The sequence below is a fragment of the Coptis chinensis genome, chromosome 5 (assembly GCF_015680905.1).
Source record: "Coptis chinensis isolate HL-2020 chromosome 5, ASM1568090v1, whole genome shotgun sequence".
In the NCBI taxonomy this organism is placed as follows: domain Eukaryota; kingdom Viridiplantae; phylum Streptophyta; class Magnoliopsida; order Ranunculales; family Ranunculaceae; genus Coptis; species Coptis chinensis.
In genome coordinates, this window is record NC_141460.1 from 55,627,247 (window position 1) to 55,699,335 (window position 72,089).

At 37.3% G+C, this 72,089-nt stretch overlaps 3 protein-coding genes and 1 long non-coding RNA gene across 8 annotated transcripts; 1 reads left to right on the plus strand and 3 right to left on the minus strand.

Annotated features, from left to right (window-relative positions):
• Positions 1–13,430: 13,430 nt before the first annotated feature.
• On the minus strand, positions 13,431–20,327 carry LOC147498031 (nucleobase-ascorbate transporter 6-like). Of its 5 annotated transcripts, none has more exons than XM_086560226.1 (16): positions 20,237–20,327; positions 20,095–20,125; positions 19,799–19,928; positions 19,127–19,224; positions 18,858–19,034; positions 18,664–18,764; positions 18,320–18,395; positions 18,046–18,105; positions 17,178–17,362; positions 15,949–16,045; positions 15,321–15,407; positions 14,620–14,678; positions 14,424–14,515; positions 14,243–14,320; positions 13,993–14,153; positions 13,431–13,874 (listed from the first exon to the last, which is right to left on the minus strand). In XM_086560226.1, exons 3-16 carry the CDS (start codon positions 19,908–19,910, stop codon positions 13,656–13,658), a joined length of 1,602 nt encoding a protein of 533 aa, XP_086416352.1. In that variant the 5' UTR covers positions 19,911–19,928; positions 20,095–20,125; positions 20,237–20,327; the 3' UTR covers positions 13,431–13,655. The 5 variants fall into 5 exon arrangements, with proteins under 5 accessions (XP_086416352.1, XP_086416349.1, XP_086416353.1 ...); XM_086560223.1 differs by having other exon boundaries at positions 19,799–20,009; positions 20,237–20,306; XM_086560227.1 differs by having other exon boundaries at positions 19,799–19,925; positions 20,237–20,295.
• Positions 20,328–26,171: 5,844 nt separating this feature from the next.
• On the minus strand, positions 26,172–30,016 carry LOC147498032 (uncharacterized). The gene is made up of 6 exons (XM_086563107.1): positions 29,941–30,016; positions 29,755–29,862; positions 29,400–29,542; positions 28,312–28,510; positions 27,416–27,945; positions 26,172–26,984 (listed from the first exon to the last, which is right to left on the minus strand). The coding sequence occupies exons 1-6, from the start codon at positions 30,014–30,016 to the stop codon at positions 26,172–26,174; spliced, it is 1,869 nt and encodes a 622-aa protein (XP_086419233.1).
• A 5,775-nt stretch (positions 30,017–35,791) lies between these two features.
• On the plus strand, positions 35,792–38,286 carry LOC147498033 (GPI-anchored protein LLG1-like). Its single transcript, XM_086560229.1, has 3 exons — positions 35,792–36,025; positions 36,109–36,183; positions 37,428–38,286. The coding sequence occupies exons 1-3, from the start codon at positions 35,965–35,967 to the stop codon at positions 37,739–37,741; spliced, it is 450 nt and encodes a 149-aa protein (XP_086416355.1). The 5' UTR covers positions 35,792–35,964; the 3' UTR covers positions 37,742–38,286.
• Positions 37,824–41,697, minus strand: LOC147498034 (uncharacterized). Its single transcript, XR_015195357.1, has 2 exons — positions 39,905–41,697; positions 37,824–39,698 (listed from the first exon to the last, which is right to left on the minus strand). It is a non-coding gene; the product is annotated as an uncharacterized LOC147498034 (long non-coding RNA).
• Positions 41,698–72,089: the final 30,392 nt, after the last annotated feature.

The following is a 72,089-nucleotide window of genomic DNA, read 5'->3' on the forward strand; positions in this document are numbered from 1 at the left end:
AACCAAAGCGTGAGATTCTGTGACAGAAAAACCACCAAATTTGGGAGTTTGGAATTGGTTGGTTGGGGGGGGGGCCCACCAGGCCACTTAATACCTTATCTCTCATCTCCATCCTCTTTGATGAGTGATTCTGTAGTATCTGTAGTGGGTTAGCAAACTGATTCTTATTCTCCTTGCTGTACACATCAGGCCAACTTGTGGGCCAGAACAGAATGAGACAAATAATAGAGATACTTTTTTGCAATCTATGCCTTGTGGGTCACTGATGTCACAGTGCCTTAGTAGTTAGTATCACTGGCCGGTGCACGGGATATTCAGTTACTTTGCTTTCCATTTTAACTTTGTTAACGTAATAAGTGGGGTGTCTGGTGTGACTGGGGGGAGAAGCATCAGCACTCCCACTCCGCACTGTTCAGTTTGAGAGTCAAAAGTGCTGGAAAAGCTGCCCCTAGTAGTTTTAGCAGACTTTGTCTGATTATCGATTCCTGACCATCGGTTACCTAAGTTGAGAATTTAACGGCAAATCATGACAATGGGGGAGAGGGAACAGTACTTCAGAAGTATAAAATATGCTGTGAAAATTCAAAAATATTATTTTGGGATACCTGGTTTTTCACTCCCCAAAGCAATATTCTGATGTTGAGATTAATTATGATGGTTTTTCACCGCTGTTCTATCCTGGAGTTTCCTAATTCCTATAGATATAGAGGGTCTTCTGTCAATTATTTGCAAAAACCAATATATACACTCTTTAGTTGTGATTTAGATTACGGAGGTGAAACCAATAGTATGTTCTTGGCATTTTCTACTTTCCACCAGACACGTGGCAAAATGTAGGGGCGGGACTTGAAAGAATACGTGAAAGTTATGCAACTTCAAAACAAAGTGCCTACCACGTGCCCAGGGAAATACATAATTTTGTCAATTCTTCCTTAAGTGCCTTCCACACAAATCTAATTTTCATGCGTGCTGTCTATTTTACACTGCAATTTTGAAAGTTGTAAAACACAGCTTCTTCGCATCTGCAAACTACGCCATTCATGCCCGTGTGTTGTCAAATGTCAACCAAGATTGACCATTTGACCCACCCGCTTTGTCCTCCAAGTTCTCTTAAATAGAGGAGTTCGAGCATTTAGGAATATCTGTACAACAAAATCTGGTTTATTAAATTGATTTTTATTTTAATGGCTTGAACTTAAAGATCTAGTGTTGAACTTTAAGATCTGATATTTTTTTTAAGATTCTAATTTTGATGTGACCTGAAATTAACATGACCTGACCCGATGATTCACCCAAATCAAGACTCCATCCTATATTATTGCTGTGTTTGGGGACCATTATAGTGTTTCATTCCCAACTTTAGTGAAAGAATTGACTTGACAATAATCAAACGGGAACGATGAAGACAATCACTGACGTTAACTTAAATCTAACCAGATCAAACAATTGGGCCATGATGCATGGCATGTTGTACACTTGTAGTCCCAAGTTCAATGATGAACATCTTCATTTAGTCAGCTAAATGCAATGCGGATTGCAGAGGAACTTTTGATTCAATTCCATGCTTCATCATACTGAGGATTGGCTTATCATCTGCCAATGTTGTAGATGGGTCACCTTGGAGGAAATCCATTTTTAAATTCTAGAAATTTTGGGACATAATGCAGTATGGTAGTAGCCCTTCGTTACAATTTGGTAGTCTTCTTCACATTTTGAACTAATTGAGTATGCTCTAAAAGGTTCAGAGTCCAATGCAGTTGAAGCAAACCTAATTTGAAATATATTTGAAAACATGATCAAAATTTTGGAAGATGCTTATTATGTTTAAAGTAGCACTAACTATACATATAAAATGCAAAATTGATGGAGTCTCATTTTTGAAGCAGTGGATAGTTAAAACTTATTAAGTTTAAAAATATGTAAAATTATTTTTATTTTTAAACATGTATTTACAGATTTTTAAACTAAAAATGTTTTTATACATCTCTATTGGTAGAGAAATTTTAAAGTTGAATGTTTAAATTTACACTAAAAATAATTTACACAATTCCATTGGTCATGCTCTAAGAGTAGCACAAAGAGTGATGTGTAAATATCACGATAATCCAAATCATCTTTTCGGCTAAACATATTAGAAAAGTAACCGCTGAACTAAAATACTAATTATATTAGTTCATAATGAAGTGGCTAACCACGTTGAACAGTTTTATATTAGAATTATTGAATACAAGATAAATTAAATCTAATAGCCCGTGCAACTATTACTCTTTAAGTAAGGCATTAGTTAGAATATGTATTTGGACTATTAGGAATGACTAGCAGAACCATTTTAAAAACACAAGAGCGAAACCATAGGGAGCTCTGCTGGAGACTTGAGATATTTTTTTGTTCCCAACTCTTTGTTCTATGTTTATGTAAGATTATATTTGCAATTACGAAATAAACACAATGACCTTGCTATTGACCTTGTGGTGAAATCTAAGGTTCATTAAAACAAAAATTCGACTTCTGGTGTTGATCTTTCTTATTTGAATTCTCATGTTTAAACTCCCATTAATGTCCGTTAATGTAGCCATGTGAGTAGTTGTTGGGTTTCTTTAAGTTCACAATTCAAATGAGAATAATCTCTTTCTCGTTCAAACGAAGAACTATGGTCGTTGATATTAATGAAGGCTATATAGTCTTTTGTATAGACTATGGAGTATCGACTTCATTGTGCATAAGTTTTAGGAGTTAGACTTCTGTGGTACTAAGTACTAACAAGTTCTGGTCCCATTCAGTATTGGCTGTGAGGTAGGGCCGTAGAGCAAATGAAGAAGAACATTTAGAGTAAGAGTTGGAACTGAAAAGGTCAGCAACCAAAATTATATGCACTTCCAAGGGCAGTCAGGTTCAAAGTTTAGTCAAGGAAACTAGTATGCAATTTGAATATACAAGAGATGGAGTAGCGCTTATCAAAAATATAAAAGAGATGGAGTAGCATCTTGCGCTGTAAAATCTACAGTAATCTATGAATGACTACTGGATATGGAACACCAAAAGTAACATCTATAATTTTGGTCTGATTTTTCAAAACTAATGGTAATAACGCCTCTGATGTTTCATGGATGAGAGGGATTCAGGGATGGATATAAACCAGTCCGTAACCCCAAAGACTTTCTCTTGTTTTTTTGGTACCACAAAGACTTGACATCGGCATCAGTAGGTTATATACAGCCAAAAGGAGTTAATTAGGATTGATGTATGATGACAACCAGTAGACGTATACCTATTGCAAGGTAACTGTTTTGGGGGCTAATTTAGGCCCGCACAAATGTTGGTGAATGGACGAATCATGTCTTTTGATGGTGAAGTTAACATATTCTTAAATTTAAACCAAGAATTTTGAATCGCATCAGCTCATCAACATCATAATAATCATAAATCAATAATTAAACATAAATAAACATGCCTTAATTCATAGTTTTATATGAATAAAACGTGTAGAGCGGCAAAAGAAAACTTGTTTATCACCCTAAGCCTTTTCTCTAACCCTAATGTGTTTTCTTGACATAACATAATACATAACTATGAGGTGTGTGTATATATAGAAAAATGAGGAGATGATAGTTTTCTTAATTGGACAATGATTCTAACTTTCCATAAAAATTAGACTATAATTGGAAATAATTTCTAATTGCCAAAATAATCATATGGATTTGGATACTTCATCATATAAACCCATGTTTTGTAAACAATCAATTATACATGATGTAGGGGATTTTTCGAGTTTTTCCTAATCTTCCTCTGTGCCGTGTGATCTTGGAACCTTTAAATGAATGGAGAAGGGATGAGATGATTGTGAGTTCAGGGTTGAACCGTCTGATGGCTGCCTACGTATTTCCTTGTTTATTATGGAGAATCAAACCCTATTTTGCGTAGTTCCTAAGAGCGAATCCCTTTGGTTGATGTAGGAAGAGCAGCGCTACGAGAGTCCTAGGGTTAGAGCTGTCTTCACCGCTTGTAAGTTTCCTTCCATCTTTGGACTCTGCCTTCCTATTAGGATTCTTCTTCTTATGGAAGTCTGAATTTAGACTATATCTTACGAGAGGTAAGTTTCCTTGTTGATAATAATGTCCCATCATGTATGGAAAGATTATATCTCAGAAGGAAACTCCTAAGATATGTCATCACGATTCCTTCCTTATCATCAAAGATCGTCATCTTTAGTTTCTTTCTGTTAAGAAACTGTCTATATCAATTCCTAACGACTGGGTAACTATTATGCTTGGAGACGGTCAGTCATGTGCTTGGCACATGCCCACTAAACATTCGTGCTGAGCACAAGATCACTTATTCACAGAACTGATCCGATGGTCCTCGTCTCATTCTGGACATCTATAGTCTTAGGTTATTTCCTATACACGTGTCATTTGTTCAATGATGGGAAATCCCCCCTACAGATGCCCTCGCTCATGCCAGCTAGCACGTGGGCGCTTGAAGCGACGCAAATTTTGGCGCGAGAATCCTTTTCCAAAACTGTTTGTTGGAACTGCTGATGTACCCAACTAATTAAGGCTCTGAAAAGACAGCTCGAACAGACACGCCATTTCCCAAAAAGGTAATGATGGCAGTTCCATCCCGAAAAGATGCACCGCTTGGGCTTATCCTAATCGTCCATCTTATCTGTATATAAAGGATCTGGTGAGAGAACTTTCATTATCTCTTCTACTACCTTTTTCATACTAAACTTTTTGATCTCCCGCTAGGGTTTAACCAAAACTTGAAACTTTTCCTCTTTTCCGATCATGAATCCCAACTGGTCATTTGTAAACTTCGGAGATCTTTCCTCTCTGGAACAGATCCGCAAGAAGTTCCACATCCTTGAAGATATCGGACTGGAGTGGGGGAGGTCATCTGATGAGTTGGCCTACAAGGAGGTGGTGCTCATCACCATTGGTCAACTTAGGGCCGGACTCACTCTTCCCCTCCACCCATTGCTGAGGGAGTGTCTAATACACTTCAATCTTGCTCTTGGACAGGCAGCGCCCCTGTTCTACAGAACTGTCATGTATTCTGCCATTATTGCCAAGAGGCATGGATTCGCTCTGAACCGTTGGGTGTTTGGTTATTTTTATAAGGTCCAGCGTATTCGAGACCAATCCTTCTACTACTTCATGACAAGAGATAAGAACTCTCCGATCGTCTTTTTTGAGGGAAAGTAGAGTGACGAAGGCTGGGCTGACCACCATCTCCGTGTGTTGGGTGATGCGTGGGACGTTTGTCTTTCTGATGATGATGGTGAGCCTGTGGGAATTCATGTTCCCAGAAAACACACCCATGCTCCAACCAGTAAGTTTTCTTACTCAGGTACTTTATAACTTAATATAGGAGTCTTTTGCCTGAATATCTTTTGCTATTATTTCTTAGATGACTCTTCCCCACCGAAATCAACTAACTGCAATTGATGCTACTACGGTGGACATTATCAAGAAGATTCCCAAGGAATAGAGAATGCTGATAAAATGTAAAACGATAGTTTTACCTACGCATAAGTAACAAGACTTAAACGTAAGTAAAACTAAAACTAATTTCTAGCTTATATTATCAAAGTTTTCTACTCTCGATGCTATTGCAATATAGTTGGAATAGAAGATTCGTTCCACTTCTAGTTCTTTAGAAGTCTAAATTAACTACGATTATCAGTCTATCAAGGTCAATGAGAGTAACGACAGAAATATACTACGATGGGAAACTACTAATCAATATGCAAATCACGAATTGACGGAATTCAAATACTAACTTGACAATAGAGAATGAATTAGAGGAATTCGATTCCATCTTGATTCGACTTAATCAACTAACAAAGAAATGTCGTAATCCAAATTTCAATGCTTTCGCATAACAAAATGGTATTTGTAATCCCTAATTATTCATGGCAATCTCTACCAAATAATGACTAGCATGTGAAGTAATCAAACCCATTATCATGGTGAACTAATTACTTTCTAGAATTGAATAGATTATCACGACGATTTCTAAGCTAACAAAATCAAGTTTTCATCAAGGCTTCCTCAAACCCCTCTAATGGAGGTTTTAGCCTTGAATCATTAAATTATCATTTCTATATGAATTTAAGCAAGACATGATATAAAGATTATAAATTTACTTATTTGAATTAAAATGGAAATCAAATCATGCAAGATTGAATTGAAACTAGTAATGATTATTAACTAAATCTATGAATTGAAGCTAAAATGATTTAATGGAATGAAACTAGATTTATGAATAACTAACTAACTTTATTGATCTAATGAATAATAATAATAATGATTCAAAACTGAATTTAAAACAAGGTAATAAAACTAATTAATGGAGTCTAAACTAATTTATTTTATAATCTAGGTCTAGCTTCTGAGTCTGCCTCTTTCCTCCCTTCAAGAAGAGAAAGAGATCCCAAATTTCGTGCATGGGCCTCGAGCCATGTTTTGGGCTTGAAAATTGAGCCCAAAACCCAATTTCTTCAGTCCACAGAGGTCTTTTCAGTTGGATTTGACTTCAACAGACTTTTCGTCTATTTTTGCTTCTCTGATTGGGTCAAGGTTTGAACCATTGGAAAGCGCTTTCCAAGACGGTCGTTTTGAAATAAGGTAGGCCCAATTCCAAGGTCTAAGTCCAAAGATACGGTCTTCGGAAGTTATGCTGACTTTTATGCGCTATTTCTGCCCGTGTTGACTTTGACTTTTCAACTTTGACCGGGCTTTAAAAAGGCTTTTCTCCTTGAATCCTGGCTTTTAATCACAGAACTTCTTAGCAACCAACCCTTGCTCCTTTATCTCACAAAAGTGACACATTTATGCACATAATTGACTCCAATGCCTGAAATACATAAAAACAAGTAATTAACATTAACTCTTATTTATTACTCGCATAATTAGTCTAAAAATATTATTATTAAAGGGTTAAAACTACAGTTTTGGGCTCTTATCAAACCACCCCCAAACAGTATTTTGCTTGTCCTCAAGCAAATATGATAAATTAGAATAAGTGACCAAAAATGGAGTTTTAACTAATCTCGTTTCACCGAGTACGATTGCATTGCCCATATACAACAAGGCCTTAAACCACTAGGAATTCCCTAGTGGACGAGTTATAGCCTCGTGAGAGTTTTCTAGTGAAGGTACTCACAAACTTCATCTATACTACAACGACTGAGAAATAGAACTATTGTTTCTTTATTTATGTCTCAATTATCTATACATCTCACTATCAATGAATACAGAATAATCAAGTCGAAACCTAAGCTAATATATGCATAATAATAAATCATCTACGAATAAACATATATACAATGAGTAATACTATGAAATGCACTAACAGATCCGTTTCTGAAACTTTGAAATAACGTCTTTAAGTAGGTCCTCACATAAATGTCAAGACAAAAACACTCTGATTTTTCCGCACAAGTTTTGCTACTCCAGTGTGCAGTGGGCACACTTTACCTTACAATTTCAATGACACACAAGGAAGCCGAAGTCGATCAAACACATCTGCCACTTACTATCACACTAACCTATTCCTAATTGAGCTAGAGGTCTTATTTAGGTGTTGCGAGGATTAGGAAATGGTTTAAAAAGGAAGGAAATGGATATTCAAAAGGACAAGTCTGAGATAATAGAGTCTTCATATTATGTAACTAGAGAAAACCTTGTTCTTTTGCTTCTACACTTTGTTTCCATTCTTAGCCTTCTTATTTTGGCTTTTTGACTCATTTTATTCTATTTTTGGAGTTTTTATTTTGTTTTTGTTTTTATTTATTTATTTTTTTTTTATGGAAACTTATTTTCTTTTTCTTTTCTGAAACAACTAACTAATTTTTGTTTACATAGGTTTTTTCTTTCTCTTTTCTTTACTCATCCTATTCTCAGACTCATTCTATAATGGGTAGGTTAATTTTTTATTTTGTTTTGTTTTTGTAAAAAGGTAAAGGATTTGCGGTTTATGAAAAGCTAAAGAAAGGCTCAGAGGGGCGACTAGCTGAAAATAATTCATAGGTTTGAATTTTTTGGCTATATCGATCTAAAGAGGGCCTAAATTCTCACTTAGGATATGGTATAGTGATCAAACAAGTGGACGTGTGATTTCTCTATCCGGATTTTACTTCTCCCTTGTGTCATTTCTCAAATGTTTCACTCATATAAGACTTTAGGCTATATTCTTACAGGATTTGTAGAATAAGTACTCTAGCCTAGATTTCAGAAACTTACTGTCAAACAATCATAGATACTCATGCAATATATTTATAGAAAGATGCAAAGATTATTATCTACATATTAACCTAAGTTTCTAAAAACTATTCTAATGCAAAAGCTTCGTGAGACTTCTAAATTATTAAGAGCATAGAGAAAGAAAACAATATCAATATTCCTAAGTGTATAACATAAACTTTTTATTTATATTTTTGAATTTTTGAAATTTATTGAATTTTTACTGGGTAGAAAAATACCATGGAAATGCGTGAAATTCTGGAACATCTGCAAAACAAGGTTAAAACATACTAATATAGAAAAAGAAAAACAGACGCAACTCTATATGAGTTCCACCCGTTATGGGGTTAACAAGAATCAAATTGCTTGGGACATAAGCAGACACTAACTGAAACTAAAAACTTACCTCATCTCCCGCATTTAAGCATCATCCTCATCCTCATCCTATAAAGAAATAGGGTTCCTTCGCATCCTGCCAAGCCATGATTATTTGCCAGACTTCACGCCATTTATCATCTACAATTGCTAACCTGTTTAGCGCCACTTGGTCGGATGGGGTGTAGGGGGCAACTAATGAGGTTGCACTTGCCATCCCGGCCAAGTCATAGCACGGAAAGATCGAATAATACAATTGGTGGGTCTCACAATGTCGACCCCAACCCAATCGTGAAACGGGCACAAAAAATAGGGAAGAAACATAGCATAATACGACAAACTAAAACAGGCATAAAAAGGTACTTATGCCTCATACTCTGGGCTCGTGCTAAACTAGACATTAATGTTTTGGGAAGGTCCTATAGCAGGCATCCCTCAGCTAGAGCAAGGAAATTGTCGCTAGTGGCGTCATTCGCAGAAGAAAAACGCCACTTCCCTAATATGTTTTGCATGATAAAGAACATTACCATGCCCACGTTAAAGGTCAAGCTACCAAGGGCTATGTTATATGTCCCTTGGTCCTCTACACGGAAAATGCCGGCCCCATAAGTCTCATGCAAAAGCTCATAGTTGTAGGCAGAGAAATTATCAACTAAGTTTCTACAAAGTTAATCCTAGTTACTCACTCTTGTTTTCATCACTAGTCTATTTCATTCACACTCCACCACCAAATTGGGTTCATTTGACAAGTTCAAATGAAAACAACTTGGTGATTTAGTTACCTTTTCAAACCAAGTTCATTCCAAGTTTTGATTTAAACAACTAAACTAAAATGAAGTTCTAGTTTTCTCTCAATCAACAAGAGTTTTACATTTAGAAAGCATTTCAATACTCATTAGAAAGTAGGAGAGAAGAGTTAGAAGTCTAGTTTTTTCAACCATCAAACCATTCCTCCAAACAAAGGATTTAAGATGAACAACACAACCCAACACCCACCACTTCACACTTTTTCAGCATCCACCCCAGCAACCTCAGCCGCCAAGTCCTTCAGATTCATTTTCTTCAAAGGAGCACGACCTGATGAAGTTCGACCTCCCCTTGTAATAGACAGTTCTTCACTTTCAGCCTCAGGTCGCATCCTCTTAGCCCCTTCTAGCTCACCACCTTCAGTTTGCCTCTTCAAAACAGGCATCCGAGCTGAAGAGGTACCCTCACTACCAGCACCAACATTTTCACTAACACGTCCACCTCCCTCCACAAGTCATCTGGAGACAACACGACTATCAGAACCCCCACCACCACCTCTAGAACCACCAGTCGAGCTCCTCCCCCTAGCATTTGACCCCTCATCTCTCTCCATTTCAGTAGCTGAATCAGAGTCAGAATCTACACAAATCAACCGACGAGCCCTCTTCTTCTGCTCAGCCTTCTTCAAATTTATCTTCTCACCACCTCGTCTTTTGAAGTAGTGTGCAACCTCCTCCAACAAAGATGCTTTCTCTTCCCAGCTCAACCTAGCAAACTCTTCAATAGCTCCCGTACACGTACGACCACGAATGACGACCTCTGCAAAACAAACGAAAGTCAGAACGTGGTAATATCAACTCATGTCCACATTACACGACTTGCACAAATAAACGACCTACACAAATAAACGACCCACACAAATGACAATCTACCATCAGTCCTCACACAACGATTATCCAACACATATCCAGGAGGACAATAATTCCCCACAATCTACAGAGGCTTATGCCACTACTCCTCCTTACTCACACCAACAATCACAGATGATTTACCTTTCATCACCTGGAAACCAAAATTCATTGCAGACGACATTTTAACAAAGAAATGCTCTTGCACATCAAACAAACAGATGTTGTAATCCCTCTGCCTCAACACATTCAGAATGTGTAGCACCCTCTAACTATTACCCACAAACTGCAGAGGTGCCTTTCCACAAAAATTTAGAACGACCAAAGTCATGCCTGAGAATGGAAACCTCAATCCAGCCTTCATTTGGCCATATGTAACCACAACCCCACCATCTCGAGAAACATAATCTGAACTAAAAACGTTCTTCTCACCACTCAGGTCATATATCATCAAGTCGGGTGTCTCCAACCCAAACTCCCTCCTTAAATCACCAAAGTTGTCAAACACCGACCTGGGTACCGCCTCCTCAGTCATCGTCTCCACTGAGGAAGAGATGACACCTCATCTTCACTACGAACCCTAACGCCACCACTTTCACCACTCTTTACCTTTCCCTCGATTTACTCAATCTCACCTCACCACTCATACTATTAGAAGTAATAGACATCACAAAGTTTGTTTTACAAAAGAAAAATCACAGATGAGAAAGGAAAAATAAAAAGTTTCAACAAAGCACGCACCTGTTTTGGATAAGAAGGTTTCTAGGTTAGGTTCTTTCTTCACAATTTCTAGCAAATGAATAGCATTAGCAAACGAACCACCTTATAAATGCACAACACCCAAAAAACGATTGAGTACCCAAAAACCCAAAATCATTACATATACTTACCCCGCCCACAAAAATGGTGTGACTTGGGCCCACGAATCAGTATCCACAATCTTTTTTCCCGCATAATCTCCAAAAATTTTGATTTTCGAAATTCCACCAGCTGTGCGACACGTGTTCACTATTTTAACTTTATTATTTTCAACTGCTTCGTCCTTACGAGACAAATAGCTTGTAAAGAATAAAGGGGGTTGTATAAGTACCCTCCGTTCTCAAGCTTCACTACAGCACACGTGTCCAATCCACCAAGTCGTATATGCACAGCTCGTATATCACAAGGTCGTACTACGCCACAAAGACGTAATCACGACCCAAACCCAGGTCGTTCAAGTATCAAATACAGGCATACATGGAAACAAATGATCTACCGCGATCCTGAAGTTCAGTCAACGCACCAATGAATGAGGCATTTACTTTGTAACAGCAGAAATAATGGCGAATCATCAAGAGAGCACAAAATATGGATCTACACTAGACTACGGCCTGGAGCAAATAAGGAAAGTCAGCTCAACACCTATAAATAGAGAGAGATGAACTACGTAAGGCTTGATTCAAGTTGACCAAAGAAACTTGATACGTACACAACTCTTATCCAAAGTAAGAGTGCAGCCATTTCCAATTAATCTCAACATCAGGTCATAGGTAGAAACCTTACCTCTACAATTAACGTTGCTCCATATTAACAAGTTTTACTTGTGCAAAGGTCTACCTATTAAGGCTTATCAAATAAAAAGAAAGTGAAAAGCAACTTTGAAATCCAATTTTTATTTTTCCAATATATTTAAGTAGAGACCATTAATGAGAAACTCTATTACCATCCAAATGAATGCATACAATTCTAACATTAAGAATTTTTTAATTGACTACTACGAAAATATAAGAATATTGAGTAACAATTATTACCAGATCTGTGACTTCGCTCCTACTGCCTCACTACCAACATTCTTCTTCTTTATTTATTTCTTTGTTAGAATTTGAATAGTGCTATCTTTTTTCTACTACTTTTAGTTTGTTTATCTCCTTCCTTCGACCATTTCATCAACGTCATCCCGCCAAACTTGAAGAACAATTTTGGATTTTTTTTCTTCATTTTTTTAGAGTTTTATTAATTTTGAGTTTTATATATAAAAATATAGGTTGAAATAGTTGTATATAGTGTTACGTTTATGGTTGTTTAAAGAGGAAAGAGAAAGAGTTGTTTACTTGTTTATGGTTGTTTATTTTGTTTTAAAAAAGAGGAGTGTTTTGTTACGGTGAGGTTTTTATGTACCGGTTTTTTTTGTTGTGGGAGATTAAACGCAAAATCTGTATTCAAGAATTTTACAAAGAAAGATTGACCTCCGTAGGCTTATTCATTCCAATTGACATGAGGGTACAGGAGTTCATCATATTGTTTAATTTAAAACTCCACACTAATAACCAATTCGACTTCTAGTCGCAGCAAATTGACGAAGCAAATTGACATCAGAGCATCTTCCTTTCATTCTAAAACCTGGTTTGCAGATATCATGGTTCGCACTGATACTCATGTGGTGCCGAAGTAACCAAACTGAATGGATATGGCATGTCGATTACTATGATGCAGCAATTTCAAGTTTCACCTGTAAATTATGCTGGTAATGCTTCTATTTAAGCAATAGTTTACAGGAAACCGCTCATGAAGATAAATGATGGTCTTACCTCTGGATGGTAAAAAGCAATGCCATCGAGAGCCTCTAATGGACACTGCTCTCAAATATCTTTTTTAGTGCACCACTTGCCAGGGTTCATTTACAATAACAAGAATCGAGGGAGGTTTGTAGGCCCAGAGAGCAACAAAGTACAAAGTCCAGTCGGAGTTAAAATCAGTTATACCTATGCCTTGGCCTGCACCAATGTTTTTAGTACACTGAAGGACCTTTAAGGATTGAAACTCATCATTTTTGGCAGCAACTGCAATGGAATTTATTCAGTAATATATGACTTTCATCGCTGTTAAGTTGAAGCAATAGTTATGTTAATGATTTAAGTACAGGAGTCATATGGTTTAGGCAAGCAAATACTGAGCTGAAAAACTCGGAATGTCATCCATAACCGCTTTTGGATAATAAAATAAATACAAAAAAAGAAGAAAAAAAAAATGCACGTCAGCGGCCAGCATCCAATAAGTTCGAACATCCAATCAAGTGAAACAAACAACAAAATGCTAGATGCTAAATCCCTATAGCTATGGATGAACATATGGTACACAAATTCTGGATGAAAAAATGCCAGCAAATGCCATAATAGACAGCAGTAAAGTTCTATGCTACATAAATTTCCTTTTGAACTATTGAATATACATAAACAACAGAAAATACAAATAAAAATTTATCAGTGATGTAAACCTATAGATTCATGTATAAAGCTACGCAGTCTACTGGCATACATGAAAGTAACCATTATAGCATTCCCCAAACAACCACTGGGCTAAGTGAGATTTGATTGCATCACTGGAGGTCAGTGGCACAAAATCACACAGAGGGGAAGAACTTATTCAAATTGAAAGGTAGGGAATAAAATTCCTCACTTCGTGTGTCACCCTTAAAAGATCGAAACTTGTCCCACCAGTGCATACCTCTGTCTTTCCTGATTGCATTGTCCTTGTGAATTAGAGTAATGTCCAGGAAAAATGCCAAGATACCCGCAACAAAGGCTTCAGATTGGAAAGGCACATTGACCATATCATTGAACTGCACATCACACAAGATGGAGCTTCTGTTAGCAGAGTTCAGAGTGAAGATGAGAGTATGAAACTGGCCAACTTAATAATCAATAGGATCAACCATAAAGGGAGGGTTTAGTATGTACCCATCTTTGCTTAGTGTGAACTGGACCAAAACCATGAACTACTATGTACTCATTGAAATACTGTGGTACTGAGAACCCCATAAATACAGAGAAACCTAATATAAATTTCACTCGAAAACTGTTGAGATTGCAGAACTGAAGGAAGCTAAGACCGGCTGAGCCTGTTAATATTATACAAAAAGTAAGTTACACAGGAAAAGACAAAGTGAAGGCTTAAGACAAAAACTGGATGGTCCTTGATAATACTTACCAACATAAGCAAAGAACAGGCAATAAAAGGCAGCAACAATTGGTGCTGGAATGGAAGCAAAGATTGCTCCAAACTTTCCTGGAGAAATCAAATATATACAAGCATCAGCACTAAAACATAAAAAAGCCATGGGAACAAAACATCTCATCTGTAGCGCAACAACCAGACAAAAATAACATACCAAGGATGGAAAAGAATAGCATAAACCCAGCTGAAATTTGTACAACCCTTCGGCTGCCAATACGTGTAAGTGCTAGCAAACCAGCATTCTCACTGTAACCAGAGGCAATTGATTCAGTAATCAAGACAATGTCTTGCATAGATAGAACAGAGTTAAAGAGAAGAGAGAAGTGCAAAGCACAGATATTTTGTCTTACACAGATACTTGAGACCCGCTCACAGTTCCAAATAAACCAGAAGCCAAAATGCCAATTCCCTGATCTCAGGAAAAATAAATAAAAGAAGAAGGACAAAACAAGAAGACAGGGATGTTAATACCAGAGAACAACATCAAACTACTTCAGAACTTTGAATAACATGTGGTAATTCACTACACAGTTGCAGTCAGATTGTTTTTATTCTTTTGGTTCTGCATGTTTGTGGTGGGAGGCACTTAAGTTCCAAGTAATTATAGCCTAAAAGGACAGCCACTTTTTAAAGGATGCCCACCCAATTCATGAATATTTAAGCAAAAAATTACACGTATATTTCTCTCCAATTCCAGATCATCATTGGGATGGCATAGCCAAAAGAAACTGGCTGAACAGTACAAGTAGATTAGCAAAACAAATTGCACTCCGAACAACCAAACTGACATGCATTTATTCACCTACAAACTACAAATGCACATGGCATGTATTGTAGTATATCTCAATCTGCCAACCAGATACATTTGACTCGGCGTGTATCTTGTACAATATATAAATCCTGATTCCCAAAGAAACAAGTTCGTGTATTCCTCTGTTGATAATCCCCATCTTTCTCTCACAATCTCCAAACCAAAACTTCAACAACAATAACAACAAATTGAACAAGAAAGTAAAGGAATATCCCATTATAAATTTATAACCATCATTACCTGCCAACCTATACCCCGGCTGAGAATAGAAGGTGGCAATGGAGTAGCACTTGAATATCTTGAGACAGCAATGAATGTACCAGTGGACTGCAAATAACAGAATAAAAATATAAGAACTGAGTAACCATCGTATTCCTATATTTCCAAACAGAAAAACAACCATTATTATATTCACATGTTCACGCATCAATGTAACCTATTACATCTGTTTTTACTTTTTAGATATCTGATTTGTTCATGTCAACAAAGAAACAAACAGAACTGCTCATTACTTAACTAGTCTACCTCAAAACAAAAAGTGAATATATTTTGTTCCTCCTATAGATGAGCACTCAAGTAAAATTGTAAAGGAGGATAAAAGAAGCCCGAGTATATTTAAGAAGCTAACGGAGGTTGAGGTCTGCCCATCCCTTACTTTTGTTCAAAAAAATAAAAATAAAATGTAACCTATTACAAAATTAAGAACTCCTAAGAGTTTGCATCACGAAAAGCAAAGCGGCACAAAGAGATCAAAACTAACTCCTAGATTAGGTAATGAATGTGATTCTTCAGTTGAAAAAATAGGAAGATGTAAAAACCATAAATCCATTGTATAAATCTCATTACACATCAAGGATATCGAACAGACCTCAACAAGAGCAACAAAAGAAGCCATCATCATGGCAAACACTTCGCCAGCATCAAAGGTAGGTGTTCCCCACTGAAATGGGTACGGAATTTTGATCCTGTACATACAAGCAAAGTAAAAAAATACTTAATAAAAATTTAAGAGATAGTTTTGTGCTTCCACTAAATTTGACATGCTTCTATACTTGGTGAAGGAGCTCAAGTGAATTACATAGCGACTTTTTTTTCTGTTATTTTTAACTTTTAATATTAAGCAGTGGGAAAATTATTGAAACTGATACTAAGTAGAATAAACCAGACATTCTTACCAATATGGAAACCAATCATAGATTTGGTACAATAATTCACTTGTCATCCCATTTTAAGTTTGATGTAGTATTTTCTTAAGGAAAACGATCATAGAAAGAAACAGAAAGCAGATCACACATCATGTATATCACAGAGAGAACCACAGTTCACTCTGTAAATAGAACAAGATCAACTGGACTTTAACAGTTGTTTATTATCATTATATAGACTATGCAGTCAAAAGCACTCCAAGGCCAACCTAGGCTCTAAGCTGACTCATCACCTCGAGCCTAGGGAGGTGCCTACTGTTGCCTAGGCTCTCGTATATACCCTAGGCCCACCCCCAGTGCCTGCGCCTTTAACTTCCTCGCCTATACATGTGCAACCTTCAATTTTCATTTTTGTTTCCAGGGGAATCAATAGTATAAAAGCATTGTGATCAACGGATGATCCATAACACAGCTAACCATCAACCACTTTTGAAAACTGTACTCCACTCAAAAAAATGTACCGAAAAAGAATCACTACGTCTCCTTCCCACAAACAATTGGATGGAGATAAGGATGGTGTAAGATGCACAGTTGTTGAGTTACATTTATCTGTTATACCTGTATGTATACATACATACCCATGTTATGCATATTCTGACTAGCTGTGTTACTGGTACTAGTAAATTTTGTCTACAAAACTTCCTGGGATTAGAAGCTGAGAATGTCACACAACTCATGACTAGACATCAAATTGTTCAAACCATCTAGAAAATGACAGAATATCTCTCTCTCTCTCTCTCTCTCTCATTTACAGTTCTCAAATTTCCATAAACCCTAATTGGGGCGCCGTTCACCTCAATGAAAACTGAAGTACTCAACTGATTTAAAAGATTTGGCTAAGTTTACTAAACATGATGATAACAAGAACCTAGGGCAGTTGCAAATGCCTTACCAAGGAGCTGCATCAACAAGTCCAGAACGATCAGTGCGACAACTCTCTTGGGTTGTGCGAGGAGCATTCTTATAAGCCCCACCAACAGTAAGGAGGTGGGCATAAACCCAAACAATTGCCACCGTAAACAATACAGCAAACCGGTCAAAGACACGCCTCTCTGAACGTAGCAAATGGGGTATATACTGCAATCAAGCATTTGACAGTTGTCGCCATTAGTAATAGTAACAATCAATTCCAATGAAATTCAAGGGTTTTTAATTAATCTGAATATGGTCCGCAAACATCTAGTTGAAGCAGTGTTCTAAAAAACGCTAGGCGGTAGTCGGGCGGTGGGAGAGCACCTAGCACCTAGGCCTTCTAGGCAGTGCCTAGACAGCCTAGGTGGTTTTTTTTTTTTCCTAACATATATAGTAAATACACACATATACTACAAGAAATGAAGAAAATCATTTACCATAACTCAAAAAATAAACACAAACAAAGATACTTATTACAAAAATGCGTGATAGTTGATGAATATTGACTTCATATAAAAACATATTATTTGTTATAGTGGCATATAATTTACATTAGACTTAAGTTTTTTAAACTCATTCAAATCTTAAGCTTACACGGGCTTTTATTTTTCGACATTTAATCATTCAAAAAAAAAAAAAACTTGACTAGACTGCCTAAAGGCCGCCTAGACCCGCCTAGTTGGTCCATCGATTTTTTAAACGACTAGGGCCTAGGCGAGTCGGTTGGGCACCGCCTAGCGCCTAGAGACCGCTTAGACCGATTTTTAGAACAGTGTTGAAGACAACTTAACCCTATTATTATTAAAAAAGTTTAAGAAAAAAAAAATCAGCATAATAAATTAAGTTACCTGTGAGAAAATTAATAGCGCAATGAGAGCAGGAAGTCCAATTTCCACACATTTGGCAACCTATATATTTAAGAGAAGAGTTGTTCAGAAGAGGCATAAAAACAAATAGAAGAACTACAAATGAATTGTCTCTTTACTCTTATAGAATTATAAGACCAAAAGTGCTACATCTGCTCAAGTTCCAGAAGAAAAAAACTGAAAGTACCGACAAAACATCCAAACAAATGGAGACTATACTATATTAGAACACACAGAATGTCCTGCACATGCTTACCCCGGGAAAGCCAAGCTCAAAGAGACCAAATCCGGCCAGAGCTACCAATGGAACAGCTGAGAGTGGACTTAAGAACCTGGAAGAAAAAAATATAGAATCAGAAACGCTTTGAAGGTGACAATGACATCATTCATGTAAAGTTTTAGCCCCAATTGATCCTGAAATATGTAACAGTTCTTATCAGGTGAATAGCTTAAGATGCAGGTTTTCGCATTAATGATTTAGTAACAATAATATGCGACCAAGCCTAAACATTTAAACTTGGATGGTTCCTAGTTTGCCGTTCAATTTAGATCACAGTAAATACCCAAGAATTCACTCCAAGGTTAAGATTTCAAACAAACCTAGTGACATTACGCCAAAGTCCACTGAAGCCAATGATGATCTGTAGTGTTGAAGCAACGATGAGGGCTCCCTGGATTCCACGCATAGTTCGCGTGAACCTCTGTACAGCCATAATAGAGGCAATTCATTATAACCCAAAAGACAGCTAATTGGCAAGAGAAACAAAAAATGGGTAAGGTTCAGACCGCAATACCTTTTGAGGGTCCACGATACTATTGTATCGACCAGCCAAGATTATTGAAATTGTAGGTGCCACAAAGGTATAAGAACCTCCGATCACAGCAGGAAGCCGGGTCCCAAACACCGTCTGGGCAAGAGTGTTCAAACCAGCGACAAACAGTAGTGTCTGAATCACCTTTGCTTTGTCGTCCTAGGAACATCATATTTTCATGAATTAGCAATGGCACCAATGGGAAAAATTCGGGAAACTGAACGTCAATGTTTTCTCTCTTTCAAGCTTACATTATTTCCTCCCATCCGGGGAACAAGAGCAGTGGGAATAAGAACTGTTGTGCCCAGCATAACTAAGTAATGTTGAAATCCAAGAAGGATGGCTTCCGCTACATCAATATATGCCAATAAACAATCAGAAGTTTACACAACGAAATGGGTATGGTGAATTATCTAAATAAATTAAATAAGTAGATGATGCCAGCAGGATTAAGAGGAACCAAATGATGCGGAGGGGGAACTGAACTGATTGTAACTAATACTGAAGAAAAATCAAAGGCCTACTTCAGAAAATAGTAACAAAGTTAAATGAGAAAAAAATTTCGAAAGCAAAGGGGTCTAGATTCTTTAACACAAAACAACCAAATTACACATAAGAATTTGGAAACAAAAAAAGTTACAACAAGATAAAACACTTTAATTGAAAGAGAAATGATTGGGGAAAAATATATATATATATAGTGAATACTTGCTAAAGAAAGAGAACCCAAAGTCAAGCAATAACATTATTACACATTTACCATTGCAACAAAAAGCCATAATATTTCCAATTGAAACAAGGAAAATTCACACCAAATATAGTGCAGAAAGTACACAAAACAAGTAAACAAACTACTGAAAACACTACTTATAGTCTTTAAAAATAGAAATAAAATTAATAACACCAAGATTTGTAATACTCACGCCATGGAGGTGGACTAGTGATGCAATAAGCAACATTAGGTAGCTGATCCTTTGCTGGGTGTGGCTGCAACTCATCCTGTTTTGGAGCTGGATGTGCTCCTCCTCCTGCCATAATCTTCTTCTTTTTCTACTAAAACACTCAAATCTCAATCACTTTACACCACTTAAACCCAAACCCCAAAAGCACACTAAACCTGCAACAAAAAAGATACTAACAAACCCACCCCTTTTAATCTTCTTCACCAAACTAGAATTAAAACACATACATTACTACTATAACCAAACTAAACTCTTACCTTGAAGTTTCGGCACTACTTGAGCAGTGAACTAAAAGCCAAACAACGTGTCAGTATATATATATATTTGTTTAATGTAAGGATAAGCAATAATAATAGTGTAAAGATAAACACGTAAAGGCAGCAGTAACAACAGTAGTACCTCAGCGTCACCACTCTTGTCACTCAAATCTCAAATGAACAAAAAGGCTTGTACTAATAAAAAGCTTAGTGAAACAGTTAAAAGGGTTGACAGTGGGAGGGTAAAATGGGAATTGTGCGTGCTTATATATAAAGCAACTGTCTGTATCCAAAGTTTCACATGGTGCGGACATGTTATTACTTCTGTGTCCTTTTTCATCACTCTGTTTTCTGTCTTCTTTCTCAGTGCTCATAAATGTTTATAATTTGGTCAGTAATAAATGTTCATAGTATATTTGTAGTAATATAAAGTCCCTATAAACGAATGACACGTGTACTTTCTTTGGCTTTTTCAACTCCAATATTTATTGATGTGATCAAATTTTAGTTTTTTGGCTTATGAGCCTTCCCAATGCATCATCATTATCACTTTGGATGTCGGTGTGCCAGAATGACTCTCTTCCACTTGGCCAGAGTGACCCTCTTCGCGACAAAATTAGCAAAATGCAAGAGTCATTTTGGATGTCACTCCTAAATACGTAACTTCTAAAATGTAGCAATTACCGCCCCTGGTGAAGACTAGCTGGAATCTAATATTCTATCTCACTTATTTTTACTAATTTCTCATTGATATTTTGTGTGTTTTCGATTTTTTTTTTCCCCTTTGGATGGACTAAATGTTAGATTCCAGCCGGTTATCTCTCAACATTCAACAACTCTTGGTAGTTTGATATATCTAATATATTACCGATATATATTGGTATTTTGGTATACCGATATCGATATTTTTTATATATATTTACCGAATATAAATTTTTTTTCTCCGATATATATCGGAATTTTCGATATAAAATTTTATATTGTCGAGATTATCGATATATCCGATATTCACGATATATATCATTTGATTTTTTAACTATTTTTTAATATAAATTTGATATTTCTAATATTATATTTCCAATATATCCGATATTTTCGATACTTTAAATAGTTTAGACTGGTCACAAAAAAAATAGATATATCCAATATATATCCGATATATATCGGTTTTTGAATACACCGATATATTAACCAATATTGATATTTTGGTCCTATCCACGATTGTAACTTTGAGTACAGCTTATCCCGTGTGGAGATAACAAAGTTGCAAAAGAATGACTGCAGATGCAGTTGCACTCGTGTCAAAAATAGATTGACCCTTCGTGGAGAAGGGAATTTCATAATCAAAATACTGTACTAAAATAATATAATGGAAAAGATTGAATATTGCAAAAGGAACTACAAAAGTAATTCTAGATTTGATTGTCTCTTATTAAAAAATTGAAAACGAAAACAATGGGAAAAAGAGGTGTATGCAAAAGAATATATATATCCGATATATATCGGTTTTTGAATACACCGATATATTAACCAATATTGATATTTTGGTCCTATCCACGATTGTAACTTTGAGTACAGTTTATCCCGTGTGGAGATAACAAAGTTGCAAAAGAATGACTGCAGATGCAGTTGCACTCGTGTCAAAAATAGATTGATCCTTCGTGGAGAAGGGAATTTCATAATCAAAATACTGTACTAAAATAATATAATGGAAAAGATTGAATATTGCAAAAGGAACTACAAAAGTAATTCTAGATTTGATTGTCTCTTATTAAAAAATTGAAAACGAAAACAATGGGAAAAAGAGGTGTATGCAAAAGAACAAATGAGGAACATGGCTATTGCTTTCGTTGCTTTACACCACTCCACGTACTGGCCCGCATACCTCACAGCCTCAAAGTCTCAAACCCTCACCTTCATGTCCCGCAGTTTTTTTTTTTTTTTTTTTTTTTTTTTTGGATAACTTACATATTTTTACATTATTATATATGCCAGGATACCCTGCCTTGAAATATTGAAATATTTTACAGATCTATTGTTTGTCTACATTTCATGGTTATTTCCAAATCTTTTTGTCCACAAAGGACCACAGACCACTAGGTCAACACTAAACAAACACCACAGACACTACTACTATTGAGTCCCCCTGATAGTGCAAGCGAACTGATTAAGATCTATCGTGTATGTGAACATTTATGGGTGATCAAGATATACATTTACATACTTCCAATTGTCCAAAAAAATGTGATTCGGCTGTCCATTTTTGGCAAAACGATACAAGCCTCTGTTACAAATCATGGGCCTAGCCAAATCGTCAATGCTACATAATAAAATGATCACCCTCATTTCCAGGATCTAATAATTTCTGAAGCGGACTAATTCGACCAATAAACAAATCAATTGAGACCATATGTGAAACTAGCAAGACTAGAGTATGATTTACTTTATCTCGCTGTATTCGTTGAGATTTCATATTCAAGATGCTGACTTATGGTGTCGGCTCCATTCAGAGTTAAAGACACTTCAAACCTTATTCTCTTTCACTAATAGTAAGTTCAATAGAGAGCTGTTAAATTGGGCTGCTAAAAGATGCTACATAGGCTTTTTAGCTTGCTCTGTCAAATTTGACACCCAAAAATAAAAAAATTAATCCAATCGCGTTTTCTGTTTTGAAGTGTTAAACGATATAGACGATATAGTTTTTGCCGTTTGTCCATTATTTTGTAACTTAAGTTGAATTTTTTTTTTATGGATGGCACAGTTTCTACCGTCCGTTGAAATTTAACACACGGACGGCAAAAAGAAACTATGTCGTCCGTCTCCCAAACTTATATAACACCTGCTAGCGAAAGTCTTACTTTTGGCTGAGTTTTTTATTCTTTCCAAATTTAAGACCCTTATAGTAGTCTCATTGGAATAACATTTTTATAGTTGGGGTGTTATATTTGTCTTTAGCAGTCATATAACTCCCCATTAGACTTCTCTAAGTGGACAGTATACGATTTCTGCTACATATGCCTCAATTCCCTCAATCATTTTTCTTCATTTTATAAGAAGATTGCAATAACGTAACATATACATACCAATTCTAAGCATTATTGATAAGCAGGACTCTCAATGTGGTCCATCATTCTGAAGGGGCCACCTTAAATCATGCAAAGAAACCATCATTCAAATTATTTTGCATTGATCAAATCAGGCTGTCAACACTTCTTAACGTCTTAGAGATATCAATTTCGATTTGTATTTTATTTTCACATTTAACTCACGAACTTGAAAGATCAATAATTAGTTTGGAAACCATTATAAGTAGAAATAATTATATTTTTAAAATCAATTTTAATATAAATAGTTTTGAGATAAACCATTATGGTACAAATAATACCAAACAACCAAATACAAATCAATTTTGGATTTACTGACCAAGCCAAAAATGAAAATAGAAATTATCTAAAAACAAAATAATTAAAATATGGTAAGTCATTTCAAGAGGAAATCTCCATAATTTTTGTTTCTCATTATTATTATTATTATTATTATTATTATTTATTATTTTTTTTTTTTTTTTTTTTTGTGGTTTATCTCATTTTGGGAATGAGATAATGGTTTTTTAAAATATTTACAACACAACTTTTTTTATATACAAAATCAATTATGGGACTCATAATTGATTATATATCATAAAATAGATTATCATAATGGTTGCCAAACAGTCCCTAAAGTATAGTTCATTTGGCAAAAAAGAAATTATAACTTTCCTATGTGTAGCAAAAAAGATTCAGTTCAAACTAGTTTTGATTGATAATGTGCACTAATATTTGGCCAAGCGTAATACGCCATTCACTGTTTAAGATGATTAAGCTCTATGTCCTTGTCTCATCATATATATTCATTTATCCAAAACAAAAACAAAAACAAAAACAAAAACAAATTTTGATCTCATAATTGTCAACCTTCAATAATTCCAACAACCTTCTGTCTTTGCACAAAACCTTCCTAAGTAGTTTCCAAACAAAACTTACGTCAGTTGACACACAAATTTGATTCCTAGTACAAATTTTTGCCCAAATGGATATTTACATATTTTCGGTTGTTGATATGTAGTTGTCTCATTGCTGTGGCATACCAATAAGAAGAGTAGAAAGAACTTTATGAAACTTGTGCAATATTTGAGGGTCATTAATGTTGCTAGTCATGGTCGATGGCGGAGCCAGAAATTTCATCCAGGTAGGACACCACAAAATGTGACTAACTGACTACTGACGATAAATTCCTCATAAGGAATTTCTCCACACATTTTCACTTTAGCACAGGTTGCACTTGATTAGGGGGAGTATTTTATACTACCACGGCCGTGGGTGATTGATCAGGAATAAACTTCCTTGTGAGGAACTTATCCATATATAAGCAAAAATCAATTGCATATTTTTATTTTTATTTTTTGATCGGCAAGCGAGGTTGTTAACGGGTCCCCTACCCCTTAAATCAATTGCGTATCACTGTAACAAAAATTTATTTACTCCTTAAAAGCTAACCGATTTGCAACTTTACAAAACATGCCAATTTAAATCTTTTAAGTCTCCATTAGAAAACGTGTTCTTGCTCCCAATCTAGCTCCCATAAACTAACAACATAGGCACTTCACATGTAGTTTATAAACAATTTAACATAAAATTATGAAAGTGTAAGCACTTAACTAAAAATGAAGGCAACAACAATATGTATGCGAGTGCAATTGGTTGTAATACATTTGTGTTTGATAATCTTACCATCTGATTGAGCTGTGTTGCTTGCTGTTCTTCAATTTGCATTTGTAGCCGCTGTGAAATTTATTCTGAAAAGTTTGATAATAACATTTGGTCAGTGGTATTAAATATATATTCATAGATTAAGAGATGATGTGTTCGGATCATGTCTAGTTGACATACCTGTTGGTAGATTGTTGAAAACCTCATGGTAAACAATGTTCTCTGTATGACCGTATGGTTTATTTTCTTTGTTGTCTATCAATATCTTTAATCCTTCTCGTGACGTGGTACGGGAAACAACAACATACAGTTGTCCATGGCTGAAAACGGGTGTAGGAAGGTAGATTCCAACATGTTTTAGAGTTTGACCCTGGCTCTTGTTGATTGTCATCGCAAAGCAAATTTTTATAGGAAATTGTCGTCGTCTTATAATGAAAGGCCATTTTGATTCGTTTGAAGACATGACGATGCGATGGATGGGAACTCTTTTTCCGATATTCCTTCCTGTTATAATTTGTGCCTCGATAACCCTTTCTCCTAGTTTTGTGATGATCAGCCTTGTGCCATTGCACATGCCCATACTCGGGTTTGTGTTTCTGAGGAGCATAATGAGTATGCCACGCTTCAGCTCGAGTTCATGATTTGGAATCCCAGACAACTCTATCGTATTTAGGAACTCTGTCGGATACAAAATATCTTGATTTTGAATATTTCCACACATTGGGCTTATTGAGTCAGCACTCAGGTATTTTTTAGAGTCTCCTTCCAATGTCGAAAGGACGAATAAGTTAACTTCGTCGACACAATCATTTCTTGGTGTCAAAATGCATCTGTCTCTTAAGTATTCCAGCTTTGTATAGTTGTTCTCAATGTCAGGGTAGATGCTAGACACAATTTTTTAATGCGTTCTCTCCAAAGAAATGAGAAGATCGTCTGGGATTTTTATCCAAGTTGGCTCTTTGTTACTATTAAGAGCAATTGTATGCAACTTTCCTTCACCTAAATCGAGGACCCACTTGCTGAATTTGGATATGGACTCAACCATTTCTATATCAAGGTTTTCGTCTCTAAGTTAAGATATTTTTTTTTGTAGATAAACCTTGCATTGGTCCCACAAATGAGATCTGGTTAGTGAAGCGCAGACCACTTGTTCTCTTTTTCCTTTTGCGATAACGGGTAGAGTTTGTCTGAAATCTCCTCCCAAGAGTATTGTTTTTCCTCCAAAGACTTTTATATTGGATTGTGGATCTTTAAATCGCGATCGATCTCTCAAGGTTTTGTCCTTTGCTTCAAAAGCATCTTTATGATTCATTGGTGCCTCATCCCACTTTAATAAGATCCGCCAAGATATGAGTTGACCAAATGGCTGCCTTGGCCAATGTTGCAACATGAGTATTCATCAATGTCTATAGGAATTTTCAATCTGGAATGTGCAGTTCTTCCTTCAGGCATTAATAGAGATGCTATACCTGAAGAAGCTACTGCCAACACAATTTTCCCCTGTGATCTCAATCTCGCTAGTATCGTGTTCCAAAGGAATGTTTTACCAGTTCTTCCGCTGCCATACACAAAAAATAGGCCTTCTGTTTTTTCCTCCACCGCATTGATAATTGCGTCAAAAACTCTCATTTGATCACTGTTTAGCTGTTTGTGATGCTCGGAGAACTCTTTGTCGAGGGCTACCCTATCGTAGCACAACTCTTCTTGAAGCAATCTGTTACCTTTACCAACATCAGACTCTTTCGACATGTCGGGAATTAGTTTTTCTGAAAAGTCTTTGAGTTTTTTATTGTACTTGTTTAATAATCTCTCAATCTTGCAAAGTGCATGATTTTGAATTTCCTCATCAGTGAGTGTCAATTCATCGTTTTTGAGTCTGTTTCTTTCGTCGAAGAGAATATCCTCAAAAAGTAATTTCCAATTTCTGTTCCATAGTTCCAAAGGATCGGTTATCTCGCAGTACATCAAAAGAGTGACGAACATTTGCCTCAATGTTTTTGGTAATGCTGAAATTGCTGCTTCTTTGATTGCTTCATGCCATTCACCATCGTCTTCCAACAGTCCTAGTGCAAGGCACGCTGACTTGTAGGTCGGATGCACTTTTCCATTTACTGTTCTTATCTCTTTAAAGTTCCTTGGACCCTTCACCGTGTTAAGAAGTAGACGAAGATAAAACCGTTCACCTGTTGTCGGTGGGGTATAGTATATCCTGCCTATAGTTCTTCCTGATTTCCTTCTTGTCCATTTCTTGTCATTGTTTGCATCCCGGACCCATTTTGTAGGAAATTCAAAGATATGTCAATTGCCTTGTATCTTCGTTCTCCGTGATTCGTCTTCATCCACTTGGTGAATTGAGTGTCGTGCACTCCACTCCTATTTTCCACATCGGTATATAATCACCGTCCCGGTATATGATAGGTTGTTGGTTTTCCAAGTGGAATGAAAGACGCTCGATCCCCTAGGGTTTCGATATTGAATGTGAAAACCGAGAATTCTCTCAAAAGCCGCCTCGTAATGGTCGATAGATAACGACCGTCTTGATATTGTTTGATCTCGTCAACTTCACATATGACCTGTTCTCCATTTGATTCGCCATCTTGGATGTTCTCCTCAATAACAAATGTTGCTCTGTCACCACCTTTGTGCACATATTTGAACAAATACTTAACAGACCTTCCTTGGTTGCAGAATTCGACATTTATGTGTGCTTGGTATTTGACAATCAAATCTCTGTTGTACCGAACAACCCAACTATTATCAACTTTTTTCCCTTTCTTTGTAATAGCGAATTTGGAATCATTTCTTCTCATGTAAGCAGCAAATCCTTTTTCATCTATGGTTGTTTCGTTGCAAAATCTATTTGAGAATTTTCTAGTGCATTTATTTTCATCCATGCAAGGAGATTTTTCATTTTCTGTGCCACATGGACCGTGTATCATGTATTGGACTACGGCTTGAAATCCCAATGGATCATCGACTTCATCGGGCAGCTCGGCAGAGATGATTTTTTGGATGTCTGATGGAGTTTTTAGTTTGTCGTGGAGGAACAACAATATATGAGCATGTGGTAGTCCCCTTTTTTGAAATTCAATTGTGTAAACAGCTGCAAAGGTAATAAGGACAGAGAAACAAAAGTCTCTATTGACTTAGAGGCTAAAGTTCGAAATTCAAAGTCCAAATGAAAATAAATAATTAGCCACTTTGGCTGATGTTAATATTAATTAATATATAGTTAATTAGGAAGTTCAACTAAAATTGAATAAATTAGATTAAATGCGATTGAGACAAAAAGGAGAGACATCTAGAAAATATGTCGCCATAACCTTTCCGAAGTGTTGACCTCGACATAAATCGTCCATGAGTTGATCTAGCTTGATCTTAAATGCCCGAGCTACAATTAATGGGTCATCTTGTGGTTTTAGCCCCACTAAGGTGGTGAATTCTTCTATCTCTGGCCATTTAGAATTACAGGTAAATGTGATGAAAAGATCTGGTGATCCTGCATATCTACAAATAGCAATCGCGTCTTGATAGCTTTGAATCATATATCTTGGACCTCCTGTAAATGAAGAAGGTAGAACTAATCTTTTTCCAACTGAAGCTGGTGTTGTGTCCCCGACAACAACTGCATCTTGGAGACCTTGGTACAATTCTGATCTGATCTTTTTCTAGTTATCACGTATCCAACGTAGACAGAGCTCCACCACGCTTGTTTCTGCATCAACTACTAACTGGCTCAAAAGACGTCCACCTCTCATCAGTGTTTGTCCTTCATTTTTTCTATGTTGAAGCATGTAAGCATAGAATTCTCTAATGCTTACTGTATTGCGTTTTGTCAGCTTACTTCCACGTACATTATTTTTTAAAATCTGCAAATGGAAACCGTCTTCTCCAAATGGAAAAAGAATAGGATATTGCATAGCCATAAAGCTTGGTTGTAACTCATTCATCCTTTTTAAGCCTTCTGATCTTTTCTTGACAATTACGTCTCTACCATTATTATTTTTATGTCCGTCTCCAACAATTAATCCAGCAACTTCTGCTGCCTCTGGTATGTTGTACTGTCTTGCATCCTTGTTTCGTGTTCCAATGATTCTCGTTTAACGTGGATCAAATCAAACTCGAAATCTTTTCTCTTGCTGTTCTGAAAGATTTTATTAGATTATTCTCAACATTGAACATTTTTATCAATCCGTCGACAATTTCTTTATCTATGTTTTTCGGATCTTCTTTTTCTTTTCTTTTCAAAAAATCCACTCGGTTTTGAACTTCGTTTTCTGTGTCATGTATATATAATTGAGCAAATCTTGGCTTCTGGCCTGGCATTGGTAGTAAAGAACCTATTTTATGATGATTCTGCCCGATCAATTTGAAAACATAGGGTCCACGACCTTTTTTGTTTATATCCTTGTCTATTTTTCCGCCCATAGACGTCATAGCAAACATCGTATTGTATGACCGTATGTTTTCTCTAAATTTTCTTGATCTAGGTCCCCCATTGTAGTCCACGAGCTGCTTTAGAAAACTTGGAGGTTCTCTTAGTAATGACAATTTTACCTTCCCTTGTTGGCAACAGATGGTATACTTTGGATTCTTGGGTCTCTTATATTTTGTGTCCCTCTCCTCATACCAAAGTATAGCACCACAGTGAGAGCAGACACTTGAAGGTCCTCCGAAATTCCACGGTGTAGAGAATTTTCCTGCAAATGAAAATACATACATGTTAATAATATAAATTAATTTAGCAAAACAATAATACAATTAGAACTTACTATTGGTGACAACTTTGTCTTGATTGTTCTGTTAATTCGTAAACATCTCGTCTGCTAAAATGTCATCGTCTGTAGCATTAATAAGGTGTTAACAAATGATTTTGTGATATACACTAAGAAATGCATTAATAAGGTATTACCAATTGTATCATAATCAATTTTCATATGATCATCGCTTGCCAAGGTTGTGGCATTTGTGTATACAGTCGAAACCTCTTGTGACCTTTGTGTATTGCAAGAGCCAATATCTAAACATATAGAAGAGAAAAGTAAGAATCCTAAAAGTTTTATTTCATAAATATATTATCATATTTTCAATAGTGTACCGATTGATATTGAGGAAGATTTGCATATTGAGTCTTTGGAATAGTGATCGTGAGATTGGATGTGACGGGTGGACATTATATCCAATTCTTTGCACACATAATGATGTAAGTAACTTCTCATAAACATATGTAAATATATATAAATATGATTTTTTTTTTTTACCGGTGAATGTTGAACATAAGGAAATATTGGTATTGTGAATGTGAAATCATAGGTGATGATTGCACATTGCTATTGTCTCGAAAAAAAAGATAATGGATCTGAATGAAAGAATCCATGTGCTTGTCTTTGTTGAATGTTGAACATAAGGAAAGTAATCGGTATTGTGAATGTGAAATCACGGGGGATGATTGTACGTTGCTATTGTATTGAAATGATAATGGATATGAAGCAAAGTATCCATGTGCTTGTGCTGTTGAGATAAAGATATATTAGTTCATGTGCTTGTGCTGTTAAGATAAATGAATGTGATAAGAATTACCAAATGCTAGACCGGCAGGTGAGTTTTGTCTTGGTGTGTTATGCATTCTTCTTCTGTGTGTATGGTTTCCCTTTGCTTTCAACTTAAACATTCTTTCTATGCATGCTTGTTTTGCCTTCAGTTTTTTGGAGATATCCATTTAGTTCTACACCGGAAAATATATTAGTCAATAAAATAAATATATACAAACTAATATAGCATGCTTTCTGCAGGATGGTTTGGCTCCTTGTGCTACTATGAATGTGGTAAGGTCCGCAACATAACCTTTACTTGCGAGCAAAGAGAAAACATAAGTAGAGTAATAAAAAAACATAAGGAGGTCTTTGCTGCATTACATAATCGCTTCTATTTGATCGAGATAACATACTTGCCAAATTCGACACTTGTTCTTGTAGGCAAAGGCCACAACGATGGAATTAATGGAAAGAGTTGGGGCTTTATCTAGACAAACTAAGAAATAAACTGAAAGTTTGAAGGTCTTAGGGCCGGAAACGCAAGGATTAAGAAATTGTCCACTACTACATGGTTTATCTTATGTATCCTTTTGTTTTGGATATTTGGAATGCTTCAAAGAATCCATGGTAGGCACTTAAAAAAAAAAAAAAAACGGTCCGGACACGGACCATCAACATAACAAAGTGCTTGTCTTATTTCCCTCTAAAATGATAATATCCGATTGTTTTAGCACAGCCATCATCTTCCTTTAGTGGAATTAAGTGTAACCAATTAAGTCTAATCGACTTTTTCGGTTCATATGATCTTGTTAATTGTATGCAATTTTTATTACGATTATGAATTTTGGGGTTTCATCAAAGATTCTTGTCGGAAAAGTTTTTTGCATGAGAGGTCTTGGGTAGTTGGGTGTACCAGAGGAAAGTCTGAAGAGACTATAAAGAACAAAAACATCAAGGAGAGATAAATTTTCAAAAAGAAGAAACGAAAATTCGAAGCTAGCTAGGCGTTGCAAAGATTTTGATCTATTTCGCATTCATCTCAGTTCTCAGCTATGATTTGTTTGTTCTGTTTCCTAACTATCTTCTTATAGATTCTCTTTAAAGAACTTAACTATCCTCTTATAGATTTTGATTCATGTTATGCATCTGTATGCAGATGGTTCATGGGTGACAAAGAAATCGGAGACGGGCAGATCGTTAATGGGTGACTGAACTCAGAAACAGATTTATTTGTAGTTCGATGAAGTATGACGTTTGCTTTATCTGCTTTGACCGTATTTCTTCCTTCTCGGGTGTGCGCCCTCAGATATTGTAGCTTTTATTGTAGTGTTGGTCCAGGCCGATAGTTCGATAAAGTTGATAAGTAGTCTAGGAATAAAACAAAAATAGGTGTTTACCTTGGTGTGGGTTGAAGTTATTCTATCTATTGCTGTTGTATTCTACTGACTTACAGAGAGTGTATGTAAGTTATTCTATCTATTGCTATTGTATCCCATTTATTTTGTACGACTATTTGAAGAAAATCCTAATGACCATAAGTATTGAAAAAGTCTTTGCTAAGATGCTCAGTGTTACTGTATAGAATAAATAGATAATGAGGAAAAGAGAAAAAGAGAAAAAAAAAGTGAACCTTTCAATGAATCAGCAGAAAGAACGTTGAAGATGAAGATGAACAGAAGATGAACAAGATGATTAGTAGGAAAAATTATTGTTAATATATAGAAGATGACCGGTACAATTCGATTGCTAATAGAATTTGTTATCTATTTGTCATATGGATTCGATTGCTAATAGAATTTGTTCTAATATATTTAATAGAATTTGTCTACAGAGTTTTAGTGGAGAGATGAGTGTACGTAGCATACCCCTCTCTTAAGAACGCGCCACCTAGGATTGTGATTGCCGTCGACTCTGTTTTAATCCGTGAGCGTAGCGAACTCTTGAGGTCGCTTTTCTCAAATCACCCAAAAAACCACTTGCTACGTGTCACTCTCTCCTGTGTCTGTCCGTACCCCCAAATAACCCTTCGTTTGTGTCTGACCGTACCCCCCCTCTATTTTCTCATTTTCTTTTGTCTTCGCCTCCAATCTCCCAATCTCTCCATTTGAATCCCAAAGTTTGCGATTGCTTACTTTGGTACATGCCTGAACTCAGAGAGCATGAATTTACTAGTCCTTGTTTCTTTTCTTTTTTGATTATTTATTTTAGTTTTTTTAATTTCTTTAATTTTTTATCGGTGAAATAGAGGTTTTATTTTAGTATAGAAAGATAATTTCGGATGAGATATCCTATTACAAGGCAAGGAAAAGAAGCAAGGAAAGGTTGTAATTAGTCTTTGTTTTGTCCGTGAAGATAGTGAGAAGACCGGTAAGGTTACATTCATGGAATGTACTTCTTGCATTTTCAAGTATTCCGCCCGGATTCAACTGTTACGCGGTATGTAAGTTCTATCTGCATCTTGCTTTGAGATCATAATCGCTAGGAGATGAACTTAGTGCCCATTCTTATGATGCAGCTTAGCAATGGCTGAAGGGAATTAAAAAGGTTGGAAGGTCTTCAACCCGTGAAGTCTCCGAACTAAAAACCGCACTCACATATTTGTTTGTCTATGGTCTAAACTATTTCCCTTCTATTTAGCTTCGTGTTAGGTACTAGTATACTTCCCTTCTATTTCCCTTCTATTTAACATTTTATTAATTTCCATCTAAATTTTCATTAGGGGACAATTTTTTCAAGACTGCTAGCTATACTATTGAAGCGCTTTGTGCAAAATCCTTTGAGGGTACCTCAGGAGAAGCCGAAAGAGATTGAGTCACAAATCTTAAGGAAGAGAACTGAGCCATGCTGTTTGAGACCGAATATAGAAAGGTATGTCATTACTTTCCCAATTTCGAAAGTATCTAGTAAAAATAGTCCAAACTAAAGTGTGCCGAGGCTTGCATGTTGCTTGGACTTTTTACGGGCATTGGCGCGTTTTCAAGAAGTCACCAAATGATACGGTGAAGAAAAACAAGTCAGACACGTTAATTCTCCCAATTATCATGAATAATTCATTTGTTTAGAATTTAGTATTATGTTATTTTGTAAGGATGTGGGATCATTCCAAAGACAAACAAAGTTTTTTGATTTTTGAAATTAATTGGGGCAACCTCGCCCCCAAATTTCAAAGATGATACAATGAGCGGTTTCGTGCTCCTTAAAAGGCTAAAATGTCAAGTAGGTGCTGTTTTGAGGTAGGATGCTAGTCCGTGAAAGGGCAAAATGGGAAATATTACTTCCAACTTGCATCACATTCTCTAATGATATTGTACCACCACCTCTCATATTCAGTTTTTGGCTTGATATGAACTCCGCCATGCAACAAGGACCGAACACATCTTTTGTTTTATTGTTTGATATATTGGGAAAGGAAACAAATCTAGAGCCTTTTCTTGTGGTATTCTTGTATGATTCACATTTTCAGTTGTGATTAGTGTGTATCGAGAGCCATTCTCGAGGCACTTCCTTTATAAGTTTTTCTCCCATTCGATTTTTGTACATATATTTGCACGTAAATCTGTATTTGAGACTCGAATTTTCTTGTCAATTTCTAGTTTGTACAATCTTTTGTCATCTTTTAAAACTATACTCTGAGATAGCTTCAGAGAAACAGTTTTGTCACTCATGGACCTTGTTGCTTCCATAAAGATAGTATTATGTGTAATTTAATTTTAAAACGGAGAAGATTGAACCGTAAGGATTGTCATGATTTTATACATTGAAATGACAACTCTTTTTAGCAACAACTACCCACTTATATTCGATACTTGAAGTGTGTTTTGCAAATACAGTGGATGAACTGGCTGAAAGAAAGAGATAGTATTCATTCTTCCTTCACCGTGGTGTCATCAGCAATAGTATTGGTGGCAAAGAAAACTCCCCGGGTGAGGAGTTTAATGCTCAAAGCCCGTGAGAGGATGCAAATTACGATGGCAAGGACAAATCAAGTAAGAAGAAGTGGTTTAATCTCAACTTGAAAGGCTCTCGATAAAAAGCCATTTTAGTTGAAGACGCGGCTACTAACGGCATACAAGAAACGGGGAAACGTGTAATTCAGAAGTTCTATGTACAATGATCACATTCTTACTGAATGGTTGCTCACATCCAACCAAAAAGGTTCACACTGTATTCACGCCTCATTGTTCTTCCAATTCTTTAGCTTGTTCTCACAATTAAGCCTTCCGGTTGTCATTGGCATTTTTTTGATGTGTATCTGTATCATTTTAAATTTGATTCAATCCTCATTCCAATTTGGTTTTAAGGATTTTAGATATACACAGTTGTGAAATTATAATAAAAGTTATTTTCATTTATTATGTAAGAAGGTCTAGAATATATGGTGATGTACTGATCAATGATCATGTCGATTAAGGTTGGATGATAGTTTTGCGTGTATCCTTGACATTTGCTACAAGGTGTTACAAGACTGACTGAAACTTGCCTTGGTGAAAAACATTGTTAAGAGTCTCTATATTTGAATGAGGGAGGACCTGTGAGTCTCTTGGGGAATTATGACTACCCACTTATTATATGGCTAATCATTTTGTGAGGGTCAGGTTAACTTTTGTAATCCGTGAGCGTAGAACCACTTGCTACGCGTCATGCTACGTGTCACTCTCTCCTGTGTCTGTCCGTACCCCCAAATAACCTTTCGTTTGTGTCCCACCCCCTATTTTCTCATTTTCCAATCTCCCAATCTCTCCTCCACGCCCAGAATTCAAGTGGGTTTTCCTTCAAACCGAACCAATTAAAATCTTTTAAACGACACATACTATATTTTCTTAAGATATTTCTCGCTCTCAGATTATTATATTTCTCTCTCTCGGATTTGCCACTTCAAAGTACAAATACAATAGATTCATTTCATCAGGAAATGAAGCATTGGAAGATTTCAAAACATTGGTTACAGTTGATTATGATAGAAGAGTGATTATTTCATGTCGTAGGTCATCACTTGCGTTTTTAGGTGAAACTTTACTTTGGGGACCGCATATGTAGTTATTGATAGATAGAAGAATCATAGTATATATTTCTGTGTACGTGCAAAAGTATTACACATGTTAATACACGACTGATGGTTCAAGTACGCAATAAAATAACCGTAGCAAAAAAATTCAATTAATATTGTTACACAATATTGTTACACTTGATAAACTAGACAATGATATAGTCTATTTTCCTTAGTTTATCTGTCTAATTATCAAAAAATTAATCAAGTCGTGAAAATAAAAAAAATAAATATAAAAAATAATAATAATAAAATAGTCAAATAAATAATATGCTACTACGCTCACGCCCCACTGCAATGCAGTATACTAGTTTTTTAGTAGGGTACACATTCACTATATTTAGTAGCTAGTTTAAAGGTCACGGGTTGGATAACCCGTTAATAAAATGGTTCGTTCAACCAGCCCGGCACGAACACAACCCCATTGCCCACTCACAACGTATGACAAGATTTGAAAGCTGTCAACTTTAGTCAACACGGAGTTGGGTTTGAAGAACTAGTGTTTATTATGTGAAGGAATAATAATAATCAGAAGAAGAAAATGGCGTTGCTGATTCTTTTCTTCTTCCTTTTAACAGTTTCCTCCACTACTTTCATTTCTGGTAATCATTTCTTATCCTTGATTCTATATATTTTCAAGATTTTATTCTAACTTTTTTTCTTCTTCTTCTCATTATTATTGCAGATGAAATCTTTGGAAAGGAAAAAGAATCTCATGGATCTATTACTACGCATCGTTCTCTTCTTCAAACCAAAGATAGTAAGTTTGTTTCAGTGTCTTGGTTGTATAATTGGAAATAATTGATGGGCCATTTGTTTTACTAGACCTTAACAACATTGGACACCCGTCCAGTCTAGAGATTATAATTATATGAAGGCTATCATTTTGTAGTTATGAGACATTTCCTGAGACCCTATCTTGAAGAGAAGAGAGGGAAAAAAAATTTATGATGTTTACTATATTATTTTCATACATATAGATTTGAGAGAAAATGCTGAAACTAATTAAGCTTGTATCCTCTTTCCTCTCTTCTTCTCCATATTTTCATCTTTTTTTCTTCTCAATAACAAGAACATAATTTAACTTGTTCCATCTATTTTTAGTCTACAAACAGCTGAGTTCTCGACAGTCGGATTCAATTGTTGTAGGAAGTATTGTTTGAGTTTCACTGTTCGGTTTTTGTTTTCTAAGAGCTCAAGTACTCACTAAACTGTTCCGAAGGTTCCACTCTAAAATATGATCCAAACTAAAACCCAGAGAAACTTTCACGTATTTGAGTGTTTGACCCTAGAGAAGTTTCCAGGCTAAGGTGGCTACCATGACGTTGTTGACTTGATGGCCCTAATAATTGATATTCTGGGAGTGGAAATTTTAGGAACAAGTTCAAACTGATGTAAAAATGGGTGCATTTGTTGTCATTTTCTGGTTCAATCAGAGAATAAACCATGGGTCAAAACTAACAACTGATGTGAATTGCAGCTTACAATTTACTGAACTGGAAAAAGGTAGATAACTTATTTTCATGTTTATGTACATCCATGTAGTGATAAGAATATTTGGGACGTATATCTTAAGAATCTGTCTAACTTGTTAAAAGTGTTTTTTTTAATATGTTGTATTTTGGCGAACCTTGCATCCTTTAAGAATTAAAATATGTATGACCCGGATAACTCATCTGCGAATGCAATGTGCCAATGTCTGTTGCCAAAAATTAGCACTGCATAGTTAGTTCCTTTAGAATGGTTTATACTATTTTTCTACTGGTAGACCTTATTGGCACCTAGACCCTCCTTCTATAGTAGGTGGGAACTGATCCCAAGACCGTGGGACTCCTTCCCCCAAAGGCTTGACCAGGCGGGCCGCTAAATGCCTTCAACTTCTATGATATTTTCTATTTAAATCTATTAGTTCTAACTTTTCTCAGAAAAGTCCAGTTTGCGTTGATTTTGACAGGCAACAACTCTTGAAGAACCGTATTGATGATCATCTGTCTCTACCTGTAGGTTGTCCACAGGATTTCGAGTTCCAGAATTACACTATCATCACAAGCCAGTGTAAAGGACCTCAGTACCCTCCTACACTCTGTTGTGATGCTTTCAAGAGGTTTGCGTGCCCCTACGCTGCTTACATCAATGATCTTGCATCCGAGTGTGCCTATGTCATGTTCAGTTACATAAATCTGTATGGAAAGTACCCTCCAGGCCTGTTTGCCAGTGAGTGCCAGGAAGGGAAGGCTGGACTTGATTGCACTGGTTTTTTGGGTGACGCTACTTCTGATCCTCCCACTACTAGTATAGAGAGAGGTGATAATAGATAGTAGATAGTAGATAGTAGATAGTAGATCTCACACCTCTTCTCGTCCCTCATATTTCTTCTCAACATCATCATATCTAATTCACTAAAAAAAATCACGAAATTTCAAAATATCGAATTATTTCAAAAACAAAAAAAAAGAAAAAACGCGAAATTGGGTTCTTCTTCTCCCAAAATTCATAACCCAAAATCAACATAAATAGCTATAATTCATAACCCAAAATTTCGAAACCCACGAATTGACTCACGAATTGATTTTGAGTTTGATTCACATTTTGATTTCGTACCAAGATGCTACAGCTGATGACGAAGGCGAATATGAGGATGAAGGGATCCAGGAGTATGATCAATAGTAGAGTTGTATGGGGTTGTGTTTGGCTGTAAAATGCCGCAACTTCCAGTTTCTTTTAACTAATGCAGTATTAGGATGTTTTTTTTGCTTCATTCCTGTTATTTTTAGTTGCAGATAGTGTGATCAAACCAGTGAAAGTTATTAGTAGCTTTGATTATATCCTACTTGCTTTTTAATTTGAATGGTTTTTTTATTTCTTTGTTGAAGCAACAATGGTTAAACTGGCGTCCAATACTGGATTGTGAACTAAGATTTTGTGAAATGTGATAATTATGCGATGCGAAGACAGAAATGTGGACATGTTTAGCAAAACTTGACTGTATGAAATCTTATTTGTGATTTTGTGAAATGTGAAAATTCTGTTTAGCAAAACTGGACTCTTAAGAATTCTTGTTTAGCCTGAAAAGTTTGGATTTGTCGTGGTTCCAACGTTTTGAAGTCTTAATAATGCCGCCACCATATTGTCGAGGACTTTGAAGTTGTAAACGTTTGTGACTTCAGATTGTGTTAAAAAACCTAGCATTGTGCCTCACTGCCTCCCCTTGAAATGGGAGTCATAAAGGCTACATCTTGTGGTATTGTGAACGTGTTTGGATTCTTTGAACTTCCGGCAAAGCTTGAAATGTTAACAGTTGAAAGCGTTTTGCCACTGTTCCTGAAATGACATTGCAATTACAGAACGGATCTACTGAGTGACCTACTTGGTTTTCTATTTCAAATTGCTCACATCCTGATTTAGGGTTGTTTATCTCCTGGCCAGTGGCGAGGATGCAATGCAAGGGGGCCAAGGAAAGCCATGTTCATGTATGCATTGCAGATTACGCTAAAGAAAGCCTTGTTTCTGCACCTGGACAGTAATGAATTGCCCCTGCTACATCCAAATTGCGTTTGTCTGTTTAATTGGGGATATCTTGAGGGATAGTGTTGGTGACCGAGTGATCGACGAACTTATCCAGATAGGTCATTAATTCATTATCAAATATCACCATCTCAGACGAGAATAAAACGAAGAGTTTAGGAGTGTATCTCACCAAGTCTTCTTTCTAAGCTCCCGAAAGACTTATGAGTTACTTGGCTATAGCTCTATATTTTCCACCGCAATTGATTCTTTGGATTCTTATTGTTGGTTGATTGGTTACTATACTCCCCCTAGCCTTCCTTCTCCCAGTTACTGCGTGCTACTTCATGCTCTCTGTTTTGTCACCACACATTAAACCTTGGAAGCACCATATGGAATACTGGTTTTAGGGAACATAGAATAGTGAGACTCGATCTAACTGAAACGTTGTACTACGAGATGTCCTAACAATTATTAGCTGAAACAGATTGATTTTATATTTTCAATTAACAAAGGTTGTTTGGTTGTTTCTCTAGTCTGAAAAGAGAGGCAACACATAATTGATGGAATCAGATAGAAACTCAGTTACCTAAAGGAGACCTGAAAAGGGACATTATGGGGACAAAGATCAACAGAAAGTTACAAGAAGATCTATTGGCAGGCACAGTACAAGATCAGTTAATATGGCTCTAAAGAATATGAAACTTGTGTTCCTAGGCACCTTTATATGCGGGCAGCACTTTGGAACTGTTCACAAACACTAGATATGTACTGTAAGAATCCAAATGTTGTTTATGCAACTCTGACCAAGAGAACTCACATTTTTTTGTTTTTTTGATTGGCAAACCTGTTTTAAATGAGATCAGTAATTCTTTGATGCTAGCGGGGTTCGAGCCCCAGACCTATGGTATCATCACCCAAAGGTTTTACCGACTCACATCATCTATTCTTTGATTGTCCCATGGCTTACTCAACACAGGTGTAGAGGTTAGTGAAAACTGAAAACACAACTGGGACTGGGTACATATGTGCAACTCTCTACACCTGAATGGCTGTTGTCTTTAGAATCTGCAGAGGCGTTGGTCTGTGCAACAGTCTCAGCCATCTTGGTTGAGAAAAATAGAAGAAAAATGAGCAAGAACAAACACCACAGCAGGTTGCTATGAGTATGACTAAAGATGTTAAGACTAATTTACAAGCTTGGTGGAGATTTCTGACAGCATCAGTCTCAGACTCAGAGTGTTGCTTGACAGACTGGGAGTAGAAGCAAAATCAAGCAGAGGTTGAGTGTAAGCACATGGATAAGGTCAGGAGAGGGAGTAATTATACTAAAAACTGATGGAGCAGTGACATGAAATGGTAGTGAATTTGGAACCATTTCTAGAACTAGCTCAGCTGAAGACCTGCAGTAATCAAGGTTTATGCATGGAGCTCCACACAAAAATCAGTCCTCAGGACATAGTAGAGCCGTACAAGAAGGATTCAGCCATGAACATCAAGAACATAAGAGTCTCTTCAGACTCTTCTAGAGCAGTAAATTTTCTGCTTGACAAAGAGGCAGCTCATTGGAAGTGTTTGAACCTTGTAGCCTCCATCAAACAGCTAAAGAGTGCCTATGAGGTTGGTGAGTTCAGTCAAAGCTATGGAGACTTCCTTTTGACTATGTAATGCCCTTTGCACCTCCTCTAGATAACTGTCTACTATAGTAGAAGAGGATGCAAGTGGGAAAACAGGTTAGGGTCAGCCTAACAACCTAACCCCTAAGACTTCAAAAAAAAAAACAGAAAAAGAAAAGTTTCTATGCAACGGCTCTAAACAATCTGAGTCTTATCGCAGACAATTGTCACAAAGGTTGAGTCAAACTTGATTGTAATGGAAAGCAACTATTATATTGAAGATAGTGAAATAAAGGTAATATGAACACACAACTGGTGGCTCAAACAGCATTTGGAGATGTATTACTTAAAATATTAGAATTTGTAAGCAGCATTCATTCTCCTTAAACAAAAGCTTCATACAAATTCCCTCCCTTTGAGAGAAACAAGCAAAAGAAACTACATTGCTTGTCAAAATACATCACAGAGCAGTACATCACAAACACAAATTTACAACACAAGAACTCCTTCCGTCTTACACCACTGCAGTCCCTCATTTCCCTATTTTAAGTTTCAACTTTTTTGACATCATTGGAGCCTTTCTCCACGACTATTTTGATCTTTTCGTAACCATATTCCATAGGGTGAACAGGATACTCTGCCGGTCTGTTGGCAAAAATAGCCCTCATGAACAGCACAATAAACGTTGTCAGCGCTCCACGAGCAATGCCAACCATTAAAGAAGTGAGGATTCTCGAAAGACAAGTACTTCTCTCCTGTACCAACACAACAGGCTGACTATGCTGGCTGTACTTGGGATTCAAGGGTTCCGAATGCATCCAAGTTGGAACATGCCGTAACCTGAAACTCCACCAAAAAATACTAGTAGTCTGGGTCGAATTTCCATTCGTGGGTTTCGAAATCAAAATGTGAATCAAACTCAAACTCAAAATCAAAATCAATTCGTGAGTCAATTTGTGGGTTTCGAAATTTTGGGTTATGAATTATAGCTATTGTTGTTGATTTTGGGTTATGAATTTTGGGAGAAGAAGAACCCAATTTCGCTTTTTTTTTTTTTTTTTTAAATAGTTTGAAATTTTGAAATTTCGTGATTTTTTAGTGAATTAGATCTGGTGATCTTGGAAGAGATCTGAGAGACCAGGAGGGGTGTGAGATAAGAGTGGCACTATAACATAACCGTATTATAAAAGATGTATTTAATAACACACATTTACAGATTCACTATTATACTAAATGTTATATATATTTAGTATAATTTTACACCTAATAAATATATACTAATAATATTTGGGTTTGCCTTTATTTGGTATAATATAATACTAAATTCTATATATTAAAATCATACTAATCGGTTTCGATTCCGATTCGAATACCTATCGGTTTTTTGCTATTCGGTTTTTTATGGGTTCGGTTCTTGAATACCCATTTTAAATAAATGAATCGTTATAAATGGTTTCGGTTTCGGTTTCGGTTCCAGTTCCAATTCGGATTCGGAAATAAGTCTTATATTTTAGGACCCAAAACCGTTATAAACAGTTCCGGTTCCGGTTTGGATAATTGGGTACTCATGCACACCCCTAGCTAAAAGTAACCATATGTAACCAAACTAGCCATTGCATAAAATTATTTTGAGTATCAAGCTTATTACATTAACATCGCATTAATCATCACCACTGTTCTGATAGCTGGCTGGTCCTCTTTTCCACAATCACGAGGCTTTGGTATGCTTCCCACTTCCCAGTGATGAATGGATGATTCAATGCTTGATCTGCTGTCATCCTCTTATTAGGATCCAACAAGAAATTTTTTCCAAGAAGATCTTTGAAATTAGCAAGTATGTTTCTATCCTCCTCACCTTGAGAGCCTGCTATTCTGGCACTGATATCTCTTGGCTTAATATTAAGAAGCAACCTCTTCACAATCTTCTTTGTAACATGATCCTCTTCTGTAGCATGAAAATTAAAATCATGATAAAAATGTTGATCTGTAAAAGCTCCCTTGTAGAGCATCTTCTTGGGAAAAGGACCCTTCAACTCCATGTGGAGACGAAGCATGTCATTCTTTGATGGACCCGGAAATAAGATTTTCCCCATATAAAGCTCATATAGGCAGCAACCGACAGACCACATATCCACCGGATGATCGTAGGGCCAGTCAAGTATTATTTCAGGGGCCCGATAAAAGCAGCTGACCAGATAGGGTGTTATCTCATTCTTTTCAGCAAACATGGCATTGCCAAAGTCACAAAGTTTCAGCACTTCCATTGCCTCATTAACCAAAATATTATCCAGCTTCATATCACAGCGCAGTACACCACATTTTCTCAGATGCGTCAATGCAATAAAAAGCTGCTTCGCAAACTCCCTTACAGCATCCAGACTAAGGCCACTAGGACGACCAAACTTCTTCAGAACCCCACGGAGATTCATATGAAGAAATTCAAAAACTAAACTACCAGCTGAACACACTTGGCACCCAAAATACTCTTGTATTCAAAAAAAATTTCAATTCGAGTCAACCAATCCACAAACACATTAGCATCCATCTTCCAATCAAACTCAGTTACATCAATCTTAATATCACCACAATTTTTTTTTTTCTCAAACGAATTAAACAACCAACAGTATTTAAATCGGAGGTACACGGTTTTACAAAGCAGCAGAGATCGTCATCTGAAGAATCACTGTCAGAAGAAAGAAAGAGTATCACTAGCATGTCACCTGAGTGGTGGTGGAGGAAGTTGATCTCGCCTAGCTTGCCAAGGGAGAACATGCTGATTATGAGGTGGCCGACCACCCCTGCCTCTATTTGCACTGCCATGATCACATCTTCTAGGAGCTATGCCATAGCCAGCACCCAAGTGGTTCGGCTGAATAGACCCTCCTGCATGTTATGTAATGGTGGTAGACCGTGTAGCTGATGTTGGTCCACAGGTTGCACTTGCGGTTGTACAATAACATGTTGTCTCTGAGAGGGAACAAATCGCTCCAATGGTTGGAGTTGTGGTAAACCTGGCACAGAATTAGGTCTGCCTCCATGCCTAGGAGGAATAACAAGAGGAAGATTAAAAGGTTCGCGATCTAATGGAGGAATCTCGACTGGATGGTCATGTTGGAGCCATTGTTCAACTCGTTTCTGGCCTCTTGTTGCAACTGTATCAGTAAGACTTGGATGAGGAGTCGAGTGACCAGACAAAACATCAAAAGGTCGCAGTGGTTGGTACTGGTGTGCAACCTGTTCTAGCAAGACAAGATATCGCGGGTCTTTGGAATTATCAGTAGTGTCTATGGTGCGATGAGTAGTGACCAAGGTAGGAGGCGAGAGTACTGTAGTCACAATAGGCGCATCCACCACTTCAAGACCCTGCGGCACGGAAGGAAGAGCATTCTGTAACGTAGAAAATTCTTATTGAGGATAGCTTGGCATAAGCGCATATCCCCAGATTAGGGTTAGGCGCATACTGTGGCACATATTGATACTGACTAGGATTCCAAGACTGATAAATAAGGAGAATAACCTTGATACATTAGCTGTTGTTGACAGAAATCCGGATGATAACTGAATGGCTGAGATATTGGTGGTGCTTGAAAATTTTGAGGCGCCATTGATGTTGGTGGCAGTTGTTATGACTAAGGCTAAGACAAACTAACCCCTCGAGAAACACTAGAATTTTGTTGCTGGGCGACTAGAATCGCATTCAATGATTCTTGCATAGCTTCAAACTTGGCATTCAAAGCCTGGACATTTTCTTCTAGATGCTACATCTCTGGCTTCTTTATGTATGGCATAAAAATTGAAACTTTACTCTAAAACAAGAAAAATTGAATCTTTAACGAGAAAAGAGGAAAAAGACGGAAAATCAATCTCGGGTGAATAGTAACACTATGAACAGTATTGGTAAATAGTGTTTTATATGAATAGTATTTTCAACAATAATACCCGATGAACTACACACGAAAATTTTCTCAAAAAAAAAACGAAGAAGAATAAATAAATAAAATTGGATTTTACTTAGGAACGATTCGTGCTCCGATACTAGATTTGATGTAGATTTATGAGCAGAAGCAATTAAAAAGAATAAATCTACAATTTATATGAAAAACAATTAAGAACCCTAAAATAAAAAAGTCTCTTTTATTTGACTATGAGAAAGAAAATCACTACTAATCATCAATTATCTAACCCTAAACTCAAGCCCCTTATTTATAACTATTCTAGAAAGCAATAAACCAATAGTAACATGCCACATGACATTCTAAAAACAAAAGACTACTAAAAAGATGGACGCCTCTTTATGCATTTGGGCTTGGGCCTATTGATGTCCGCATCAATTATGGTATGAGAAATCCAAAAGAAAGCGCACACAGTGACATCTGTCCTCAGGATCTGCATCAAGTAGCTTCTTTAATATGCCAATTTCATTTTTTCCCGCCTTGTGCATAATGCCATTCATGCGAATAACTTTTATCGATACTTGTTTAAGTTCGCCCAGCCTTCCAATCTCTTGCACGAACTACAGTTGAAAACACACCTTTTCCAAGATTTGCAATGACCTCATATTGATCATAAAGTACTTCACCAAATCGGCAGGTATAATATCCTTCTGCATTGTCAAAATTATCAATAACACCATTCGTTTTAACTTGCAGGTGATTCTTCAAAACCAGAAGATCTTTCCCTCCTTCCCCTTGTTTGTGGACATCGGCAGGTGATTCTCCAAACATATCAGAGAACATATCTTCTAACTTCTTTCTCTCCACAAAACCATTATTCTTACCAACAAGTCCTTCAGGAGCAGAACTGACAGACAATTTTGTGGGAGAAAACTGCTCTACTGGTTTGTCATCGGTGAGAGACGATACCTCAAATCTAGATACTTCAGAATTACTTTCACCCTATTTTTGCAACTGTTGTTGTCTATACTTTTCAAGGATTCTTTTCCTTTCTTCAATAATTCACTAGAATTAATAGTAGATGGAAAAGATTGAATATATATATATATTCAGTGATAGTTAGTTGTTACATTCAGAAAGGTTAATGTTTAAATAGGAATGGCTGAGTACATAAATATGGAAATACAGGTCAGAGAATTATACCTAAATCCTAGAGACAATATCTTACCATATTAACCTATATCTAGACTATGCCGATATATTCCCATAGTATTCAACAGTCCCCTTCAAGGTGGAGCGTATATATCATATATGCCCAACTTGACAAGGGAATCAGCAAATGATGTGTTCGAGAGAGCTTTTGTTAACATATCGGCAAGCTGACCTTTAGTATTAACAAATGGCACTGTAATTTCCTTGTTCTCCAACTTCTCATAGATAAAGTTCCGGTCTATGTCCACATGTTTTGTTCGATCATATTGTACTGGGTTTTCTGCAATCTTAATTGCGATGGTTATCACAAAACAACTTTGTTTCTCACCCCCACATAACGCGGCAAACGCCCATTAGTAGGGTCTCCATTTTATTATTTTGACCGACGGGCTAAAGCCCAATTTGCAATACCATGGATTAATGTACAGGCCCATTAACTCATGTGTCTAAAGCTGAACCTTAGCCACATGGCTTGCCACTAACGTACATTGATTTATGTCCATATTCATTTATTATCAAAGAGATAATTATCAGTTGAGAGTTATAGTCTATCACAATTACTCAAGTTACAAGATTACTTGAGTTACAAGGACTCTCTACTCTACCTATATAAATACTACATTATTTTTCATAAGGAACTACGTTGAAACTTGATCCCCATAGAATAGATCTTGGGTACGTAGGCAGCCATTATTTGGTTCAGTTTCATCTCCCCCAACATCAAATTCCTCTGTTTCTTAGTGTGTTCGTCACCATTGCTCTCGTTGTGTTGAAGTAGTTTATTGCCGAAACATAATTGGCGCCGTCTGTGGGGAATTTAGAGTTCATTATCACGTGAAACAATCAAGATGGTAAGCACAAGAAGCATACCAAATAGTCAACATATTCCTCTTGCTAATAGGAATCGCAACCCTCGAAATTCAAATCGGCCAATGCAAGAACCGTTGAATAATCAAGTTGCTCCTAGTGGTAGGATCAATTCTCAACATCCAACCGTAGCAGCGCCACCGCCACCACCACCGCCACTCCTAATACGGTTGAGCGTGATTTATGATGAGTCAAAATTTCAAAATAGGAACTTGAGAAGGAAGCTGGCAAAGAGGCAAAGGCCGGTGGACGAGGCTGCAAATTCAACAACATCAGGCGACCACAAAGGGACGCAGGCCATTCCAGTGTATGGGACCGTCTTGAAGATCCACTTCATCGTCCTCAACAACGTGTTATTTCTCAAACACAATCAACCAGTGCACACTCTAAGAGTAATGACCCTATTACCCGTACTTATGGAGAGAATCGGATTGGCAATGATAACTACTACCCTAGACATGTCCGATCTCAAATGAAAGATTTACCTCTGAGAAGCAATTTCAGGGAAGACCGCCATCCGAGATATGTCCGACATGACTGGGAAGGCGGGCATCCCAGACAAGAGCAACAAAACATGGAGAAGTGGTATAATTATACCGACCACCCGGCCAAGGGTGACTACTGATATATGCTTGTTTAACACTACTTAGAGGTTTGAACTCTCTAAATTGATGCAAAAGCACTCCAGGTTCCTTACTCACGATCTTCGTTTCGTAGAGTTTGAATAAGGATTCGAACTAACCTAAAGTTTAGAACAACTACAAATTGGATGCTACAATTAAGGGAACTAAGGAGTAAGGTTATAATATTAAAGCTAGGATTTCCTTCCTACACAAACATTAAGAAAGACATTAAAGTTTGAAAACATGCACTTAATACCAAAATAGAGATTTGAAAGAAAAGGTGGAGAGTTAATCCTCCTCATGTGAAACTATCATTAGATGTTGATTTGAAAAAGGTTATTTGATCCTTCCTAGACTCATAGACAAGCCCCTAATGGAAGAAAAGATTTGATCCCTAGCATGTATGGCTCACTTAAGAGCTCACACATGCTAGCAAGTGGAACTAAGCAATGACTTATCTCTAAGCTCATTGCTTTGATTCCTAACTAGACACTACATCAACTATCATTTTGGGATAGGGTGTAGAGCTAGTTGTTTTTCCTAACAACCTACCAAACCAACAAAAATTGATTTACCCTCACATGAGTTGGATTAACTCCCCAAAAGGGAAGTTAGCTCATGATCCTTGGGACAAGGATTTATAAACTAAAAAAAACACAAAAGAGAGAGAGAGAGAGAAAGGAAGAAGATAAACAATCAAACTCACTGATATATTTATTTTCTAGAAGAAAACAAGTGTTTCCTCCATTAAAACTATTACAAGCTTCTTACAAAAACTAAAAACTAACTTCTGATTTTTTTCACTAAGGAACTAAAATAATGCCATGTGAGGAAAATAAGTCAAGGGAGTAAATGGAGTGTCCCCCACCCTTGTCTAATTTTTTCTCCATTTGAGAGAAATCTCATTTTCTCCCACGTGAATCATCAAACCACATTAATTCATTTTTATCCACCACATTAAAACAAAGTGACACCTTGCCTTTTTTTCACTATTAACACCTAATCTAATTTATTACATGTAAGGTGTCAACTTTGCACCAATAATTTGTTATTTTTGTCTTGACATGCTCTATAATTGATGACTCATCCAATCTTGTGGCCGCATGATAGTGGGTCCATATGCGATCTAGTGGCGGTCCGGTATTTTAGGCGTTTTACAACTTCCCGCCTATCGTAGAATTCATCATACGATTGTCCGAAAGCAGCTCTCTTTGTCGATTCGAGTCCCGGGTTCGAGAGGTAGGAGCTTTGGAAGTTTGATGCTTAAATGGATTTGGAAGAATTCATATATAGTTCCTCGTGCTTTATCACGAGTTTAACCAATATTTCCATGTTTCTTGCAAATACCGCAATAAAGATGAAAACATATTTATTTCATGATTATTAAACACATAATTAACCAAATTTATGTCTCAATGGGGTTTCATAATACACTTTTGGGTGCTTATCACACTACCCCCAAACAGTACTTTGCTTGTCCTTAAGCAAAGAAGAGACACTAAAATAGATAAGTGGCCAAAAATGTGTAGTCCTAAACTAATTCTCGTTTCGCAGAGTGCGGTTGCATTGACCATATACAACAAGGCCTTAAACTACTAGGAATTTCCTAGTGGACGAGTTATAGCCTCGTGAGAGTTTTCCTGAAAAGATACTCACAAACTTCATTTATACTACAACGACTCAGTGATAGAAACTCGTTTCCTAAATTAATCTCAGATATCCATACATCTCCTTAGCAGGGAACGAGGATTGATTTCTTTGAAACTAAAGTTAATATGTATTCAATAATTAAAACATCTACATATGATTATTCATGCAGTGAACTTTTCATTGAAATATACTAGCAGGGTTGTTTCTGGATCCCTTGGAGAGCGTACCTAAATGGGTTCTCGCAGGTATGTGTTGAAACACAAATTCACTCAAAATTTTTCCACTCGGGTTTTGTTAACTCCGATTAATGGGCACACGTTTTCCTCACATCTCAATGACAAATGAGGGAGCCGATGTCGATCAATCACGTCTACTACTTATTATCACACCACTCTACTCCTAATTGAGCTAGAAGTCTTTATTAGGTATTGTGGGGCTTAGGTGGATAGTGTACAAGAAAATAGAAATGGATAATCAAAATTTACGAGTATGAGAGAATAGGGACTTCATATATTTACACTAGAGAAATCCTTGTTTTCTTTCCTTCTTCTAACCGAGCTTTATAACCTTGTTCTTAAGCCTCTAATGGATTTATTATTATTATTATTATATATATATATATATATATATATATATATATATATATATATATATATATATATATATATATATATTTTAGATGGCTTAAAACATGATTCTATTTTTCTTCCTGAAGCAAGTAACCGACTTTTATTTGGGACAAGTCTTTCTCTTTATTCTTTCCACATTTCATCCTATTTCTCATACTCATCAGTTAGGTAGGTTCTTTTATTTGGTTTAATAAATGGGTAAGGAATATTTGGTGAAAGTGAAAGGTTTGATGAACGGTTTGATTGGAGTGACTAGCGGTAAAATTTGTAAGGTAAGAATTTTAGCTATGTCGATCCAAAGAAGGCCTAAATTCTCACCTAGGGTTCGGGTGGTGATCAAGTAAGTAGACGCGTGATTTCTCTAATCGGAAAAACTACTCCTCTGTGTCATCACACACAAATCACTCATGTCAAGGTTTTTGGTTAGATTCTCATAGGATTTATAGTTTAAGTAACTAACCGTTGGTTCCAGAAACTTACTGCCATGTACAATTGATGATACTCAGTATATGAATATTCATGAAAAGATGTATAAACTATTGCATGCGTATTATTTAAAGTTTTTAAAACAAATCCTAATTCGGATACTAATGTGAGATTTCTAGACAATTTTCATCATTGAAAAGGAAACAAGACTTTGTCACTAAGTACAATTATTAATACTGAAAATAAAAACTATATATAGGCTACAAGATGCCTAATTTTTTGCTACTGAGGTTTAAAGCACCCCCAAACGTAATGATGCTTAGTCCTCAAGGATCAATAATTAAAGAGAGAAAGTACTTGAGAACCGTGAGCAAAATTAGGGCTAGATTTCTGGAACAGAGAGGTTGGAGATCATAATATATTATTCAGAAAGAACAAGAAAATGTTCAATAGCACACTAAACATAGCACACGGTACATAGCACACGAAATAATGAACCATAGCATACGAAACATGAAAAACAATAGCACACCAAACATAAGGTTTAACTAGATATATGTACAATGGCAAACTCAAGTTTACCATCCAGCAGGACGTGAAGGTCTAGCGTCCTCTTTAAGGAAATACATTTCCATAGCATCGCGCTAATAGATAATAGTCTGCCAAATTTCTGCCCATTCTTTGTCTCCGGATTCCCTCAAATTGGTCTTCATCTTTTCGTCCTTTGGGTAACTGATAAGAGCCCAAAACTGTAGTTTTAACCCTTTAACAGTCATACTTTTGGACCAATTATGTGAGTAATAATTAAGAGTTAACACTGATCACGTGTTTTTATGCATTTCAGCTTCAAAGTCCATTATGTGCAAAAATGTGCCACTTTAGTGAGATAAAGGAGAAAAGGTCGGTTACTAAGGAGTTCCGTGATTAAAGGCCAAGATTCAAGAAGATAAAGCCTTCCTAAAGCCGGGCCAAAAGCTGAAAAGTCGACACGCGGTGAAAACAAAGACACAAGTCGCCAGAACTTCGAAAAGCCGTATCTTTGGACTCAGACCCGAATTGGGCCTACCTTATGTCAAAACGACCGCTCGGAAAGAGCTTTCCAATGGTCTAAGCCTTGACCCAATCAGAGGAGCATAAGTTGACAAAAGTCTGTGGAAGCCAACTGCAGCTGAAGAGGCCTTTTGGATCGAATAATTGGGTTTGGGCCCCGATTCTTCGCCCAAAACATGGCTCCAAGCCCATGCACGATTTTTGGATCTGAAAGTATAAAAACAAAAGTTTAGCTCTTTGTTAATGGTAGCTAGTTAGACCTAAATTAATATAGATAATTCTAGATCTGTTTTCATTAATTAAATTAAGCTTTAGTTCCATTTTCAATTCTTGTTTTAGATTAAGTCTTTGAATCATTGTTCTTGATTGATTAGATAAATAAAATAGTTGTTTTCTCAATTTCGAATTGTGTTATTTCAATTTATAGATCTGATTTTAATTCTTGTTGATTATCATTCCGTAGTTTAAATAGATTGAACCATTGTTAGTTAATTTAGTTAAGTTAGAATTTGAATATGATGTGTAGTTATAATGAAATGGGAAATGATGGTTTGATGACTCAAGGCTAAAACCTCCATTAGAGGGGTTGATGAAGCCTTGATGAAAACTTAGTGGTATAGTGTAGAAACATTGTAGAATCTATTCCAATCTAGAAGGTCGTGATTCGCCATGAGAATGGGTGGACGACCTCACATGCTAGTTAGTACTCGGTAGAAATGCCATGAACACTAGGGATTAGAACTCGAATTTCTTGTCGTAAGAACGTAAGAATCGAGATACAAGAATCTATGTTAGGCTATTAAGTTGGATTCGAGGTGGATTCAATTCCCCTCTAATCCTTTATCTAGATTCAAGCACAATCATATTTCCATAACATTCGTAGTTAAAATCAAGTAATCAAATTCAGTAAGTATCATAGCATATCACCTTCAGAAAGCTCTCATGACTTAAGACCCACTAATTAGATTAGAAAACATTCCATGCTAGAGCACTAGGTGTGGAACTAACTTTCTACTCCACTATATCTCATAGGATTGAGAGTAGAGAAAACTTTGATAAATATAAGCATCATAAGATTAGTTTAGTTTACTTTACGTTTTGAGTTCATCGCTCATTTCGTAGGTAGACTATTCAATTTTATCCTTTTATCAAATGGCCGCCATCTTAGTTGCACTTTGGCATTGTTTTCATAGTAGAATTAGTCATTTTAAGTCCCATTAAACCCACCCACCCTTGTTTGATTCATACTTGGGTTATTCGTTTCGCTGAAAAAATTTCGAAAAAATTACACGGAAAGCCGATCGCGCTTATAATGAGCGCTACCGCTCGCTCTATAGTCCGGACTTTTGAGCGACCGCCCTTACTTATCTGGACTTCGAGCGCCGACCGCCCTCTTACCAAGTGCGACCAGGCCACGTCTTTGGACTAGAGCGTGACCACGCCTTCTCCGAAAGCACTGCGCTCTAAGCAAAATTTTGGCGGATTTCTACAGTTTGTTTTCAACTTCGATTTTTTTAAGTTTTTCAGTGTTCTAACTTGTTATTTACATCGAACACGCCGTAAACAAGACGCTATTCATAAGCTTAAGCAAGGACGCTTTCGTGTATTCCTTTATTCCATACCTCGTGATTTCCGGTTAGAGGTTCATACTAATATATCAAGATTGTTTGGGTTGTTTTCGTGTTGAGACTTAGACTTGCATGAGATTAAGGTCTGGGTCGGAGAAAAACACCGAACGTAAATAACCGCCAACAAACAAACATATCGAAAGTATACCAATCATAACACCTCTAACTACTATTCCACCAACCATACCGACATAATGGGTGAAGAAAGAGAGACTCCTCTCTCCGACTTCTACAAAGCTTTGAGCGATAGCCCTAAATCTTGCATCGTTTCTAGTAGAATCAATTGGGGATTTTCGAATCCCCAAACATATTTAATTTGTTACCCATTTTCCATGGTTTAGGCCATGAAAACCTTACCAACACACGCGTGGGATTGAACAAGTCCTTACAACATTCCATCATCCTACGGTTGGTGCGGAACAAATTAAACCGAGGGTATTTCCCTTCACCTTAGCCGATAAGGCGGCGTCTTGGTTAATCGCCCAAGCCTAACTCGTGGACTCGTGGGCTAAACTTGTTCACCTATTTATGGAACATTTTACCCACCCCTAAAGACGGATGAAATGCTTTCCAAGATTCATTTCTTCCTACGTAACCCTCATGAATCATTTTTCGAGGCTTGGAATCATTTCACCGACCGCTAATAGAGTGTCCACACCATAACCTAGCAAAAGACACGTTAGTTCGGTGCCTTTTCAAAGGACTTCAACATCACCATAAAGAAGTCCTTGACATAATGAATGGGGGTAGTTTCCTAAGTAAAGGAGCCTCCTCAGAGGCTTATAAATTTTAGAAGAACAAACTAAACGCTAATAACAATGGGGGAGTGATGAAATCCCCCGCTCCCGCTAGTTCTTCTTCAACAGCTTAAGGCCACGGTATGTTTGAGATGAAACCCACCCTTAACTTAAAAATTTAATCAATCTCTAACTAAAAAAGTAGAGGCTATTTCTATTCAACAAAAGCCTATTCCCGCCATGAATGTCAACTCCAACCCATGTAATTTCTGTTTGAGTCCCGAAAGCACCTCGACTCCTATTGTCCTCGCCTATGAACAACAACAATTAGAGCAAGATAATGTTTGCTCCATTAATAACTATCCTATTCCTAATGCCCCATGGAGACAACATCCCAACTTTAGTTGGCTTAAACAATCAACAAGTTACAACCTGTGGTTTAATAACCAAAATGTTAGGCAAACAAACAACTATAATCAAGCTCCACCTAGGCAAGGATGGGGACAAGGTCAGTGGAAATTATAATAATTATAACAACCAAGCTTAAAACCACGACAAGGTGTAGCACAAGGTCAGAATAATTATAATAATTATAATACCAATAGAGGTATCGCTCCGGTTAACAATAATAACTATCAAAACCCACCCATAAATAATCAACGGAGATAGTTCCGGCCGCACCACCGGCGGACTACTACACCTACACAACCGACCGTGATCGACGCCTTTATACAAGTTACCCAACAACTTTTCCAATCAATGACTCAATCAAACCAACAGATATTACAATCCATAAATCGGGCATACAACAGCTTAGCCCAAGAGAAAGCCCAACCAAAAGGCGTGTTTCCGTGACAAGCGATACCAAACCCTAAAACAACAAACACAGCCTTTGAGGTAAACGGTAATACTAGTACGGAAACGACAATAGTAGGTGACTGAATGCCATCACCACTCTCCGCCTCGAAAGGTGGTTGATAACAAAGTAACTATGCCTATAGTTACCCCATCAAGCATTCCCTACACCGGATATCAAACTAGATAATCGAAATAGAAAATCAAGAACCTACCATCGTAGAGAGGTACCAGCTTAAACCACAACATAAGAAACAGAAAGCCAAGGTTACACATCAAGTCGAGCCATACGCTAAATATAGATTTAAACCACCATTCCTCAAAAATTAGCCATGCTAACCTGTGGATACTAACTTCGAGGAGATTAGAACGTTTTCAAAAATCTAACGATAAACCTTCCTTTTCTCGAAGCTATTAAAAAGCTACCTAATCACGCTTAAGTTTCTTAAAGAGTTGTGCACTACTAGGCGAAGACCAACATACCTAAAGACGCTTTTTAACCGAACAATTCCCAACTTTATCCCAAAAAATAATGGAATTGTTAAGTACAAGGACCCCGGTCGCCCCATCGTAAAATGCACCTTTAGAGAGATTCTCACACGATGACCGCTTTATTAGACACGGAGGTGAGTGTTAACTTACTCCCATATTACTTGTATAAACAAATAGGTCTACAGAAATGCAACCTACAAAAATAACGCTGCAATTAGCGGATGTGTCTATTAAGTATCCTAAGGGTGTAGTGGAAAACGTGCTTGTTAAGGTTAGGATTTCTACTATCCCGCTGGATTTTGTTATCCTCGATACGTAAGTCGCTAATGACTCAGATCATCATCTTAGGGGCCCTTTTTAGCAACCGCCAACGACTTATTAATTGCCGCGATGGTAAGATGTCCTTATCTTTTGGCCATCTCACACGCGGTTGAGGTAATATTTTTAAAATGATGAAACAGTTACCGTGATTCGTCTATAGATGGGGAGGTTAGCATGATCGAGAGCTTAGCTCAAGATTATTTTAACAACACGCTTCCGAAAACAATATGTACAAATTTCTTTCTTTTGAAAGTCGATTTTGTAAATGACTCCTACTTAGAGGAAGTCAACACCATCCTCGAGTCCACACCAATCAGACACTTCGTTGCTCCACATATTGAGTATGAAGACTTGCTACCTAAGCAAGTATTCATTATGCAAAATGAGGACCCCGACAAAACATCTATTGATTTTCCTCCACCCCCCTGCTTAAAACCCCTTCCCCAGAGTTAAAATATATACAACTTGATCCGATGGTAATCATCCGGTAATTATATCTTTCTCTGTTATCTAAGGATGAAGAGACACGTTTAATCCGGGTGATTAGGGAACATCGGTCCGCGATTGGTTGGTCCCTAGTCGACATTAAGGGAATTGACCCTAATGTTTGCACTCATCGATCCATTTGAGGATAACGCCAAGACTTCTCGCGAAACCTCGCCGCTTTTGAACCCCGCCATGAAAGAGGTGTGGTTAGGGAAGAAGTCTTTACGACACTCGACGCGGTATCATATACCCCATCTTCGATAGCTTAATGGGTATGCCCCATTCATGTAGTTCCTAAAAAATCAGGAGTTACCATGGTTCAGAACGGAAAAGGTGACTATGTTGTCACACAAGGTCCTATGAAATGGAGGATCCAGATTGATTACATGACGTTTAAATGCTATGACACGAAAAGGATCACTTTCCTTTACCCTTTATAGATCAAATGCTCGAACGCCTAGTCGGGTCATGCTTTTATTGTTTTCTCGATGGCTACTCAGGCTATTTTCAGATTATTATTGATATTGATGACCAAGAAAAGACTACCTTCACATGTCCCTTTGGAACGATGCCTATAAACTAATGCCTTTTGGCCTTTGTAATGCTCCCCGAACCTTCCAAATGTGTATGCTTCATATATTTAGTGACATGGTAGAGCCGCTTTTATGGAAGTTTTCATGGATGATTTTTCTATCTATGGAGACTCCTCCTTCACGATCATTTTGTCTAACCTCGCCTAAGGTTTTGACAAGGTGTGAAGAAAAGAGCCTCGCTTTTAAACGGGAAAAGTGTCATTTCATGGTGAAAAGGGCATAGATTAGGTCACATTGTATCTAGTGATGGCATCAAGCAGATAAGGCCAAACTAGATAAGATAGCTTAATTTACCTAAACCACGGACCGTCCGCGGATATTAGAGCCTTTCTAGGCCATGCAGGTTTTATAGGCGATTTATTAAAGACTTCTAGAAAATAGCTAGGCCTTTAACTAATCTGCTTTTGAAAGATGCAATCTTTGATTTTAATTTTAACCGTAGCGTGCTTTTGAAACTTTAAAAGCCGCCTCTAACCTCTCGCACCAATTATACAACCTCCCGATTGGTCTAAACCTTTCGAACTCATGTGTGATGCTAGTGATTATGCAGCTTGGTGCGCCTTTGGGACAAAACTAGATAATAAGTCCATCGCCATTTATTATGCTAGTAAAACATTAAACGATGCTCAACTAAATTATTCAACTACAGAAAAAGAATTTTAGCCGCCATTTATGCTTTAGATAAGTTTCGGCCCTTATTTGGTTGGTTCTAAAACTTTAGTTTACACGGACCATGCAGTTCTTTAAGTACCTTCTTGCAAAGAAGGATGCTAAGCAGAGATTAATCCGATGGATCCTTCTCCCGCAAGAGTTCACATTAGAAATAAAGGACAAAAAGAGGGTCGAAAACGAAGTTGCCGACCACTTATCTAGACTCACAAACGACGATCGATTAATTCTCGAGTCCATACCGGACTCTTTTCCCGATGAGCATCTCAGATGCCATTTTTCAAAGACCATGGTATGCCGACATTGTAAATTATCTAGCGGCTGATGTTATGCCTTATAATTGGTCAAGAAATGAACGTGAAGAAGTTTTTGGCCGAAAGTTAAGTTATACCACGGGATGAGCCCTACCTTTTAAGTATCAGGCGGATCGATTATTCGTCATTGTATTCCCCGCTGGGAATACAATGAAGTTCTATTGCTCTGCCATGACAAAGAGTGTGGTGGCCATTTTTAGTGGGATGAAAACAGCCACTAAAGTTCTTCAATGTGGATTTTATTGGCCTACCCTTTTTTAAGGATGCCCAAGTGCATTGCAAGACGCGGTATTCGCTGCCAACAACTTGGGCTTAATCACTTAAACGTAATATGATGTCATTAAATCCAATCTTGATAGTTGAAATTTTCGACGTTTGGGGCATTGATTTCATGGGTCCTTTCCCGGTTTTCCACGGTTTCATTTATATTCTAGTTGCCGTGGACTACGGTCAAAATGGATAGAGGCCCTAGCTTGCCGTGAGCAATGACCATAAGACCGTTGTATTTTTATCAAAGAATATATTTTCTGTCGGTTTGGCATTCCTAAAGCCATCATTAGTGATGGTGGAACACATTTTTGCAACAGAGTTGTTGCATCCCTAGTGAAAAAGTATGGAGTTACACACAAAGTAGCAACTCCTTATCATCCACAAACTAGCGGACAAGTAGAAGTTTCTAATAGGGAAATCAAATTTTTTAGAAACAATCAGAAACCCCGATAGGAAAGATCGGGTCAAAGCGCCTATCGGATGCCTTTGGGCGATAGAACTGCTTTCAAAACTCCTATAGGTATGTCTCCCTTTAGACTTGTATTTGGGAAACCATGTCATTTGCCCGTTGAATTAGAGCACCGCGGCTCGTGGGCTATAAAAGCCTTAACTTCAATATTGATGAGGCAGTGTCAAACGCAAGTTGCAATTGAATGAGCTTGAAGAAACCGTGAAGCGATTCGCACGATCTCGCTAAGGATTATAAAGCTAACATGAAACGGTTCATGATAAGCATATCTTGGCGCGAAAGAGTTTGTGGTCGGTCAAAAGGTTTTGCTTTTACAACTCCCCGCCCACATGTTTTCCCTGTGCAAACTAAAACCCGCTGGTCCGCCCTTTCTAGTTATCAAGTCACCCTTCACGGGCAATCACCTTGGTAAATCCAAATGACAAAAGTACCTTTCAAGTTAATGGTCAACGGTTAAAACATTTTCACTAACTTCTCGTCCCCCGATGTAGAGGAAGTCCTTTTACAGACCTCGCCTATGAGGATCGACTTTGTCATTTGGTGTACTTACTTTCATTTCCATATACCGATAAGTACACCATTCAGGTAACCGGCCCTCCCTATGGAGTGTGTGGTGGTAAGTACCCGGATCCTAAGTCCACAGTTCACATAATTCACGTTTTCCACTTTTGCATATTTTCTCGTTTTTGAGTCATGTTCCTCTATGGAGTGAATTATGTATTTATTGTTTTTCGTGTTTCTTATAATAAACAAATAAAATTAAAATTAAAATTTTAAAATCATAGAAATAGCAATCCAACAAGTCTTGGGAATCGACTTTAAAACCACTCGACGCGTTGTAAACAAATTTTGTGTTTAAAAATTTGTTTGGGGTGGGCAAGTCGATCTTTCCATCAGGATTGCTCGAACTTTCCATTGGTTTTGTTTAGGCCCATTAGTTCAATTGGGTTGACGTAATCTAAACTTAGATTTCCTTCGCTCAAGATAACTTTACGCCACACACGACTTCGAGGCGTTCTTCCACCCTCTTATACGTCACCCATGGTTGGAATTGAGTGTTTTATGGATCATTGGATTGGAAATTTTTACTGATCATTTCCATAACTCATTCGCCAAAATCGGGCCAAGAACTAAGCGCAAATTGAGTTTGAAATTGCGCTAAAAAATCGAAAATTTTCGCATTCAAACCGGGCTTGGGCCCAAACCGCGACGCACGCTATGCGCCTCCTTCCTTCCCAACCCACACGATAGTGTTTCCACTTCAACCCCAAACCGCGGGGTACAAGTTTGGAAACCAAAATAAAAAAAAAAATAATAAATAATTATAGAGAGAGGGAAGAAAACCTAACTACACCTACAACAAGGAAATCAAATCCACCTTAAATCTTCTAAACAATCATCACCACCAACCCAACTTCAAAAACACCCACCAATTACATTTCCACCACCACCACCACCACCACCAACGCCGCTTTTAGTAGTTTTCTTCAAACTCGCCTCCCCACAATCTACAAACCATTAGTAGTCTAAGAAATTTCAATGGCGCTTACGACGAGAATTTTGCCGAAAAAACGCTTTGTTTCCGATAGCCATTTTATGACGCTGGAGATGTTCAAGAGACATTGGAACGGATCGTGGTACTCAACCGAGGAGTTCTATCACTATGATTTGGTAGAACAGTTTTATAAAAAGCGAGAATTGGAAGGGGATAGGATTTTCATAAAGTTAGGAGGAACGCCGGAGAGAAGTAACGCGACAGCTTGTTAGTCGAACTGTTAGGAATTATGCTTGAAAGCAACCTAGTAACGATAATTCAGAACCCCAAGATACCGGAGTTCCCGCTTTGATAAAGGATACCGCCGTGGAGGGTGAATACAATCCGACATCCCATTGCATCCGCGCATCATTCTCGAGAACCAATCAACCGGGTCAGAGCTCGCTGGATTGGTAGGAACGCCCCTGAAAGACAAAGTCGTGATATCGGCCGCAATGTCTCGCGTGATGTTCTCGGATTTTGCAAACAAAGAAGTATAATATATACATCCTTGATTTAATGTTTAATGTGATTCGAGGAGTGGGGAAGAGTTTAGCCTCTTCCCAGATTGATCACTAAGATCATGCTCTCCTTTAGAGTTGTCGCAAGATCCGCTCCTATTAAGATCAAATTGCATTCTAATGCAAGTATCTATATGGATTGCATCCAAGAGACTTGGCCCGTTGTTCAAGAAAAATGGATGAGTCGGAGGATGAAAGGGAAGATATGACATGGATGGATGAAGATGCATTAGAGAAGTGTAATTCTAATGTAGAACGATGCAAGTGTTGCAAAACCGCCTTTGCGGTGCTTATGGTATTTGTGGAGATATCCCAAATAGACAGATAGTAGTTCAAAAGAAGCAAGGGAACCCTTCAGAGGAGATTTGAAATGCTCGGGCGGGTTCTCGACGATATCTTGTATAACATGGAGACTATCCACCAAAGAACAACAAACCCAAGATGCAAAAGATTCGCAGATCGAGATGGAAGCCCAACGCTTTGTTCCGAATAGAGATGCTACGACGCGATGCCACCCGTGGAGGACTCGTTTTCAGCCGAAGTCCCGACAGCATGAGCTGCCGTCCGGGCGACAGATGGTTCAAGCCATTCTCCATCCCAGAGCCAATCTCCATCTCAAGGTCCATCATCATCACAAAACTAGGTGTTCACCCCAGTTGAGTTCATTTGTTATTTCATATTTAATTTTTATTAGAAGGATTTTAATTCAAGAGTTAAATTTAAATAGTAATGTGTTTATTTAATGTTGTTTGGATTTATATTTTATTTTGTTTTTAATATAATTGGTTATTTTCGAAAGTAATCGCTTGTTTTATCATTTATCCCACCTTCCCGAATTTGTTTGGGGTGGAAATATTTAGACCGAAAGCATAAGTCGCTATATGATCATATATATGTTACGTTGTCTTGGAGGAAAGGTTGATAATTTGGCCGACATCGGCATATCTATGACTTGTGTGGTGGTAGCATGAAATCTAGGAGAGTTTAGAAGTTACTATTCTAAATCCAAAGATGAAAGATACCAAGATTTTTTAGGAAATCATGAAAATGGCTTGTTTCCGTTTTGGGTTTTGGGAATTTTCCTATTTCCGAAATTGCCTTCAAACAAATAGGGAACTTCCCCGATTCATTTTGGAAGCTCATAACCTATTTAAACTCCCCTTCTTTCTACACTAACAAACCACAATACATTCCACCATCATCCCGCACCATCCACTCCAAGTTTTACTTTTCTTTTCATCTAAACTCCGGTTTCGGGCTTTACGAAAGCATTCAAGCGCTTTTCGAGCGCTACCTGCGCCTTTACTTTTTTTTTGAAGAATTTTGTCGAGCCGATCGCTTCTCATAATCGAGCGCGACCGCCCCGACCTATCGGACCTAGAGCGACCGCCCCATATACCAAGCGCGACCAGCGCCATAACATCAGAATCGCGATTTACACAAGAGCCGACCGCTACCGGGTTTCGCGGAACGCTGAAATTTTCAATTTTTAGACGGTCATTCCAGGATTTTTGTGGAACTGTTCAAAGAGTTATTGTGATGACATCTCCTATAGTCATACCCAACAGTCTTTTCAAGATGTGTTGGGCACCGACCTATGGACATTGGTTCCGGCTAATGATGATTCTACAGTTAGGATGGCGCCATCTCATCGGTAAGTGATGACGAGTCATATTCACCACAACTTATCGCTTATTTCTATGACCACGCGTTAAATTCTATTGTAATCAGGATGGAGATCAAGAATTCTCCGTCAGAAGTCGATGACACGACACATGAATTCAATAAAAATTTGGTCGCCTTTAGTTTTAGGAATACCAATACCGATCCTCGCTCACACATGGGCATATATGACCGATAATGCATATCTTTATGATTATACATATTTCCATGATTATTATGGGGAGGGTATTTCGAAAGTAATGGACCGTGGGCTTATATAGCATTGCCCTTGGTAGCCTTTCCTTAAACGTAGGCACCACCATGTTATTTATCATGATGAATATTTTGGGGAATGGCGCTCACTTCGCAAAAACAAGATTGCCGGTGACATTTTCCTCGCTTTAATCGAGGGACGCCGCCACTATGACATTCCCCGAAGTTTTGGTCACTAGTCTTAAGAGAGCCTAAACCATGAGGCATAAGTATCTTCTTATGCCTGTGTTGGTAAGCCGCATCATGTGAAGTTGTTTACCCTCAGATTCTCGCGTGCACAATTCACGATTGGAAAAGGGTTGAAGTCATGAGACCCACCAATAGGGTGGTTCGCCTTCATCATAATAATGACTTGGTCGGGATGGCAGTGTGCAGCCTCATTTGGTCGCCTGCACATCCCATCGACATAATAACACTTAACAAAGTTAGCATTAGTAGATGATAAATGCATGCAAGCTTGACAAGTTATAATGGACCGGCAGGATGCTAAGGAACCTCATATCTTTAATGAGGAGGAGGATGCTTAAGCGGGAGATAAGGTAAGTTTTAGTTTTTTTAGTGTCCGCTTTATGTCCCAAGCAATTTCATTTTTGTTAACCCCATAATGGGTGGAACTCTCAGATAGAGTCAAGGTCGGTTTATTTCCTATAGTAGTACGCTCTAACTTTGTTTTTTGAGATGTTCCTGAATTTCACACGCTTCAATGGTATTTTTCCTACCCTCTTTATTTACAATACTTTGAGGACAAAGCATGATTCTTGTTTTGGGGCATAGAAACACGGTAATTGAGGCATCCGTTAGGATATAAATATGTATAATATGCATTTGTTTTCTAGTTAAAACATTTTAAAAAAAAATAAAAAATATAAATAAATAAGTTATGCTATACACTTAGGAATATTGGTATTGTTTTCTTTCTCCATGCTCTTAACAATCTAGAAGTCTCAATGAAGCTTTTGCATCGAAATAATAGCTAGAAACTTAGGTTAATATATAGGTAATAATCTTTGTATCTATCTATAAATATATTACATGAGTATCTATGATTGTTAGCAAGAAGTTTTCAAATCTAGGCTAGAGTACTTATTCTACAAATCCTCGTGGAGAATATAGCCTAAAAGCCTTATATGAGCCGTAAACATTTGAGAAATGACACAAGGAAGAAGTAAAACCGGATAGAGATATCACACGCCCACTTGCTTGATCACTATGCCATATCCTAAGCGAGAATTTAGGCCCTCTTTGGATCGATATAGCCGTAAATTCAAACCTATGAATTATTTTCCGCTAGTCGCCCCTCTGAGCCTTTCTTTAGCCTTCCATAAACCACAATTCCTTTACCCCCGCTACAAAAACAAAAACAAAATAGAAAAAAAAAAAAAATCAACCTACCCAATTTAGAATAAGTCTGAGAATAGAATGAGTGAAGAAAGAAGAAGAGAAAAACCTGTGTAAACAAAAATTAGTTAGTTGCTTCAGAAAAGAAGTTTCCATCCAAGGAAAAGAAAAAAATATATATATATAGAAATAAATAAAAACTCCAAAAATAGAATAAAAGGGAGTCAAAAGCCAAAGAAAAGAAAAAGAAAAATATGGCTAAGGATGGAAACAAAGTATAGAAGCAAAAGAAAATAACAAGGTTTTCTCTAAGTTACATAATATGAAGACTCTATTATCTCGGACTTGTCCTTTGAATATCCATTTCCTTCCTTCTTAAACCATCCCCTAATCCCCCGAACACCTAATAAAGACCTCTAGCTCAATTAGGAATAAGTTAGTGTGATAGTAAGTGGCAGATGTGTTTGATCGACCCCGGCTTCCCTTGTTGTCATTGAGATTGTAAGGTAAAGTGTGCCCACCGCACACCGGAGTAGCTTAAACTTGAGTGGAAAAATCGAGAGTGGTTTTTGTCTTGACATTTATGTGAGGACCTACTTAAGGACGCTTATTCCGAAGTTTTCGTAAAACTAACCCGCTAGGCATTTCATAGTATTACTCATAGTATATATATTTGTATCATAGATGATTGATTATTATGCATATATTAGCTTAGGTTTTGACTTGGTTATTCTTATTCATTTGCTAGTGAGATGTATAGATAGTTGGGACATGAATGAGGAAACAATAGTTTTATTTCTTAGTCGCTGTAGTATAGTTGAAGTTTGTGAGTACCTTCACGAAAAACTCTCACGAGGTTATAACTCGGCCCACTAGGGAATTCCTAGTGGTTTAAGGCCTTATTGCATAGTGGTCAATGCAATCGCGACTCAAATAAACGAGAGTAGATAGAACTCCATTTTGGTCACTTATTTTAATTTTCATCTTTTGCTTGAGGAGGACAAAAATGCTGTTTGGGGGTGGTTTGATAAGAGCCTAAAACTGTAGTTTTAACCCTTTAACAGCTTATACTTTTGGACCAATTATGTGAGTAATAATTAAGAGTTAACACCGACATTACGTGTTTTATGCATTTCAGCTTCAAAGTCCATTATGTGCAGAAATGTGCCACTTTAGTGAGATAAAGGAGAAAAGGTCGGTTACTAAGGAGTTCCATGATTAAAGGCCAAGATTCAAGAAGATAAAGCCTTCCTAAATCCCCGGCCAAAAGCTGAAAAGTCGACACGGCAAAAATAAACACAAGTCGCCAGAACTTCCGAAAAGCCAGATCTTTGGACTTAGACCTCGGAATTGGGCCTACCTTATGTCAAAACGACCGGCTCGGAAAGAGCTTTCCAATGGTCTAAGCCTTGACCCAATCAGAGGAGCAAAAGTGGACGAAAAGTCTGTGGAAGCCAACTGCAGCTGAAGAGGCCTTTTGGATCGAAGACTGGGTTTTGGGCCCGATTCTTCCGCCCAAAACATGGCTCCAAGCCTATGCACGATTTTTGGATCTGAAAGTATAAAAACAAAAATTTAGCTCTTTGTTAATGGTAGCTAGTTAGACCTAAATTAATATAGATAATTCTAGATCTGTTTTCATTAATTAAATTAAGCTTTAGTTCCATTTTCAATTCTTGTTTTAGATTAAGTCTTTGAATCATTGTTCTTGATTGATTAGATAAATAAAATAGTTGTTTTCTCAATTTCGAATTGTGTTATTTCAATTTATAGATCTGATTTTAATTATTATTGATTATCATTCCGTAGTTTAAATAGATTGAACCATTGTTAGTTAATTTAGTTAAGTTAAAATTTGAATATGATGTGTAGTTATAATGAAATAGGAAATGATGGTTTGATGACTCAAGGCTAAAACCTCCATTAGAGGGGTTGATGAAGCCTTGATGAAAACTTAGTGGTATAGTGTAGAAACATTGTAGAATCTATTCCAATCTAGAAGGTCGTGATTCGCCATGAGAATATTGGGACGACCTCACATGCTAGTTAGTACTTTCGGTAGAAATGCCATGAACACTAGAGATTAGAACTCGAATTTCTTGTCGTAAGAACGTAAGAATCGAGATACAAGAATCTATGTTAGGTTATTAAGTTGGATTCGAGGTGGATTCAATTCCCTCTAATCCTTTATCTAGATTCAAGCACAATCATATTTCCATAGCATTCGTGAAGTTAAAATCAAGTAATCAAATTCAGTAAGTATCGTGAGCATATCACCTTCGTAAAGCTCTCATTGACTTAAGACCGACTAATTAGATTAGAAAACATTCCATGCTAGAGCACTAGGAGTGGAACTAACTTTCTACTCCACTATATCTCATAGGATCGAGAGTAGAGAAACTTTGATAAATATAAGCATCATAAGATTAGTTTAGTTTACTTACGTTTTGAGTTCATCGTTCATTTCGTAGGTAGACTATTCAATTTTATCCTTTTATCAGTAACATCAAACATGCCTCAGGTATCGAGCGGGACGCTTCCATTGACGAAACCTCAATGAGCTTAATGATTCGCTTTTGTCGGGCACATGGAATCTACCTTGACCCAGTCATGAAAAGTGGCTGCAAACTGTGGAAAATGTGTCTTCATGATTCGGCAAGCGGTGACTGGTAAAAGTATATACTGATCCTGAAAAGTGCGAGCTCGTTTAAGGCTGGAGATAACACAACCTAAAATGTTAAATAATGCATGACCCTGAGCTAGTGCAATCAATACAACGCTAGCGACCTCATTGGCGCGAGAAAAATGCCAATCTCCCATAATGTTTAGAGTACAAATAACATTGCAGTCCCCATGTTCATGGGCATGCTTGCTAATGAAATGGTGATGTTGCGCCATGGCACATGGCCATCTCCTTTCGTTTGATCTCAAGACCATCACCATAAGAGTCGCCAAACGCTTTGCCACCGAAAGGAACGGTAAGAATTATGATAGATGTACCGCCAAGATGCAAATTTGGTTCGTGGTATGGAAGGTCCAAAGATAGGGCAAGTCTTTGTTCGAGAAAAAAGATATGAGGTGTGTCACCAACTCGATTGTGAACCCGTCTAAGTAGAAACCATGCGATGGTTGAATCTTGGTGTGTCTTCCATATTAGCATAAAAGTATGCAGCCAAACTCGGAGAATAAGTTTGGTCGTTGAAGAATTAGGGAAGACCACCCAATGTTTGTGATGTAATCATGGAAGAGATGGCCATAGGCATTGGAATCCATCATAGACTGAAAGGATTGCTCAAGAATGAGTTTGGGAGGTACCATGGATGATGAAGATGCAATGTTTGATGAAGATGCCATGGTGGATGAAGTAAAGAAATGGGTAACGATACCGCAAGAACCGGATGGAAAAATAAATATGTAAGAAAAATAGACCCTCCCCAGAAGACATGTTAAAATTATATTAGTCACAATGGAAATGATGACAATCCTATTAAGCATTGCATACAAAAGAAGACAAAAAGATAAGACAAAATACATAGTAAGACGGAAAAACGTAATAACATAGATGATTATATACTTATTGACTTAGTAATATCATGGATCCTTATATTGATCTTGGAGATGCATATTTTACACCAAACTGTTTAGGTCTACTATTTGTTGGCCGAGCTGCATCTGAATGTCCCCTTGGCTGGCAGAGAGTACAGTTTGATTTTCCATTAGGAGAGCGTGATTTTGCAAGGATTGAGAATGATTTTCCAAGATCTCCGCCTGTTCAACATCATGCGTTGTTTGACGATCTTGGAAATTATGAAGAGTTGTGATGATGATATTTCGACGCGCGTGTAGTTCCCTCAAACCCCGATGAAGAAGTTTAATGCCTTCCATGGGATTAATAATATTCAAAGATGGCATTTTCATCAAATAAATGGTCAATTTGAGCTTGGGGTGTTCTCGCTTCATCTATCGAGTATCGGGGGTCCAAAACCAACGGAGTAGTCTGTTTGAAGTACCTTTATATATGCTCTTTGAAGGGGTGTGTCTCGAGAAATTATGGATAACCCAAACGATCATAATCAAGCGCTACCAAAGTGGGTAAAGGTGCTAACCTTCTTGTTTTCTTGGTGATTACGTTCCAGAGGTGTTGGATCCGGACAAAAGTCATCTCTTTGAGTTTGCAAAATCCAAAGTAGGTGAAGTTGAGGCTTTGTGACTTCGATTGGTGTGATGTACCTACCACATTATGTCCCAACCAGTGGAGCACAACACGTTGATTCTGTTTCAAAGAGCATTGAAGAACCATGTGATGTGTATTTTCGACGTCGCCATGAGATAATGGTAGCTCGCAAGAAAGTTTTTTTTATGAATCGAATGATGACTCTTGAACAAGGGACTCCTGTGTTTTTATTGGGATTTGAAGTATGTCGGAGATCATTTCCTTATTCAATTCCAATCGTTGTCCATAGGCATTGAAGTAGAATTTTCCATCTTCATATCCGCTAAATTGGTAGAACATCAAAACCAATTCTGGGGAATAACCAATTTCTTTGAATGATATAGAAGGGCGCCCATCCGCGACGATGATTTCGTGTCAAAATAAGGAGAAAACCGCCCTCTTCGAAAGTTTTCGGGTAGTCTTTTTCTCGCCGTTATTTTTCTTGGTTGAGCCATTCCGAGGGAAGGATAGTGAAAATTGTATGAATAAGAATGGCTGAAAAAAAGAAGAGATTTATAACCAATCTATGAGGCTAGACCAATCTAGAGTCCAAGTGTAGTTAATGACCCATGTGATTATGAACAAAGATCATAGGGGATCCACATTAAGTCTTTGTCATGTCAGATATCCAAATACAATTAATGAGATGGTTTAATGTTAGAAAATACGGAGGAAAGTTTCACAGGGTAGTTAGACTTACACGTAATTTTAGAAATGATGATCATAACTCAGTAATAGAATATGGATAGAATAATCGAGCTGCATGTGTGACAAGTGTTATGTGTACCTTGTAGAAGCATGGCGATTTTCTCCGAACACCATGTGTATCCATTAATTATTTTGGTGAGTTTTGGATGGCCTATCTTTGTTATGGTTTGTTTATTTATTTACTTTTTTTATTATTATTATTATTATTATTATTATTATTATTATTATTTATTATTTATTTTTTTTTATTTTTTTTATTATTATTATTATTTTTTAGAGAGGAAAAGACAACTAATATACACAAATATTTAATACGGAACTTCTCCATTTAATACGTAACCCGTACAAATGTGTGAGAATTATTTAACACACCATACTAATATACAAAATAAAAATAAAAAAAAAGAAAAACGGTTACATAGATCTAGATGTTCTGGATCATGTTATGCATGAGTGACAAGAGAATAATGATAAACACTGTTATCACGATTAATGTGATAGCCCATTCGCGTTGCTCCTTTTCCCATCGGTCAATTTGATTCATTATGTTCAAGGAATTGAAAATTTGTGAAGAGTGAGAGAAGGGAATGAGTGAAAGTGGAAAGGAGAGTTGTATTTATAAGTAGATTTCTGACCGTTGGGCATCTGACCGTTGGCATCTGACCGTTTGGATCAGGCCGTTGGGCTTTGTACCCGGATTTTTTATTTTTGGGTCGGGTCAAAATTTTGGCCCAAGCATAAATGAATTACAAAAATTCCCCTTATGTTCCGAAATGTTCTGAAATTTCAAACGTGGAAATTCGATTCGTTTCAACTCCAAATTGAACGGATGAGATATCGAAACGATCAGCATTAAAAATGTCATCCACTAGAATATGAAAAAAATCACATTCAAATATTTTTTTATTTTTTTTTTGGTTTTTATTTATTTACACTTTTATATACAAATGTACAAGTCGAGAAGAATGTGTCAACAACACCGGAAATCCAAATAAAACAACACATCACAACAAATTTTAACTCAGTAACTTTCATGTCGGGCCTGGTGAACCCAATCCAGCCAGACTGTGGCTTATCCTTTATGTTTTGGGGGCCTAAGGTTCAGGACGGTACCATCCTTGACCAATGTGCAATGGTCTAATAATAATATTACCCTTAGTACATATGGTATAGTTTCAAACCGCCCGAAAACAATCCACATAGAAAATCGATCGGGTTGGCCATTCGGTGGAATCCATTGCCCGCATTTAACTAGGAAATTCGATGGTGCATATCACGACTCTCTTTGGGCACCATTGCGGGTGCTAAAAAACGAGCATATACATGTTGAGTCTTTTACGCCGATCCTCAAGACGAATGTGAGTCTTTTAACGTCAGATCCTCAAGACGGATGTGAGTCTTTTAACATCAGATCCTCAAGACGATTGTGAGTCTTTTAACGCCGATCCTCAAGACGATTGTGAGTCTTTTAACGCCGATCTCAAGACGATTCCCAACCCGTGGGAATAACGGACGACGACGAAGTTTATCCCGCGAAATGGGTGTCGATAATAATATACCTTATACCGGCTCATCTCGGATAGAAGATCAAGACCTGGACAGAAAGGAGTTTGACAGTTCATACACCACCCCATCCTTTTCGCCCGTCGCTTTCGAGCAAAAGTACTACGACCATTTCCAATTCGAGATGGGTGAGATTTACACCAAATGATGAGTTGGAGTTCGCGAGGAAGAGAATAGAAAAGGGAAGAAAAAGAAGGATTTGAAATTTTTGGTACCCATTGTTTTCCAGAAGGCACGTTTGCTCGATTATCAGAAGACATTTATACTCAGTTCTGAAGTAGAGTTTTTGTGGACTAAGGTTCCGGCGCTTGCAACCACACACTCTAGGGATTTTTAGAAAAGAAAATAGAAGAGGGCCCGGCTACCCTAATGGCATACTTTTCCTGTTTAAATACATGGAAAGAAGTACACCAGGGAATCTATTAGTCCGTGGTAGACCTGGATCATTGAGTAGAGTCTCTTCGACATCCGGAGAGCGAACTCATGATAATGTTTAAGGCTACCGCCATTTACTTGAAATTCGCTACCATCATTTATGTTTTTCACAGAGATAGCCCCATAAAGGGGGTGACAAAGAGAGACAAAGGAAAGGACCGGACCATCGAAGTTTTTAATTTTCCTAGAAAAATGTGTAATCTTGAGTTGTACATCAAAACTTTTTGACCGACTTTGAACTCTTTTCTCAATATGTGCTTGTCATGCACTCTTTTCATGTTGGCTTTATAAGATTCGAGAGATCATAGGCATCACTCAATTTCCTCAAGCTCATTTAACCGCAATTTTCTTTTCACCGCCACGTTAGTGTTATAATTGAGGCTTTTGATGGCCCATAGAGCACGGTGCTCAAGTTCAACCGGCAGATGACAAGGTTTTCCAAAACGAGGCGATCACGGAGACATCCCTATAGGTGTCTTAAAAGTCGCTCAGATGCCCACAAGGCATCGATAATCGTAGAGACCAGTCTTTCCTAGATGGATTGACAGCTTTTTCCAAAATGGATTTGATTTCTCGATTAGAGACTTCTACTTGACCATCGGTTTGAGGATGATATGGAGTTGCCACCTTGTGCGTGACTCCATATTTCTTTACTAATGATTCAAAAATTTTATTGCAGAAATGTTTTCCCCATCACTAATTATAGCTTTTGGAACACCAAATCGAGAGAAAATATTTTCTTTTTACTTAACAAAACGATCGTTTTATGATCGTTAGCACGACATGCCAATGCCTCAATCCATTTTGACACATAGTCAACTCGCTACAAGTATGTATAGGAAGCCATGAGAATTTGGAAATGGACCCATGAAGTCGATGCCCCATACATCAAAGATTTCCACAATTAGAATGGGATTTTAGGGCATCATATTGCGTTGAGTAATGCGACCTAACTGGCGGCAGCGATTGCATGCTTTGCAATGCTCATGTGCATCTCTAAAACGGTGTTGGCCAATAAAACCACATTGTAGAACCTTGGCGCAGTTTTCTTACCACTAAAATGACCACCACAAGATTGTTCATGGCAGAAGGATAACACATCGTTGTTGTTCCGGAATGCAACGACGGATTAGTTGGTCCGAACAATACCAAGAGGTAGGGATCATCCCGAAATAGAATTTCACATGTTGGATAAAACTTTTTCCGGTCATTACGAGACCAAGATAAAGGGACTTCCTCGGTAACTAAGTAATTTACTATGTCGGCGTACCAAGAGGACAAAAAAATAGAGTACAAGTGTTCATCCGAAAAGGAATCACAGATAGGTTCAGTATCAGTATCAACATCACTGACAAGTCTTGATAAATGGTCTGCAACCACATTTTTGCTACCTTTTTTATCTCTAATTTCGAGAGTAAGCTCTTGCAAAAGGAGAATCCATCGGATCAACCTTTGTTTTGCATCTTTTTTCGCTAATAGATAACGAAGTGCCGCATGGTCAGTGTAGACAATAGTTAAAGAACCCACTAGGTAAGGACGAAACTTATCTAACGATATACAACGGCGAAACTCTTTTCTCGGTGGTGGTATAGTTACGTTGAGCTTCATTAAGGGTTTTACTCGCGATAGTAAATGACAACCGGCTTATCTTTCGGCATTGTTCTCTAAGATGTACTCCTATAGCATAGTCGCCGCGATCACACATTAATTCAAAAGGTTTAAACCAATCGGTGGTTGAATTATGGGAGCGGTAGTTAATGTGGTTTTAATATCTCAAAGGCTTGTTTTTGCAACTGAAACTGAAATAAAAACGGCATCTTTAAGCGAGGAGATTGGTTAAAGGTCTAGCAACCTTCGAGAAATCTTGAATAAATCTCCTATAGAAACCTGCGTGCGGTCCTAAGAATGCGAATGTCTCAAAACTGTTTTTTGGTATAGGAAGTGAAGCAATTTTTTCTATCTTAGCTTTGTCGACTTCGATTCGGCCCTTTGAAACGATGTGTCCTAAAACTATTCCTTTAGTAACCATGAAATGACATTTTTCCCAATTAAGAACAAGGTTTTCTCTTCTGGCGATGTAAAGACCTTTTCAAGATTGGATAGACGCTATCGAAA

Coding starts and splice junctions, on each gene's coding strand:
- LOC147498032 (XM_086563107.1), bottom strand. CDS start 30,016: ATGTCCACCCGTCACATCCAATCTCACGATCACTATTCCAAAGACTCA. Junction 29,863..29,940: donor ATCTTCCTCAATATCAATCG/GTACACTATTGA, acceptor CTATATGTTTAG/ATATTGGCTCTTGCAATACA. Junction 27,946..28,311: donor TCTTTTCATCACATTTACCT/GTAATTCTAAAT, acceptor TTACCTTTGCAG/CTGTTTACACAATTGAATTT.
- LOC147498033 (XM_086560229.1), top strand. CDS start 35,965: ATGGCGTTGCTGATTCTTTTCTTCTTCCTTTTAACAGTTTCCTCCACT. Junction 36,026..36,108: donor CTCCACTACTTTCATTTCTG/GTAATCATTTCT, acceptor TTATTATTGCAG/ATGAAATCTTTGGAAAGGAA. Junction 36,184..37,427: donor TCTTCTTCAAACCAAAGATA/GTAAGTTTGTTT, acceptor CTCTACCTGTAG/GTTGTCCACAGGATTTCGAG.
- LOC147498031 (XM_086560226.1), bottom strand. CDS start 19,910: ATGGCAGGAGGAGGAGCACATCCAGCTCCAAAACAGGATGAGTTGCAG. Junction 18,106..18,319: donor TTGAGCTTGGCTTTCCCGGG/GTAAGCATGTGC, acceptor TTAAATATATAG/GTTGCCAAATGTGTGGAAAT. Junction 14,321..14,423: donor GCTATTCTTTTCCATCCTTG/GTATGTTATTTT, acceptor TGATTTCTCCAG/GAAAGTTTGGAGCAATCTTT.